Source organism: Helianthus annuus, chromosome 1 (assembly GCF_002127325.2).
Source record: "Helianthus annuus cultivar XRQ/B chromosome 1, HanXRQr2.0-SUNRISE, whole genome shotgun sequence".
NCBI lineage: Eukaryota > Viridiplantae > Streptophyta > Magnoliopsida > Asterales > Asteraceae > Helianthus > Helianthus annuus.
The window spans coordinates 128,011,909-128,076,616 of NC_035433.2; the positions used below are offsets into that span (position 1 = coordinate 128,011,909).

At 37.2% G+C, this 64,708-nt stretch overlaps 5 protein-coding genes across 6 annotated transcripts; 3 read left to right on the plus strand and 2 right to left on the minus strand.

The window, feature by feature from the left end:
• Window positions 1-15,132: 15,132 nt before the first annotated feature.
• Window positions 15,133-15,994, plus strand: LOC110931125 (protein RALF-like 24). Its single transcript, XM_022174534.2, has one exon. The coding sequence runs from the start codon at window positions 15,273-15,275 to the stop codon at window positions 15,639-15,641; it is 369 nt and encodes a 122-aa protein (XP_022030226.1). The 5' UTR covers window positions 15,133-15,272; the 3' UTR covers window positions 15,642-15,994.
• A 2,230-nt stretch (window positions 15,995-18,224) lies between these two features.
• LOC110877325 (adenosylhomocysteinase 1) lies at window positions 18,225-21,454 on the minus strand. 2 transcript variants are annotated; one of them, XM_035974644.1, is made up of 4 exons: window positions 21,337-21,453; window positions 21,037-21,282; window positions 20,212-20,577; window positions 18,227-19,304 (listed from the first exon to the last, which is right to left on the minus strand). In XM_035974644.1, the coding sequence occupies exons 1-4, from the start codon at window positions 21,379-21,381 to the stop codon at window positions 18,558-18,560; spliced, it is 1,404 nt and encodes a 467-aa protein (XP_035830537.1). In that variant the 5' UTR covers window positions 21,382-21,453; the 3' UTR covers window positions 18,227-18,557. The 2 variants fall into 2 exon arrangements, with proteins under 2 accessions (XP_021981166.1, XP_035830537.1); XM_022125474.2 differs by having other exon boundaries at window positions 18,225-19,304; window positions 21,037-21,454.
• A 5,831-nt stretch (window positions 21,455-27,285) lies between these two features.
• LOC110931133 lies at window positions 27,286-27,897 on the minus strand. The gene has a single exon (XM_022174543.2). The coding sequence runs from the start codon at window positions 27,895-27,897 to the stop codon at window positions 27,286-27,288; it is 612 nt and encodes a 203-aa protein (XP_022030235.2).
• Window positions 27,898-32,147: 4,250 nt separating this feature from the next.
• LOC110931142 lies at window positions 32,148-32,678 on the plus strand. The gene has a single exon (XM_022174551.1). It carries the CDS (start codon window positions 32,148-32,150, stop codon window positions 32,676-32,678), a length of 531 nt encoding a protein of 176 aa, XP_022030243.1.
• Window positions 32,679-42,240: 9,562 nt separating this feature from the next.
• LOC110877336 (Werner Syndrome-like exonuclease) lies at window positions 42,241-46,074 on the plus strand. The gene is made up of 6 exons (XM_022125484.2): window positions 42,241-42,638; window positions 44,134-44,313; window positions 44,458-44,588; window positions 44,689-44,850; window positions 45,146-45,256; window positions 45,818-46,074. Exons 1-6 carry the CDS (start codon window positions 42,329-42,331, stop codon window positions 45,893-45,895), a joined length of 972 nt encoding a protein of 323 aa, XP_021981176.1. The 5' UTR covers window positions 42,241-42,328; the 3' UTR covers window positions 45,896-46,074.
• Window positions 46,075-64,708: the final 18,634 nt, after the last annotated feature.

Below are 64,708 nucleotides of genomic sequence, written 5' to 3' on the forward strand. Positions count from 1 at the left end.
GGAAGAAATACTCCATCGACTAGATCGTGTGGAGAGAGAGTTCGAGGAAGAGAAGAAAAGCCACCGAGGATTTCTCAAAGGCTTGGCGAACCTACTAAAGGGCAAAAAGAAGAAACGTGACCACTAGCCCTTAATAGTTGTACTAATGTAATTTCTACTTTGAAATAAGTCCCTGCGTGGACACTTATCGTATTTCAGTCCCTACGTGGACTTATCTTTTAGTCCTTACATGGACACCTATCTTGTATTAGTCCCTGCGTGGACTTGTCACTTATTTTAAACCTCTATGGAGGTATGTACTATTTGAAAGACCCGTTTAGGGCAATATGTAATTGTATTTAAGATTATGGAATGTATGTTATGAGTTTTGTTTTAATATGAATGAAATAAATCAAAACCATTCCTTTTAAATTGATCTGCCTAAATAAAGAATCTTAAAGAGTGAAACCTAGCCTGGTGTCTTTTAAGATCCGGCCAAGATGGTAGGACTTAATTAAAAGATTCAGATTCCCTGTTAACCACTGCAAGCATGTTAACAATCATGGCAGATGTGATTCGTTAAAATCACGCGCGTCATTCTTATACAATAACCCTTTAAGGATTTCAAAACCCAACTAAATGATTTATAAATCGTGGGTTAAATCACCAATGAAGGTGATCAATCTTATTTAAACATCCATTAGTGATGTAGTGCCTACGGGCCAATCCTAGTAAAACATCCATTAGTGATGTAGTGCCTACGGGCCAAATCTTATTAAATCATCCATTAGTGATGTAGTGCCTACGGGCCAATCTTATTAAAACATCCATTAGTGATGTAGTGCCTACGGGCCAACCATATTGAAACATCCATTAGAGGTGTAGTGCCTATGGGCCATAATAATTGTCTTATAAAGACAAAAGGCAGTGGTGGTCTATGACTCTCTGTCAGAAAGAGATAAAAGAACTACGGTTCAAATCTCTATGCCTTTGATTCTCTGAAATCTCGGCTAATAATATAAAACATCCTCGTGATTAGGCTTTATGCCGCCAATATTATTGATATAGCTGAAATAGGATATATTCAAATCCTAATAATTAATGAGTAATAAGTTAACCAAATATGGTCTCTGTTACCATGGTTGACAAATTGTCATAAAAGACAATTATATAATAATCTCCTGAATAAAATTTGTTATCTTCTGTAGCAGATTCAAGTTACAATGGCGGATCCCAATGGAGAGAATAGCCATACAAATGAAGATGACTACGACAATGCGCCAGTGCATCTGACAGGCGCACAGCTAAAGGCTCTGATTGACAATGCTGTTCAGGCAGCTCTTGATCGTCAATATACTGAGTCCCAAGGCAGAACCGTATCAAAACCACCCTCTAAACCAAAGACACACTCCAAACCACCCTCTCAACCCAAGAAAGATGACGACAAACACTCGTCCACTGAGAACAGCGTTCATCGCGATAGAGAATATACTGATGCATCCAATGCTAAGGGTTGCACCTACAAATACTTTGTATCTTGTAAGCCCCGGGAATTTACAGGGGAGAAAGGTGCTGTTGATTGTATCACCTGGCTAGATGAGATGGACACTATTGTGGACATCAGCGGGTGTGCAGAGAGGGATGTGGTGAAGTATGTGTCCCAGTCATTTAAGGGCGAGGCCCTGGCATGGTGGAGAGCGTTGGTGCAGGCATCAGGTAAGTCTGCTTTATACAAGATGACATGGGAGGAATTTATTGCTCTCATTAAGGAAAACTACTGCCCTCAGCATGAGGTTGAGAAGATCGAGGCTGACTTTGTGTCACTGGTGATGACGAACCTGGACTGCCAGGCTTATTTGACGAGCTTCAATACGATGTCTCGCCTGGTTCCGTACCTTGTGACACCAGAACCCCGAAGAATTGCCCGTTTCATTGGGGGCTTGGAGCCTGCGATAAAGGCAAGTGTAAAGGCCTCCCGGCCGACGACCTTCAGGTCAGTTACTGACCTCTCCTTGTCTCTCACCTTAGACGCTGTCCGTCTGAGGACACTAAGGAGCAAGGAGGCTGAGAAGAGAAAACGTGAGGATGATACCTCACGAAGATCTGGAAAGAAGCACCGTGGAAACGGTGACGGCAAGAAAGGGGCTGAGACAAAGAAAGATGGGCAAGCTGGTGAAAGGCCCAACTGCAAAATCTGCAAGAAACCCCACTCTGGGAAGTGCAGGTTTGCATCAAATTCACAGTCACAACCAAAGACTCCTTCCTGTGGACTGTGCAAGTCTAAGGATCATAAGACTGTGGAATGCAAGAAGATCAAGGATGCAACCTGCTATGGTTGCAACGAAAAGGGGCATATCAAGAGTAACTGCCCTAAGAACGCCAAGAAGGCGGAGGAGACCAAGAAGTCAAATGCGAGAGTCTTCCGCATGGATGCAAAGGAGGCAGTACAGAACGACAATGTACTTACAGGTACTTTTCTCGTAAATAGTATATTTGCAAGAGTACTTTTCGATTCTGGCGCTGATAAGTCCTTTGTAGACCAAAAGTTTTGTAAACTATTGAACATGCCGATCAAAACCCTAGATACGAAATACGAGGTAGAGTTAGCAGACGGCACGATAGAAACCGTCTCCACTGTTCTAGAAGGATGTGAAATGTCCATTAAGAACCATTCTTTTCCTCTATCTCTACTTCCCTTCAAACTAGCGGGTTTCGACATAGTCCTAGGCATGGACTGGTTATCCCGTAATCAGGCCCAAATCATTTGCGGCAAGAGGCATATAGTGCTAAAGACTCCGAGTGGTGAATCGCTTACCATTCGAGGAGACACGCAGTACGGGTTACCCGAGGACGTATCTATGCTCAAAGCTTCAAGGTGTTTGAACAGAGGCTGCGTAATTTACATGGCTCAGGTGATAATAGAAGAACCTAAGCCGAAGATCGAGGATCTTCCTGTCATTTCTGAATACCCCGAGGTTTTTCCTGAAGAACTACCTGGTTTGCCACCAGATAGACAAGTGGAGTTCAGAATAGACATCATTCCTGGAGCGGCTCCGATAGCAAGAGCACCTTACAGGCTAGCTCCAACGGAAATGAAAGAACTGAGGACCCAGTTGGATGAACTGCTGGCGAAAGGTTTTATCAGACCTAGTTCATCTCCCAGGGGAGCACCAGTCCTATTTGTAAAGAAGAAGGACGGATCGATGCGTTTGTGCATCGATTATCGTGAGCTGAACAAAGTTACCATAAAGAATAGATATCCTTTGCCAAGTATCGACGATCTGTTCGATCAGCTGCAAGGAGCGAGCTATTTCTCGAAGATCGACTTGAGGTCGGGTTATCATCAGCTAAGGGTCAGAGATGAGGATGTACATAAGACAGCATTTAGGACTCGCTATGGTCATTACGAGTTCCTAGTGATGCCTTTTGGGCTCACAAATGCACCGGCTGCGTTCATGGATCTCATGAATCGCGTCTGCAAGCCGTATTTGGACAAATTTGTCATAGTCTTCATCGACGATATCCTTATATATTCCAAGAACCAAGCTGGCCACGAGAAGCACCTCCGTTGCATTCTCGAATTACTACAGCGTGAGAAACTCTACGCCAAATTCTCGAAATGTGAATTCTGGCTACGAGAGGTTCAGTTTTTAGGTCACGTTGTAAGTGAACATGGTATCCAAGTGGATCCCGCTAAGGTAGAGGCAGTCATGAACTGGCAAGAGCCAAAGACGCCTACCGAAATCCGTAGTTTCCTGGGGTTAGCAGGATACTACAGGAGGTTTATTGAAAATTTTTCGAGGATTGCTGCGCCCTTGACTTCCCTAACCAAGAAGAAAGAAAAGTTTATTTGGGGCCCAAAGCAGCAAGAGTCCTTCGAAATACTGAAGCAAAAGCTGAGCAACGCACCTGTGTTGACCTTACCTGAGGGTACAGAAGAATTCGTAGTTTACTGCGATGCATCGCACACAGGCATGGGGTGTGTGCTTATGCAGAAGGGCAAGGTTATTGCCTACGCTTCACGACAATTAAAGGTGCACGAAAAGAATTACACCACCCATGATTTGGAGTTGGGTGCCGTTGTATTTGCACTAAAATTGTGGAGGCATTACCTTTATGGTATTAAATTTGTGATTTATTCTGATCACAAAAGCCTCCAGCACTTGTTCAACCAGAAGGAGTTGAACATGAGGCAGCGTCGTTGGATGGAAACCTTGAATGACTATGATTACGAGATCAGGTACCATCCCAGCAAAGCGAATGTGGTCGCTGATGCCTTAAGCAGGAAAGAAAGGGTAAAACCTATTCGAATCAATGCCAAGAGCGTTGAGGTCAAGAACAATTTAATTGAAAGGATTTTAGCTGCACAGCGAGAGGCTGTGTTGGAAGCTAATTATCCTAATGAAAAATTAGGAGTAACTGAGGAGCAGTTGATTCTTAGCAAGGATGGAATCCTTAGATTAAACGGACGAATATGGGTTCCGATTTATGGAGGACTACGAGATGTTATCCTCCAGGAAGCCCATAGTTCCAAATATTCGGTCCATCCTGGTGCAGACAAGATGTATCAAGATTTAAAGGCAAACTATTGGTGGATAGGCTTGAAAAAGTCTGTGGCCGCCCATGTAGCAAAGTGCTTGACTTGTGCTCAAGTCAAAGCCGAGCACCAAAAGCCGTCCGGCTTGCTACAACAGCCTGAGCTTCCCGAGTGGAAGTGGGAATGCGTAACTATGGACTTCATAACCAAGTTACCCAAAACCAGGAAAGGAAACGATACAATATGGGTCATAGTTGATAGGCTGACTAAATCAGCTCATTTTCTACCCATCAAGGAGACGTATAGCTCCGATATGTTCGCCCAACTTTATGTGGATAAGATTGTAGCCTTACACGGCATACCTGTGCCTATTATCTCCGACCGGGATACTAGATACACGTCTCACTTCTGGAAGAGTTTCCAGCAATTTTTGGGCACGCGTTTAAACTTTAGTACGGCTTACCATCCACAGACGGACGGTCAAAGTGAGCGTACTATCCAAACGCTAGAAGACATGCTTCGTGCATGTGCAATCGATTTAGGCGGTAACTGGGATAAGAATCTACCCCTGATCGAATTCTCCTACAATAATAGCTACCACACCAGCATAAAGGCTGCGCCTTTCGAGGCATTATACGGTAGGAAATGTAGATCGCCTGTTTGTTGGGCGGAAGTAGGAGAGGTCCAATTATCGGGACCAGAGATAGTTTTCCAGACAACGGACAAGATTGTCCAGATAAGGGAACGTCTCAAGGCTGCCTGCGATAGGCAGAAGAGCTACGCTGATCCAAAGCGTAAGGATTTTCACTTCGAAGTGGGTGAAAAGGTGTTGCTTAAAGTATCGCCCTGGAAAGGGGTGATGCGTTTCGGCAAGAAGGGCAAACTGAGTCCGAGATACATAGGACCTTTTGAGGTCATTGAACGTGTCGGATCAGTTGCCTATAAGTTGAACTTGCCTGAAGAGCTCAATGGAATTCACAATGTATTCCACATCTGCAATCTCAAAAAATGCTTCGCCGATGAATCATTGGTGATTCCACACACAGATGTGCATATAGATGAGAGCTTAAAGTTTATAGAAAAACCTTTGTTGATTGAAGATCGACAGGTGAAAAAGCTTCGAAGGAAGCACGTACCGATTGTAAAGGTCAAATGGGATGCTCGTAGAGGTCCCGAATATACGTGGGAAGTCGAAGACACAATGAAAGAAAAGTACCCCTATTTATTTGAGTAAATCTCGGGTCGAGATTTATTTTAAGGGGGTGAGGATGTAACACCTCGAATTTTTGTGTCCAATAATGTGTTAACACGTGTCATTTGTTTACACGTGGCATTGATATTAAATAAAGGATTAATATTGACAAACCTTGAAAGTATATAAATTCGAGGGTTATAAATGTCAAACAAGGGTAAATATACTATATAGTAACCCTAAATGGTGCTTGTACCTTCAAACGAATAAATCATGGATCGTACGGAAGCGAAACGCGGAAGAAAGTGAGAGATTACAAGCTACAGGGGTTAACTGTGTCAACATGTTTAATTATACCTCTGAGTGACCCTTTAACGCTCCTGAGGCTTTGTAACGGTATTATACGCTCACAAGAACATATTGTATAAATTCCACGAAGTTCTGTTTTAAAACGAGAAAGTTATAATCAAATTCGTATGAGAAGGGTTAAAAGCGTCAACAATGAAAGTTAAGGCTTTCTGAATAATTAATAAACTAAACGGGGACTTAACAACGCGGGTAAATAACACGAGGTCCTTAGTTGTAATTAACCGAGGGCCAAACCGCAAAGTTACCCCTTCAAACCCGAAAGGTCAGGTTAATCATTACGAAAGATTTCGTTATTAATTACCAGGATTTCGTAATGATTATAAAAGATTTTAAAAACTTGAAAATCCAACCTCTCGCGACCCGCATTAGGTTTCGGGTTAAGTTGAGGCGGGCCGCGAGCCTCCTCTTTTGCACGCCTGATATTTGAATCTGAGGCGGCCCGCGTAAAAGTAGCATGGATTCTCCATGCGGGCCGCATTAGACGCCCAGATGCAGAATAATTGTAACTTCTTGCCTTTTGAGCTTGTGAACGATCAAATCTCCAATAAATGAGGCATGGGTGCCCCCTACTCGACCCATAACACTTAGGGACACCTGCCCATCATCCATACTCAGTTGTAGAATGAGTTGTGATGATCTAAAGGCCTTTTGAACACTATAAATAGCCACATTGTGAGCATATGTTCACCACACCTCAAACACACTTATCTGATCATTCCAAGAGCTCTAAAGTGTTCCTCTGTGTTCTTAAGTCTTGCCTTAAACTTCTGTAAGTGGTCTAACCCTTTGTGGTTTCATATTTCCATAGTTATAGCTTGAAAGTCAATCCGTCGTAACTATCGGTTGACTTTGCGATAACTCACAGATGGTTCAGTCTTGTGACGAATCAAAGATAGTTATGAGTTGGTATTTATGTGGGTAACAAACCCCTAAAAGGGTTCCCTCTGATCATCACTCTAACTATGTCAAATGTCGAGTCAAACGTGCACTTAAAAAGTCAACAGAAAGCTATTTTGCCGTTTTGTACATAATCTGTAATGTATATGTTATGAAACCTGTTTTGATGATCATAAAACATGATATTAAGAATATAAACTTGTTTACGCTCGTTTGAATCAACCATTTGCTATATTGACCCGGTTCGGAGCCGAATGTCGCAAAAGTTTGACTTTTGCTTTGACTTCAGTTCTGACCCGTGTTAGTGAGGTATAGATATGCCTTAGGACTCTCTTAGGACCAGGTTACATGATGGTATAAATCTCTGTGATCGGTTCATGAGTTATCCGAGTCTTTTGCGCATTTCCGTTAATCGCCTAAAAGTTGACCGTAACGCCATTTTGAAAATAAAACGAGTATTTCGGACACGCGAACGGACCAGAACCTTGCTTATTAAATTTTAAGCATGTCCTTAAAGTTTCACGTCAATCCGAGGTCTAGAATGAGAGTTATGCTAAAAAGCGCAATTAAAGTAAACTTTAGTAATTAACGGCGCAATTAGCATAACGCCCATCTAAACCAAGATTTCGTCACCAAAACTTTTACCCACTGTATTAAAATAATATTTTGGGAATTTTAAAGATTTTTAATAAATTTTACCTTGCTCATAACCTGCGGTTATGGCTACGGTTCGGTAAATACCGAATATGCCCTTTTCGGCCAAAACTTGAGTTCTACAAGGTCTTTTGACCCGATTCCAGTTGCTACTGATTTTAAATAATAAATAAAGTATTTTAGACTTTACAAACTGATCGGGAAACTCAGATTTCCTGTAGAACTCGAAAAGCTCTTTAAAAGTCTTTAAAATGACCGGAAAACCCCTACGGGGCGTAATATTAACTTAAACTCGTTACGGGCATCACGGAAGGTATCCTACTGATACCACAACCTCTTTAAGGCATATTGACTTAGGAAATAAGCGTAAGACTCTCACGGTTAACCGTTTCGCCTATTGCGCGCGCGGTTCGGCTTATGAAACTAGTTTTCATAAAATAGCCGATACGGGTCAAATTATATTATTTGGACCCCAAAATCCAGAGTGTGAACCTTGAACCCATATAAAACAAGTCTCTGAACTTGTTTGGGGCAGAGTCACATTCCATTCTCGGTTTTCGCCTTTCCGCGCGATTAAACCATATTTATATTCCGGAACCAACCGGTCTAGGCTACGGCCAATATAAAGACCCGTTAGGATTCTAAGAGGTTAATTAAAACCTTCGTTCCAGATTAGGAGCCCAGTAAAAGCTATCGGTGATTTAATCGAACTAAGGAATAATACTTGCAAAGGTAAATACTTTAACTTATTTCCCCTATACGGGCTTGGGTTACGGTATGTTAATACCGCTTGATTGAGCATTATATTTTTCCATCGCTTAGGTGGTTAATTAAATAATATGATTGGCTCATTTAAACAGTTTTGTTTCTTAAAAGCCTTTGGGGGGTTTAATGACCGTTGTCCCGGATATCCTTGGCATCATTTTACGAAATGGCCACGACCATCGACATCCCGGTGTAGGCGTACACCCGGTATACATTGTCGACATTAAATTAAAAGACGTAGCCGTTGGTTTTTATACTACGGTTTTACGCAATGTGGTGTGTCTATAAATCTTTAACCCGGCACGACCCGGGCTACTGAACGCATAAAAGAACATGTAAAACGTTCACAAGATTTTAATAATTTTCCCAAGTTATAAAAGAGTTTGTGCCTTGTGCATTCAAATCAATTTTAATAAACATTTTCAAATGTGTCAGTTGAATGTATTTACCAGTGTAAACTGACGTATTTTCCCCAAAAAGATTAAGTGCAGGTACTATACGAAATGGGCTGGTATTAGCTTCCTAAGCATCACGAATAGTCTCGCAAACTCGATGCCGTATCTGAATGAACAATATTTTATTATTATTTTGATCCGCTGTGGATATATTCGACTTCTCTAATACATTTGATATTACAACCAGAGGTTGAAGTATATATTTATCTTTAAGCTTCCGCTGTGCATTTATATAATTGTGTGGTTTGACTATATTGTTGCCAACATCGTCACGGTAATCCCCCACCGGGCCCACCGGTGAGACACGTGGAAATCGGGGTGTGACAGTTAGACACATAAACCGCCCAAAAATCAGCACAAATAAACTTACACGCACATTTTTTGAGCTATATGGCTAAAAAAATGGTTTTTTTGAGCTGTTGTAAATTATAGCTCAAAAAATAGCTTTTTTTGTGCGTGCATAACAATAGCTTTTTTGAGTGTTTTATGGCGTTTTAACTGGGTATTTTCATGGCGTTTTTCTGAATTGGGTGTTTTTATGGCGTTTTATTTGAACACCCAGTTCATGTGAGTGGGTTTTTTGACAATATTACCCTTTATTGTAATTTAATATCAATGACACATGTCACCACCAAAATCGTTCTCACCGTTCTCACACTTTTCACCGTTCTCTCTAAATCTTGACCCTGCATATATATATATATATATATATATAGTAGGGTTCGCACGGAAAGTGTGTTTTTCCTAGAAAGTCTAGGAAGCGATCTGGTCCATCCGATTGGTGTGTTTAAGGGTTGAGATTAAATCAATGGCAATCTTGTAATATTTGAGTTTAATTAATTGATTGTTTTAAATGAGTAGGGGAAATTTTGTCAATGGCCGTGTTTTAAATCAATTAGATAACCGCTCAGTTCCTAAATTCAAGCGATTTTCCCTCTCTCTCTCTCCAAACCTATCTTGGAAACCCCAATCCCTACCAAAAATAACTACAATCATGGAAAAAGATAACTTTAGAAACGATGGAGAGCACCGGATCAAATTAAAACACTTCTCCATCTCCACCATCTCCGAGTTCATCATCACCATTCAAATATTGTTCTTATCATCTCCGTTTTCTTGACGTTGTGTTTTAGCAGCAATCAAATTAATACAGTTGTGTTTTAGCAGCAAGCAGATTCATACAGTTGTGGTTTAGCATCCAGATTCATACAGATGTGTTTTAACAGCAGGCAGATTCATACAGTTGTGTTTTAGTATTCAGATTCATATAGATGTGTTTTAACAGCAAACAGATTCATACAGTTGTGTTTTAACAACAAGCAGATTCATAGGATGTGTTTTAACAGCAAGCAGATTCATACAGTTGTGTTTTAGCATTCAGATTCATACAGTTGTGTTTTAGCATCCAGATTCATACAGATGTGTTTTAACAGCAAACAGATTCATACAGTTGTGTTTAGCATTCAGATTCATACAGTTGTGTTTTAACAGCAAACAGATTCATACAGTTGTGTTTTAACAGCAAGCAGATTCATATAGTTGTGTTTTAGCATTCAGATTCATACAGTTGTGTTTTAACAGCAATCAGATTCATACAGTTGTGTTTTAGCATTCAGATTCATACAGTTGTGTTTTAACAGCAATCAGATTCATACAGTTGTGTTTTAGCATTCAGATTCATACAGTTGTGTTTTAACAGCAATCAGATTCATACCCTGTGTTTTACCATCTTTATATTGTGGGATCTATAAAAAAAATTGACTTTAGCCCTGTAAACTGTTAAAACACATCACCAAGAACATGCTGATAAATTCCAGTAATCTTCTGAACAATGGAATATGCGATGTAATGTGACATGGAATTTTAGTTAATGAACACATTGACTTCCAGATTTGAATTCGAAAATAATAAAAATTCCGAAAATCATGGAATTTTAGTTAATGAAGATACATTCCAAAAATAAAATTAAAATGTAAAATTACATGATAGCCCTTCTACTTAAAATCCCTCAATGACACATGTCCAATTCTTATTCCTTCCTAGACTTTCTAGGAAAAATAGACTTTTCACCCAACTCCTACTATAATATATATATATATATATATATATATATATATATATATATATAGAGTAAGGTTAACATACAAAAAGCCTTATCATACATTACGTAGGAGACAATGGTAACCGTTGGATCAGGGGTATAATTACGCATGGGACCACATAATCACGCATGGGACCACATAATCACGCATGGGACTATAATCACGCACGTTCTATGATAATAACGCACGTTATATTTTTTGTCATGTATGTTAATGTAGGTTAAGCCCTGAAGTACATTATACTTTCTCTATATATATATATATATATAGGATAAGGATCATTACAGAACACTAAATATTGCGAGAACAAAAGGAACAACTCTAAATCACTAAATTTTGAGATTTAAGGTTGGTATTTTTTTTAAAATTTTATGTTTTTTACCTTCATATGTGTATTACATATACATAAAAACCATATATTTTTACCTACACATAGTCTAAATACATGTAGGTAATTTAACCTACAGATAACCTAAATATGTGTAGGTTATATAAAAACTGAAAATTTTCCATATTTTATTTTGAATTCTAGTGTGAGAAATAATAAATCTTACAATTGTAACATTTTCATTTACTTTTGAGGTTTTAGTATTGAAAAAATGAGTAATTCATTTTGTTCTGCGTGTTCTCGCAATATTTAGTGTTCTGCATAGAACATTCTCCTATATATATATTTATATAATCTTAAACTAAAAGGTCGGTGACCATCTTTCTGTTTTAATAAAATTCACCCTAACTTTTCTTAATTGATAAAACTTCCCCTCAAATTTCTAACATCACAAAAACCAGCCTTCTAATCTGATTAAAATGAGCCTTCTACTTTTTAACTTGACAAAAAGCCCCCATACTTTCTAACTTCTTTTTAACCTTCAAACTTTTGACATTTAACCCATCCTACCTCTACACTTTACTCTAATGTCATAAGTAACCCTCTAACTTCAACTTTTTAAAGTTTCGAGCTTACCCTAAAACTATTTTCTTACGCTTTTATTTTTATAGACATATCGGTAATTCGATATAAATTCGGGTTCTTCTACGCTTTAACGTAATTTTTGTTTGAAAAGGAGTTGGGTCAATTATTAAATTTTTTTTATGTATGTTTTGACGTAAACTTTGTTTGAAAATAAATCGGGTCAAAGGTAATACGTTTTGATTCGACGGTACAAATTTGAGCTATCATACGTTTTGATGTCAATTTAGTTCGGAAACGAGTCTGGTTGATTGTAGTCTATACGTTGTCATTTCGCGTATGAAGCCGCCGCAACACGCGACGGGTAAAAAAACTAGCAAGTTATAAAAAGACAATACCTTTAGCAAAATGTTCTAGTATATATATATATAGAAAAAGTATATCGTATATTACGGCTTAACGTACTTCACGTACAACAACGTGCGTGATTTTAAAATGAACGTGCGTAATTACCTGTCGTACGTGATGTACGTTAAGCCGTAATGTACGTTAACCTTCATCTCTCTCTCTCTCTCTCTATATATATATATATATATATATATATATTCATATCTAGAGCCTATATGTATACTAGAAGTCTAGAACATATATAATATTAATAGCAAAATAAAGAAGTGTTCATCAAGATCAACCAAGGCATCCGATTAGGGTTCAGCAGACATCAGTTGTCGTGTTAATGGTGTGCGAAGTGTGATAGTATGATTAAGGTTATAATATTTGGGCAAAAATAACATAAAAGAACTGGGCTTTGTATTTGGATGGCAGTCTAATATAGAAAAAGATAAAAATCTGGGCGTACCGATATTCTCGCCGATAAGACCGAGATAACAATCTCAAAATATCGGCGATATCTCGGTATATATCGCCGATATTCCCGCTAACGATAATTCAACCGATATTCTAAACCGATATTATGGACCATGACCGATAACCGATTTAGCACCGATATATCGCCGATATTGACTGCTTAGCTGAGAATCTCATCAAAATCGTGGAAAAATTTAATAATTACTTTCTCGTTATTTTTCCAAAAACTTGAATGATATTACTTATTGCGATCCAAATAGCATATGGTCCAGTTAACGACATTTGCACATTTCTACGTTCATACGATATGATGTTACATCCCTTCATCATTGTTATTCCCCACTAGTTGATGAAATGAAGTGCCCTCCTTTACTATTAACCAGCATTATGCTTCAATTCAAAGAAATCATACCCATCTCAATCATATCCTTAGTAAATAATTTGTTTATACTCAATCATAACTTAGAAAATGTCACATTTCACAGATGATTTATTAACAATTTAATTAAAAAAACATGCCACTATAATTTCTTTTAAAACAAATATTGGGGAATTTTTTGCTTTATAAACCATATATACTCCAAATCTTAAATCATAAACTGCCGAAAAATGTTGGAGAACCTTTTCTACGTACCTTTTTTGGATCTATTTTTACTAATTATTTTTATATATATTATTTACGTTTTTTTGAACGGTGAACTTCTTGTATAAGGTTATCACACTCTCTAAATTGAAGCAGTGGCGGATCTAGAAAATCCGTCAAGCCGTAACGTTTTATAAATAAGCCGTAATGAAATCGAAAAAACCTCAAATTTTTCCAAAATTTACACTAATTTTTCCAAATTTTTCCGCGCCAAGCCGTAGCGGGCGTTGCCCCCCGGCATAAGGTAGCTCCGCCCCTGAATTGAAGAGCCACATATTGCCCCACTCTAGTCGGACTATGTTAGAGATAATACCTGTTCATAAAGACATAAACCATGAAAAAACCCGATCGAGTTGTCCAAACCAAAACGGATAAACCAGTTTAAAATTTATACGGTTCATGGTTTGGTTTTTTATCCATTTCATGATGTGGAACTTAGAAACGTTCATTTACCTTTATTTTTAATCTTTTTCTTTTTCAAGAACTTTTATCACTTAAAAGTTTTTATTATAATCAAAATGACAACCATCATCACGGTAAGAAGATAAAGAATTATATGGATTAGAATGGCATGATGTGAAAGAGAGAATTAGGGTGAGCGTTCTTGTATAAAAATCAATGTTTAAAAAAACCGGGATTGATTGGCGATTAAACGCAAGTCGGCCAGTCTCTGATTAATTTTTAGGTAATCAGTCAATTAATCACTAGTCGACCCTAGTCGACCCTAATCGACCCTAGTTAGCACTAATCGGCCCTAGTCGGCCGGAAATCAACCCTAGTCGGCCAGAATTAGGTGATTCCGACCAAATTCCAACGAGATTTCGTCCAGATTTTGACGATAACTTGTAAATTCCGCAGATTAATCCTATATACTTAAAAAAATGTGTGTGTATATATAAAACTTAAAATTATATATAAAAATCTCAATCCGATTAATCACTAGTCAATGCCTTACCGACCGACTAGCGACTTTTACAACAATGATATAAATGATCGAGGATTTTGTGATTGAAATGAGGAAAGAGAAAATGGTGTCTTTGTTTGGTTGTGAGAACGAGAAGGCCAATTTGAACGGCTATTTACGTGGCTACGTTTTTTAAATCATGGACGTTTAGAAAAGTATGGATTTTGTAACCTTTATCTAAAAAGAAATTAAATATCTTATTAAATCAATTTAAAACTAAAAAAAAGAGTAAATTGCCAAAATACTCTCTGACGTTTGGTTACTTTTGCCACTTTAGTCCAAAACTCAAACCTTTTGAATCTGGGTCCATGTGGTTTTAATTTTGTTGTCACTTTCATATAAAATCAAAATCTCATTAGATTTTTCAGTTAACATCCAGTTTTTCTGTCTTTTTCCTCCCTTTTAATGAAGGGTAAAATTGTTAGATTTTTTTAATTTGTTATAATAAAACGTTAAAAGACCATTTTACCCTTCATTAAAAGAGAGGAAAAAGATAGAAAAGATGGATGTTAACTGAAAAATCTGATCAGATTTTGATTTCGAATGAAAATGACAACAAAATTGAAACCACAGGGACCCAGATTCAAAAGATATGAGTTTTAAACTAAAGTGAAAAAAGTGACCAAACATCAGAGACCATTTTGACAGTATACTCCTAAAAGTATTTATAACTTGATAATTTCCCATTATTATTTATTATATATTATATAAAGTATAAACAACAACTTTTTTCATGTTAAATCATGAATGCAGCTAGCACTAGCAGCAATCTAGAATTTGTGTATATATTGGATCCAGCTCTATGCGTGCATTTTTCTCTTTGTGTTAGGTGAGATAACCTTTGACCTTCAATACCCCCTCATTAACCCCTTTCAACCCTCATCTCCCCTTTTTAAAAAAACCCCAAATTCCCAACAAAAATCCCCTCAAAACCCCTGATGAAATCCATCTTTCTACCATTTTTCTTCATATTCTTACACACCCACTTCAAGATTTCATCTGGGGTTTCAATCTTGGACCCTAATTTGCTAAAAAGCAATGAACTTGACCCCATTGTGAAGAGGGTTTGCAGTGGGAAGATAGGTGAGTATGCAGAAGATGAGATGATGATGGAGTCTGAAAGCAGCAGGAGAGTGTTGATGGTGCAGAAGAAGTATATAAGTTATGAGACATTGAAGAGGGATCTTGTACCTTGTGGTACACCTGGTGCTTCATATTACAACTGCAATGGTAAAGGGGTTGCGAGCCCTTATAATAGAGGGTGTGAAGTTATCACTAGATGTGCTAGAGATGCTATGAATACTTGATGTTATGTGGTGAAAGTTTTAAACTTGGTTGGAATTGAGGTATCCATGGTTCTACTTCTTGGAGTCTTGATTTTTGGTTGTTTGATGCTAACTTGGGTGGTCATTCATGTTGTCACTTCGGTATAATCAAATGTAGGTTAATTTAGTTTTTGAAGTGAATGTATCATGTATTTGTATTTGTGTGTTTTGTTTATGACCCTCAAAATAGGGGGATACAATACCTTATAATATGAGTTGAGAGGTTATGTGTTTTCACTTTACTATGATCAAATGTAGGCTAATTTAGCTTTTAAGGTGAATGTATCATGTAATGTGTATGTGTGTTTTGTTTATGACCCTCAAAATAGGGGGATAATACCTTATAATATGTATGGGTTGAGATTTATGCCTCGTTTTGTATGTTTCGTCGATGTGTAACGTGTATTATAGAGTTAATAGTATCTAATGTAACATACAAAATGAGAACGAATCCGGTCCAGGATCAGGATCTTTAGGGGGGTATATAGTGTGAATGTGGTATATCAAGATCTTTTGGTGGGTATACTGTGAATGTGCAATACCAAGAACTTTTGGTGAGCATAATGTGAATGTTCTGTATCAGAATCTTTAGGTGGGCAATGTGTGTTTGTGCATATCAAGATATTTTGGTGGGCATAGTGTGTATGTACTAAAATGCTTTATTGGGGCTTCTAGACAAAGTATAGGAATGTATGATCATGGTAAAACATGTATGTGTTTGGAAGGTAGGAACATTATTTGACATGTTTGTTGTTGTCAATTTTTACCATTTTGATGATTTTTTGATCATTGTCCTCTTGTTAGGCTATCTTGTTACTTATCACGAACCACCCTCCTAGAATGAAAATCTATCGATTCACATCATTTATAAGACATGATGAACATAGCTTGATCTTGGTATTCGGATACTCTTGTACAAGTGTGTGTGTGTCCTCATGTTTGTCTTGTTGATATAAACAATGATTATAACAAAATATGTTCTTATAACATATGATATTCGACGAATGCCTTGTATAGATATCGAATGTTGAAAGGATATATTAACTATTTTTATAAAAATAAAGTTCTTTAAAAAGTCGAACGGTATCAAAACTTATTTTGCGATAAACGGGTCACGTCTTCATTCTCATTCATACTCGTTCAAATTACAAATCAAAAGGTAGTTTATTTTTGTAATCATTTCTGTCTTACCACAAGGTTACGTCGCAAATGAAGCTCCTTGACTGAAAATTATAGTAAGGCTGCTCGGAGTGGATCGGGGGGAAATTTGGGGATGATGTGGAGGTGGAAAGATCAGAGGTGGTCCTAAAGAATCAGATGCCCCGGCCGAGCTACAAAAAAGTATGCCCACCCTTAGGCCTTAACAAATTAAATAATGTAAACTAGATTTATTTTAAAACGACTATTAAAATTATAGCAATAAACATAAAAAATTGCAAAAGCATGGTATTAGAATGAGTGTATGACATACAGTAATAGGCTAATTGACGATTCATGAAGCAGCATTCTTGATAGGAAATTGGTGAATTAACGCTTTGCTTTGATATGTCAGAGATGTTTTCGGCCTAGGTACGTTCGGAATGTACAAGATTTGAGATGCTTGTGAAAACTAATATCTTAGGAACAAATCATTTAAAGTGTTTTTTAGACTAATAAACATGCACAAAATAAACAAGATAAGATAAGATTAAAAAAATTAATTAACAGTTGAGGGTATATCATTAGACTAATAAACATGCACAACTTGTTTTAAACTAAAAAAGATTAAATTAAAAGTAGAAAAAACAAAATAAAAAAATAACCCAACTGGGTCTTCTTTACGTTTATTTAACCTTTTTATCATACATTACTCTATTGCTTTCTCTTTTTAACCTTTTTATTTCATAGTTGATTTTGTGGCTAGTTTTTATTTTAATTTATTTTATGTTATTTTATTTTTGTGATATGTAATGTAACTTAATAGAACTATTCATAAACTTGTTTTATGCTAAGCATCAAATTTGCGACATAACTAAAGGAAAAACTACGAAAGTGGTCATTTTCTTAGGTCCCAAATGTGTTATACCTATAAATTCATGCCAAATAACACAAGGCATATGAGTTCATAGTCGTTTACCTACTTTCACTCGTGTTTCTTGGAATCAAGACCATAGATCTACATACTGTATCTCATAAGTCATAACTATAAGCATTAACGTCCTCTTGTGTGACACCCTGAAAACTGTCTACTTTTGTATTTTTTTCCAAAGTCGTATTGTGTAAACTACAACTTATCAACAATGTTTAAAACTGTATCACGGACTCACAATAAGAAGCATCAACGCCCATATCCGAAACATCTACTTACACAATTTTCTCAAAGTTGAATTGTACAAACTCACCCGGAATCATCAACTATGTTTAAAACTAGACTAAACTAGTAGTAGTTATCATATTTGCTTTCAATGTTAGGATACTCTACCAAGTCAGATATGATGTATCCAATCGAAAACGACACATAAAAAGAGTTCATTCACTTGTTATCACAGTCACTTAAATTAGTCATCACAAATGGAACCCACAATATACGTCTTGAATTTGGCTTGCCAAACTAGATTTTTTATAAAATTCAAATACTTGGTGCACAAAATTACTCTTTTTTTCTCAATGAAATAAGAAGCAAAAGCCATAGCAAGCAAAACCTCTAAACCAAAAAAACAACTACAAAACAGTCCACACAACCATCACACAGATCCCTTATTCAAACCAACATAAACAGTCGTCTCATCAAGAAACAACCAGTCGGTTTCTTTCTTGCCAACACCCCCGATAAAGTAACAAACAGAACTAAACGCTAACACATACTCGAATTGTATCTTGAAAAGGAACCAACAATGTCCTCCCAAAAAACCGACACGCTCAGTACCTGTAGTGAGCAGGCTTGTATGGACCCTCAACTGGTACGCTGATGTAGTCAGCCTGGTCCTTGGTCAACTTGGTCAACTTAGCTCCAAGCTTTCCAAGATGAAGAGCGGCAACCTTCTCGTCAAGATGCTTTGGCAACACGTATACCTCCTTCTTGTACTTTCCAGTGCTCTTCTCGTTCCACAGTTCGAGTTGGGCAATCACTTGGTTGGTGAACGAGCACGACATCACGAAACTGGGGTGACCAGTGGCACAACCCAAGTTCATGAGACGACCCTCAGCCAAAACAATGATGCCGGTCTTGGTTTCGGGGAAGACCCACCTGTCGGTTTGGGGTTTGATGGTGATTCTTTGAACACCGGGGTAGGTTTCAAGTCCAAGCATGTCGATTTCGTTGTCGAAGTGACCGATGTTGCAGACGATGGCATTGTTCTTCATCTTCTTCATGTCAGAAACCATGATGATGTCTTTGTTACCAGTGGTGGTGACGAAGATGTCAGCTTCGGAAACTACGTCGTCCAAGGTGAGGACTTGGAGTCCTTCCATGGTGGCCTGGAGAGCGCAGATGGGGTCGATTTCTGTGACGATGACACGGGCACCAGCTTGTTTCATGGCGGCGGCACAACCCTTTCCGACATCTCCGTAACCGCAGACGACAGCTACCTTTCCAGCGATCATGACATCGGTGGCTCTCATCAAACCATCAGGGAGAGAGTGACGGCATCCATACAAGTTGTCAAACTGTAACAAAATTGAACACATACGTTATAAGTTACAGTGAAATTCAGATCAAGAAAATCACAATAGTGCACACCACCTATACATATCAAACTAAATATCATATAGAACAATTACCAACTAAGCTGATCAGATCTAGATCAGAAATACAGTAATTCACAAGCATAAGTACATGCAATACCAGAACGCCTACTAAATTTGTGCACACCACATGTTTGATATTATTTCTCTAAGAACAAACATATCAACACAATTCCTACTACTAGTGAGTAGTGAGTGCACATTCAATCCAAAATATAAAAAAGCAAAGGTCAAATCAAAGAATTATCAACTAAACTGATTAGATCTAGGCCAGAGATGCATTAATTCACAAGCATTAGTACATATAATACCAAACCTAGCTACATTACAGCATACTCCATTAATGTGAGACAGATATCTGTAACAGATCTAAACCAGAAAACAAACTTAATTTGTGCACACCGCCTGTTCGATAAAAATCCTCTAAAAACAAACATGCCAACACAAATCAACTACTAGTTGGTGCAGATTCAATCCAATATGTACAACAGTACAGTTCAAATTGATCAGATCTAGGTCAGAAATATGGTAATTCACAGGCATTAGTACATGTAAAATAAGATCTAGCAAATGAAACAGTTATCGGTAATAGATCTAAACCAGAAATCAAACTAAATTTGTGTACACCACCTGTTCGACAAAATTCCTCTAAAAACAAACATATTACAACAAATCCTACTACTAGTGAGTGTAGATTTAACCTACCAATTAACACAATAAAGTTCAAAGCAAACAATTATCAACTAAAATGCAACAGATCTAGGTCAAAAACAAGCTAATTCACAACCAATGCTACAACTAACACAAGATCTAGAACAATGAACCATACCTTGCTCTTGGTAACAGAGTCGTTGACATTAATAGCAGGGAACAACAGAGTACCGTTAGCTTGCATCTGGTACAACCTCTTAACACCAGTGGTAGTCTCCTCAGACACACCTACCAATCTCTCCTTCATCTTGTGGTACTTCTTCGGGTCAGTCGCCAATCCTTCCTTAATAATCGACAACACAATCTGGAACTCTGCATTATCAGTCGAGGTAGGATCCGGCAACTTTCCAGTCTTCTCAAACTCCTCCTCAGCCTTAACTCCTTCATGGATCAACAAAGTAGCATCACCACCGTCATCAACAATCAGATCTGGACCACCACCAGGGCCCCAGTCCAAAGCACGCTCAGTACACCACCAGTATTCCTGTTACAAATATAAATATCAACAAATGGTTTCTTGCAATATATAAATCTTTTTGTATAACCACGAATCAGAACCACGTACAAATATAAATATTAATGAATGCTTTCTTGCAATATATGATTTTTTTGTATAACTACAAATCGAAGTGATACAAGGCTAAATTTCAGTGGATCGCAACGATTTACGAGATATAGATTTTTTTTGCATCACTTAACAAATCTGAGCGACACAAGGCTAAATCTCAGTGGATCATAAGTTCATAACCGTTATACAGCTTTTTTGCATAACTTAACAAATCTGGGCTCCGCAAGGCTGAAACTCAGGGGATTGTAATTTAAAGACGAATCTGAGCGACACAGGGATGAATGTCAGTGGATCGAGGCAGTCTAAAGTGATAATAATAATGTTTGTGTAGGACTCACACTAATAAACCCTAAAAATAACATTATAATGCAATACCTGTAGTGTTTCCCCCTTCCAGGCGAACACAGCAGCCGAATCGCGAGCGATAGCGGCCGCAGCGTGATCCTGGGTGGAGAAGATGTTGCAAGAGCACCATCTGACCTCAGCGCCCAAGGCGGTAAGGGTTTCGATAAGGACACCGGTTTGAATAGTCATGTGGAGTGAACCGGTGATGCGAGCGCCTTTGAAGGGCTGCGATGGGCCGAATTCGGTCCTGCAGGACATAAGTCCGGGCATTTCGACTTCGGCTAGCTCGAGTTCGAGGCGGCCGAAGTCGGCTAAGGACATGTCCTTGACTTTGTATTCACGGCCAGTAGAGGTTTTCTCGACGGTGAGAGCCATGGTGAAGAAGAGTTTGTAGATCTGGTTTTAGAGGCTCTCAAGAGGGGTGGGTACAAAGAGGATAGTGGGGATTGGAGGGGGTATAAATAGGGTTTATGTGTGGTGATTGACGGTTGAGATTTGATCTGTGTGGGGGTGGGTCCCACCTGGATGAAAATATAATTGTTTAGCCAATTACCCACTCTTGTGTGGGCTTAAAATAAGAAGTGTGATAATTTTCGTACAAAGATATTTTTAAGAGAGAGCTTGATACAAGCTATAATTCATAATTTATTCATCGCTCAATAAGAGGACCCGGGGTGGTCCGTGATCGGCCACCCATAACGCGTTATCGGCATTTGCTACACCGCCGCCACCACTTGAAAACGCGTGGTAAAATAAACGCGTTACCACCAACACGCGTTGAAGTTTTGAGTTTTATAGGGTATGACTTGTACATTGTGCATTAATACTTGTATATTGGAATCCCCATCACTAGTGATTCCACCCCTAGTCCATTTCTATCACTAGTGATGGAAATATGGTTGATGACATGGCATTTGCTGATTGGATAGTGGGAGTGATGGAATCCATCACTAGTGATTCCACCCCTAGTCCATTTCTATCACTAGTGATGGAAATATGGTTGATGACATGGCATTTGCTGATTGGATAGTGGGAGTGATGGAATCGATATTAGTACAAGTAAACAATGGGGTGTGATAAATAGGGTTAGAATCAAATATAAATGATAGAATAAATAAGAAGGGTAAGAACGATTTTAGTCCATTGATCTTAGATATGGAGAGTTGAGATTAGTTGTAGGAAAAAAAATATAATAGAAGGGCATAAATAGAATCCTATATTTATGGATTTTCTCTCTCCAGATGCAAGACACATGCCAATTCCCTCATCGATTTAAAACGTCCATAACTTTTTCATACGTCATTTTTTTTTTAAATTCGCCATAATAACGAGCGTTTTTTTATCTTTAATATGGGTACCATATTATCATATAAAAAAAAATAAAAAAAAATCATTTTTACTGGGTTTTTTTTTTGCATTGTGTTAAAGGTTCGGGTCATTGTGTCTTTTAACTGGGTTTTGGTCAGTAGAGTTTCTATACATTGTGTTATTATCAAAACCTATAACACAATATTAATTTGGGTTCTATCCATTGCGTTTTTATAAGAACCTATAACACAATATGTGACACAATGAAGATGGTGTTATATCTAGGTTTTCTATAAATTGTGTTATTAGTTTAGGTCATTGTGTTTAATATGTTATTCATTGTGTTTTAATATGTTGTCCATTGTGTTTTATAATTTGTTCAATTTTTTTATTATCTTTGTTCATTGTGTTTTAGTTTGTTGTGTATTGTGTTTTTAGTTTGTTTTCCATTGTGTCTTCATCTGCTCTCCATTGTGTCTTTTATCTGCTGTCATTAAGGTGTTGTTTGTTTTTGCAGACATAAATTGTCTGCAAGCTGATTTCATCTGTTTTTATGTCTGCAACTGAAGATGTGGTCTGAAGATCTGCAAGCTGAAAATATAAGACTGTTTGTTTTTATAAGTTGATACCGGTCTGAAGCACATCAAAAATGACGAAACATTCACATTCCGCTTCGATCCAGCGGAGGAGAAGAGGGAGGTCGGAGAAAGAGCTGGTCACCAGAGGAGGAGGGAGGTCGCCGGAGAAGGAGGTAGGTCGCCGGAGGAGGGGGAGGTCGGAGAAGGGGTAGGTCGCCGGAGGAGGTAGGTCGCCGGAGGAGAAGAGGGAGGTCGCCGGAGGAGGAGGTGGGTCGCCGGAGGAGAAGAGGGAGGTCGGAGAAGGAGGAGGAGCGGCGGTGGGAGGGGCTGATGTTTGAGGGAGGAGAAGATGGAGGTGTGAAGATGTTTTAAGTAAGGGGTCCATAGCTTATTTTTTAAGATGAAAAAAGTTGAGTTCAGATCTGTTTAAAGAAAAAAACAAACAGTCTTCAAGGGTAACGTCTGCGCGCCTGCAGACATCAGCCCCCTTGAAGATGTTTGAAGAAAAAACAAACACCCCCTAATTGTGTCTTTTATCTGTTGTCATCAATTGTGTTTTTATTTAGTCTGATACTTATTGTGTTATATGTTATCGCCATTGTGTTATACGTTATGGTCATTGTGTTTTAGTATGTTGTCAATTGTGTCTTTATCTGTTGTCATTGATTGTGTTTTTGATCTACTTTACATTGTGTTTTACATCATGTCCATTGTGTAATATGCATCTGGTTTTTTGAAAAAAAAAATTTTTGAAAAATATAACAATATGGTACTCATATTAAAGATAAAAAAAACGCTCGATTTTGTGGTATAATTTTTTTTAAAATCAAATGATGTATAAAAAAGTTACGGACATTTAAAAATTGGGGGGAAAATAGTATGTGACTTTCATGTGCATATTCTCTTTCCTCTTGTAGAAAAAATTACCATTTTCATTTAATTTCTCTTAGGACACTTGTCATTCTCTGATGGCTTCTTACCCTTCTTTTTTTTTAATATTTTGTATTATAACTCAACCCGTGATAAATATACCCAAGATAATGATTAATATACTCAAAAGTTAAATTTAGTAATGATTAACTACTTTATTATATTATTTTATTATAAAATTAAAAGTAATAATTATGTTTTATTATAAAGTCAAAAGTAATAATTATGTTATTTATGTTATTTAATTTTATAATACTTTTGTTACTTTTTTATATTTTGTTATACTATTATTAGTATTAATAGCAATATTAATAAATAAATAGTCAAGACACTTTATTATAAACACGAAAGTGAAAAACTTCATCATAAATAAATAAAAATTCATCTAATAAAAAAGTAAACGAGCAAACAATAAAACAATTAATCACTTAGATCGACAAAACCATTTACACGACGATAAAGCTGGGTATATAATTCTAGACGCCACTTATACATGGTCTCCCATCCAGCCGCAGACATGCTAATGTTGCGAAAATTCCAATAAGGCGTGATTGTAGGCATCGGGTACCTTTCTTTAATTATATTTTGTTAAACTTTTCCTTTACCGTAAAAAAAAAACAAATCACAAGAGTATGCCATGAAAACTTTGTCTGTTTTAAATTATTCGCCATGAAAACTAAAATAAAAAATCTAAAAAATATAGCTATAATATTTCCAAAGCGTCTTTACTTCATTAGTTCTAAATTATAAAATAAAAGGAAAGAAACAATTTAAGCAACTGTTTAGTTGTAATTATTTTAAATAATAAAAAGAATAAAAAAAGTAAATAATAATATAAGATTTTAGTTTTAAAATGAAAAACAAAACTAAGAATTGAAATAGAAAGAAAATGGAAAACGATTAAAAAAAGGAAAAATTAAATGGAAAGAGAACGAAATAAAGTTGCTTTATGAAAACATATTCCATTAAAGTTGGTTTATGAGAAAATGTTGAAAAGTTTACTGAAATGACTTGACTTGTAGGTAAAAGTAAAAAAAGTTTGACTTTTTGGGTGTATTTAACAACACTCTAAGTCCTTGCGTAGTGGGCGGTATGCCCGGCGGTATAACCCCCATAGCGCCCCAAAAAGCCCCTTGCTGACGTGTCACACCACGTGTCGCATAACGCCCACAAAGGGGCGTTATGACTACGCATGGCCTAAACAATGGTGTGTATAATTTTCACTTTCAGTTTAGTTTAAGACCATGTGTAGTGGTTAAGCCAAATAATGCCCCCACCATGGGGCGTTTTGCGACACGTGGCAGTCCAGTCAGCATGGGGCATTATTGAAAAAGTGGCGTAGTGCAAATAATGCCCAATAACGTTTATGCAATCATTTCACAATTATTTTTTTTTAATATAAAACATAAATAACTTCATTAATTTAAAATAAAAATTACACTACTTGAAATAAAAAAAAACCGAAAACAAAAAACAGAAAATAAAGAAACCGAAAAAAATAAAGTTAAAAAAAAGAAGATGATCTAGAGTCGATCGGTTTGGACAAAAACTCAATGTCCTTTTCCATTTGCTTCGCCTCTTGCATCTCGTTAAACTTTTTTGTTTCGGCCACTCGTTCTTTCATAATCTCATAACGTTGGTGGCCGAGGTCGCGAATGTTTTGGAGACGACGGTTCATCTCCTCGAAGTCTTCCTTCAACTCGAGATCAGAAGACGACTCCACCGTTTTTTTCCTAGTTCGCTTATCCTTTCTTCTACCGGGCGGTCGGGTCAACTCTTCTTCAAGTTCCTCGTCAACGTCCACCACCTCATTTAGATCGACATTGCGGGCATCCGATGTCGGTGTTTCAGGGTCAACGGAGGATGACGTTTTTGACCGTTTAGCTCGACGTCTACTACTAGACGTCATGGTACCTACTAGCGCCCACTTTGGACTTTTTCGTAGTAGATCCCAACACTTATAGTATGGGAAAGGGCATTTCGTTTTCTCGAACTCGTCCAAAGTCTTCGTTAAAACCCCGACGTCACCTTCACCGCTCGAGCGATTATCGTAGTTACGTTGGTACACTTCTTGGAAGGCATGACACTTGTTGTTGATGTCGGTCGATTTGCTAGAAATGGAATCTTTGTCCCGATGTTCGCCTTGACCCCACGTGCTATAAAAGAGTGCACGAACCCTATCCCAAGAAACGGGGCCCTTTTGAAAGTTTGCTACAAATTGAAAAAAATAAAAGTAAAAATATAAGTTGTATGTTAAAAATAAAAGTAAAAATATAAGTTGTATGTTAAAAATAAAAGTAAAAATATAAGTTGTATGTTAAAATATAAAAAGTTTCGTGGTCCTCCGAAACGTCGAGCCACGCCCGAGTCAACGTGAATTCCTCCTCCTTCGTCCATTTAAGGTGAGTTTTTATACGTCGAGGTTCGTCCTTTTCCTTCTTCTTATGCGACCTTCTGCCGCGTTTCGATTTCTCAGGCACCGGTTCGGGTTGCGTCTCCGGCACGACATCGACATCAACATCGGGTTCGGCTTGTTGTTGTGAAGGTTGCGACCTGCCGGGTTGACCATAGCCGAAGGTGGGAGGCATGAACGGAGTGGCACCACTCAAGTAAGCCGCGTAGTTTAAAAAGTTCGGGTCCATGTCTTGAAGGTTATACAGGTTTTGCGGTTGGGTTATGTTCGGGTTAAGGGGTCTTGCGGGGACACCAAGGGGGGGTCGGAATGGATGCATATTTGTATAAAATATAGAAGAAGTAGGAGAGAAAGTGTGATTTTTTTTTTATAAAAAATAGGAAAAAGTGGGTATTATTTATATAGTGGGTAAATTTTGGAATTAAAAAAAATAAAATTATTAAACAATTGACCGTTGTCAACGGTTATCTCTTGGCCCAAAGCAATTTTCAGCGTTTTTTTTAAAACGCCAAGTTCAATTTTTTTTCAAAAATCACGCCTAGCGTAATGGGGGGGGGCGTTTTTGGACCTTTTTTTTTTAATATTTTTTTTTAAAATACTGCCCCACTAGTAGTTGTGTCTGTTCCAATTAACAATTGACTACTATTTATCTTAATCGAAATGTTGAAAATCTTTTTAAACGACAAAAATAAAAGCTACGACAAATGAAGTTACTTCTTCACTTTCACTAGACAAAAAATACTGCCCCACTAGTAGTTTTTGGACCAAGGTTTAATCATTGAGGGTGTAAGTATTTAAGGGAAAAAAAAAGTAACGGTTTAAAAAAAAAGTTTTTTTTTTTAATGAAAGTGAAAGTTAAGAGTGTCATTGTTCACATTATAAGTATGAATTATTATCGGTTAATGGATTATTAACAATCGATTGTATAGTTTATTTAATTGATCATTTTAATAAATAATTTTAAGTTTTTTTTTTTTTAAGATGAACTTCATTAACACACGAGAAAACCTCCGACTCTCCAAGGCGGAGAGAAGAAGGCCACTAGAAATATTACAATAACATTACATTAGACCAACCTTTCCGATGGTTAACAAAATCTTTATACCTATTCGAAAACCAAAGAAATCCAAAGGCTTTAATCTCAACCACAACCTCCACTACATTGCCCATCTTTTGGTTGAAAATACAATCATTCCTAGCTCTCCAGTTACGCCAAAAACAAACCATAACCATACCTTTAATAATATGTTTGCGTGTAGCCGATAACCCATCCACCTTGTGAATATCAAGAATATCGCTCACACTGAAAGCAAAATAGTTTGGCAGCCCAAGCCATCTTAACACGTCATTCCACATGCTCATCGAAAACGCATAACCCGTAAAAATATGGTCTCCCTCATCCTCACCATCCCCACATAACACACAAGTAGTATTTTCATCGTTAATGTTCCTTCTCAATAACGCCAACTTGGTTGGAATCCATTTCAACATATTCAACATAAGACGCCACATAAAAATGTTACATTTAATGGGCACCCATTTACACCAGTCAAGTTTTGGATTACTTACACCTGGGCACGAAGCCGCGAGCCACTTCCTGACTGCCACAGCCGAAAACGACCCACCAGGATCGTCGTCCCACCTCCATAAGCCTGCGCCCATCTTGATCTGTGTCTGTTGCACAACAGACATCAAGGCCTAAAACTAAACCATCTCCTCAGCCGTAGAAAGAGGCTTCTTCCAAGACCAAGAAGCAACAATCACTTGATCAACCTTCTTTACTCTATCGCCCACAAGATTTTCTTATATTAAAGTTATCGTGATGATATGTATTCCTTGGTAGAGGATCCTGTACAAAGTGGAACTTTTGTGAGAAGTGCGAGAAATAATTTGGGAATGACAAGTGTCCTTTAGCCTAATTAATTCAAAAGGGTATATTAGTAATTTGACATTCTTATCATTTAATTGATTTCCAATATAACTGCCAAAAAAAACTGGCGATGAGTTTTTATAGGGATTGAACCGAATTTTGAATTAGGAGAAATTTTAGGAAACATATTTGTTTTTACGATTTTATACATCTGATTGTTTTATCTTCTTCATCATCTTTTAATCGCGACATCTTTTAATCATACATTTTTCATGGCGTGGTGTTTTAAACATCTGGATACATTGTTCATGGCGTGGTGTTTAAAACATCTGGAGACATTGACTATGATTCAAGTCATGGTGTTTTATCTGGAGACATTGTTCATGGCGTGGTGTTTTAAACATCTGGAGACATTGTTCATGGCGTGGTGTTTTAAACATTTGGAGACATTGACTATGATTCAAGTCATGGTGTTTTATCTGACTTGAATTCCAGATAAAACACCATGACTTGAATCATAGTCAATGTTTCCAGATGTTTTAAAACACCACGCCATGAACAATGTCTCCAGATGTTTAAAACACCATGCCATGAACAATGTCTCCAGATAAAACACCATGACTTGAATCATAGTCATGGTGTTTTAAAATATGGGAATGTTTTGTGTTGATTGTCCAGATAAAACACCATGACTTGAATCATAGTCATGGTGTTTTAAAATCTGGGAATGTTTTGTATTGAATCATAGTCATGTTTTGTATTGAACAATGTCTCCAGATAAAACACTATGATTCAAGTCATGGTGTTTTCTGGATTCCAGATAAAACACCATGACATGAATCGTAGTCAATTTATCCATATTTTTTAAAACACCACGCCATGAATCTGATTACATTTCTTCTAAACGTAAAACACCACGCCTTGAATCTTATATAAATCAAAGAGGCTTCCGATTTAGATATTGGTTATTAATTCCGATATTTAAGAAAAAAGGAGTGAATGTAGGTGTTTTTGGTTGTGTAGGATACGGTTATCATATTTGAAACATTGAAAAAGACACTATTGCCCTTCAATTTTACATAAGGTCCCTCTAATTAAAACACAATTTACATCTTTATACCCTATTGATCTCAACCATTAGATCAAATATCCAATGGTTTAAAACACTTCTTACCCTTCTCACATTTTAAACACTTTTTACCATATCCCTACCCTGTATTCCTTAACCTATAAACATTTTTTTTAATTTTATAAACTGATTTTATAAACGTTTTAAATATATTATAAATAAACTAGATATCAATTTTATATTAATCGTAGTCCACATTTGATTTGTTTCAAATGTATTATAAATAAACTAGATATGTATTATAAATAAACTAGATATCAATTTTATATTATCGTACTCCACATTTGATTTGATTATCGTAAAAAAGGCTCATAAAATATTCAATACGCTCTATTAGGAGCGGTAAAAACAAAAACATGTTACATGTCCATGAATTCATTATACTTGTTAATGTAAATGTAAATGAGCGGTAAAAACAAAAATATGTCCATTAAACTTGTTAATGTAAGGTATACTTTAATAATCTAAAAATAATACAATTAGTGTTCATACCCGTTATAATATGTAACTAGTAATAAAACCAACGGGTATTGAGGCGCGGATATATCGCAAACATCGAATTGATTAGTCCGAGCATTATGTGACGCGTTAATCATATGAAAACAAGTGTTTCAATGTATCCGATTGAACTCAATGTAACTTATATAAGCATTGAAATTGCATCAAAACGTAAAGTAAATCGAATTTCTATTGTACAATCATAACGTGTTATATGCGGCCCGACTAACTCGAACTTACACCGTCAAGTCAAAACTTATTATATGCGACCCGACTCATACGTAGGCAACTCGAAACGTAGACAAACTCGAATTTATACGAAAAAGTATACTAAATTTATGTTGAAATGTAAACAAACTCGAGTTTAATCGACGAATCAAAATGTATTATATTTAACCTGACTTGTTTTCAAACAAAATTTATGCAAAAACGTACATAAAAAGTAAGCGTGATAACGTATTATATTTGACTGACTCGTTTCTAAATAAAATTTACGTCAATTTATACCGTCAATCAAGATGTATTGTATTTGACCTGAATCATTTCAACAAAATTGAAACGTACAAAAAAAGTAAGCACGGAAATGTATTATATTTAACCCGACTAGTTTCCAAACAATGAAACGTATACCAACTCGAATTTATACCAACACGTATATAAAAATAAGCGCACAACAAATTAATATTTTTAAGTTCACAAACAAAGACATTAACGAAAAGTCAGATTATATACTCTCGAGGTGGTGAAAGTGACATTTTACAAAGCTCATAAAAAATTAAAGGATTGAAAATTACACTTTCTAAACTTAAGGGGCTAAGAGGAGGTAAAAATGAAATTTGGAAAAGTTTGGGGGAAGGAATGTCCACCGATATTTCTCTTTAAGATTATATAAATAAAATACCCTTTCCGGGTTAAAGTATACTTTTGAAAACGAATGAATTAACTTATGATAACCACGATGATACGTATAACCATGTAGTCATATTAGTGTATGTGTACAACGTATATTACAATATCATGTCTCTACCGAAGAAAGAACACCCTTATTCTCTGTTATTTCAACATTTTCTAGATAGACTTCTAATGTCGTCTCTCTAAACACTCACATGAAACATATTACAATGTATATCAACATATAACATGTTTACATCTTAGATTTAGCATAGCATACTGACTTGATATTTGATATTTTGAAGATAGTTATCAAGACTATGACCTTGAGTCCCTCTATCGGTCTTTCTTTAATGTTGTAACATGAACATAGTCCATTTATTATAACAATGACCCGAATCAAGATAACTAAATTCATAATGCGGTTACAAGTTACAATCACCCTTTACATTTATTGGAAAGTTAAGATGTAACATGTAAACATGTTAGCCGCATCTCCGTACCACATCCGGCAAAATTGGGATATTTTACAAAAACAATTCTCAAAGGAAATCACCGACAGTCTGTTTTTCTTAGTTTATACAATATTTTTATTATTTAAATTGAGATCTGGTTCTGGATCTATGTTCTCTACTTTTTGGTTCTTTTATCTTTTTTTACTTTTTTGGCCATGTAACATGAGCTGGTTCTGAACATTTTAACTTGTATAAATGAATATATTAAGGTGCTGATTTTAAAGGTTTTAGAATATATCATTGGGTTTAAACAAATATATTATCTTTTATGTTAATGCTTACGTATCTATATACAATAATAATATTTGCTTGAACACTATAATAATAATAATAATAATAATAATAATAATAATAATAATAATAATAATAATAATAATAATAATACTTTCTTAGGGACAAATTTGTTCCATCTTGTTTTCTGATCTCCATCGGGAAATAAGTTTTCCGACACAGTTAATCAAAAATTGATCATCGTAACTAAATCCCGAGTCCATTTATCAATAGACTCTCCCAATGAAACATCTTCTAGAATCGCCTTAATTTCATAAAATTGTGTGTATTCGGCCCCTCCCCTTAGACTGCATCGCCAATCCCATGCAACCCCTGAATTGGTCACACAATCCCGAAAACACACATCTTTCTTCATCTCCAAATTGTAAATATGTTGAAACAAAGATCGAAATGGTCTATTTTCAACTAAATCCCACTTAAGGGGATACGGTGTGGGTGCGAGATCCAGGCGGCAAAGCCGTTTGCCGCACGGCAAACACCGCCGCCGACCAAGTTTGGTCGCGGCAAAACATTGAACTCGGTGACCCTTTGCCGACTCGAGAAGAAGAAATGGAAAAAGGGGGGGGGGGGGCACTCCAACGGTCATATGACCGTTTAAAAAAAAAAAATTTTTTTTTAAAAATTAAACTATATATATATCACAAACCATTTAACCATATACTTTCCAATTGAGCTATACTCATACAAACCAATTCCTTCTAAAGGTTTACCTTACAAAATGGCGGATGAACTCCCGTTATGGTTCCCACCCATGAGTAGCGACGATTCATCCGATAGTAGCATTCTTTTTTTTCAAAATCTCATCGAAGAAACCGAACTTCAAGATACCGGCACATCTAACCGAAGGAGATATATTGAACGTCAACGTGAGGAGGGGCATGAGACACTCATGGCGGATTATTTTGTCGAAGACCCGAAGTACAACGAAGATATCTTTCGGCATAGGTTCCGTATGTCGAAACGTTTGTTTCTAAAAATTGTGTCCGATGTGGAAGAGAACGACCCGTGGTTTGTAGAGGCCCCCGATGCGCGAGGTAGGAAGGGCTTTACGCCCTTGCAAAAGGTGACATCGGCTATTAAACAGCTCGCAACTGGAAACACTCCAGACGAGAACGACGAGTACTTGCATATGGCCGAAAGAACTTCCCGCGAGTGCCTAGAATATTTTTGTGACACGGTTTGCAAAATATATGGTCCAGAGTTCTTACGTAGACCGACAAGCCACGACATGGCACTTTATTGTTTTTAATTTATTTATATTAAATTAATTATTGCAAAAAAAAAATAATAATAAAAGTTTACCACTTCAGCAAGTGTTTAAACCAATGCCAACACTTTTCAGCAAAGTTTAAACACTTTTGCCAAATTGACATGGCGCGCTCTGATTGGTCGGTTTTTTGTTTTGCCACTTTAAAGTGTTTAACCACTCCTTATACCCTAACTCACAAAATTTTACGGTTCTCCACGTCTCCTTCGCAGAAAAAAGAGATCTCAAAGCTTTCAATTTCTTTTTTAACCATGACAATAAGTTTAAAAAAGAGAAATAATAAGCTCCCAAAGATCCTAGAATTGAGGGAATAAACACCAAGATTCATCCAATAGACAAAAGGTTAGCTTTCCATTTAGACAATCTCTAATCAAACTTATCCATGATACGTTTCGAGCTTTGTAATTTACTCATATTTGCTCCAACGCCAATTCCGAAATAGATGAAGGGGAGTTTATTTGCGTTGCAACCCACCAAGTTGGGAAAAAAGTCCATTTCTAAATGGTCAACTCCAAACCCAAACATATTTGACTTGTGAAAGTTGAGCTTTAAACCAAAAGCCAAATGATGAAGTTAATGCCATAACAATATTTCGAATATTACCCAACTACCATTCACCTAAGAGGATGACATCATTAGCATTATAAAGTTGAGATAAATAAAAATTACCTCTACCAATGTAAGCTCCAAAATTTAACCCGACATTCACAATGTCCTCAATTGCAACATGTAAACCCTTCGTAGCAATAATAAACATAAACAGTGGCGCAGGTTAGAAGGGGCCAGGGGGACCCCCTCGAACTTTTCGCCCAGTACTGTTATGTATGTAACTTTTGTATATAAATTTTTGGGTATATACGTTTTCGACCCCCGGTTCTATAGAAATTTTTGGGTATATACGTTTTCGACTCCCTGTCGGAAATCTCAAGCTTCGCCACTGAACATAAACAAAGACAAAGGATTCCCTTGTCGAATACCTCTCTCCATCTGAATCTCTTAAGACAGGTTTCCATTAATTAAAATTGAAGCCTTAGCCTAAGTCAAACATGAACCGCTTAGGTCATGCACTCTTAAGACAGGTTTCCATTAATTAAAATCGAAGCCTTAGCCTAAGACCAACATGAACCGCTTAGGTCATGCACTCTTAAGATAGATTTCCATAATTAAAATTGAAACCTTAGCCTAAGACAAACATAAACCGCTTAGGTCATACACACTTGTCTAATGTGTTTTTTTATATGTATTCCTCATTATATGACGTATCATGTGCTTGTTGGGTTTCTCTATACATGCATTGAGAATTTCAAAACCATATAAGTTACTTATTTTAGGTATAAACTAATTCAAAATAATACCCTAGAAGTTGAAAGTGAAAACTGAAAAGTCCAATATCCTTTATAATTTTTATTAGAAACATATGACAACATTATAGCAATTAAGTTTAGATCTTTACATTAAAGTTCCGAGCTTTGAACTTGTTGAGATCACCATTTGTATACATATTTCATCGGTTGGATGTGTCGGCCGCTAATAAAACCAAGAACCACAAGTAAGAACTCGTTCCTTGCAAATACATGTGAAGGGGTATGGTCCCAAAAGTCGTGCAAGCCATACATGCACAGGGCTATACCCACACTTCATTACAACATTCAGCTTGCTCTAAGGTTCTTGTGCGAAAGCTACCCGTGTACGTGCAGCCATGACAGCTCACATAAACTTTATTGTAAACATACAATACAATTAAGATAATAACCTATTTTTAATGTTAACTCGAGAAAGATAGAGCTTAATTTTTTTACGTTATGATCAATAGTGTTAAAGCAAACAATTATAGGGTAAGGTTATTGTATAAATGGTTTTAATATACTAAACGTGAGAAGTGAAGATAGTTTTATTTAATTTCTCATCTTATTAAGTGCATATTTTAGTCTCAGAATAAAAAAATAAATTTGTGTATTTATACTGGTAGAGTAATTATGTAGTTACTCTAGTGTAATTGCATATAATCACTCAATTAGTATAAATACACGGAATTTTTATTTTAAAAAAATTATTTTATATTTTCAACTAAACACCATATTTAAATAAATAAAACAAATTAAATCTTATTTCTCACATTTAGTATGATAAAGACTATTTTTATTTTTACCCGATAATTATAAACTACGTTATCTTTATGAAGTTGAGGTGGTCGTTGAGGGCAATATGGACATTTTCATCACAATTAAAAATCAGTGAGTCTCTAAAAAAACAAACACTCCAATAAGAATGCAAAGATGTGAAACAAAACAGCATGGGGGGTTGGTGAGAATAAAGACGATTTTACCCTTCTCACCCACCCACGCTACCAAACTCAAGACAATGACATTATGTTGACACATTTGGCTCATAAAATGGCATCATGGCACTCTTTAAGATCTCCAACGTCAATATCAATTGACAAAATTAGCCACCAACTGGCGCAACTACAATGGAGTTGCAAAACATATAACGATAACATTTTATTTAGGGTTTTTACATATTCTCCCCTCCTAAACTAGCTTATTATATATTTACCCAATGATAAAATTCAATTACATATTTCCATTTTCTAACTTATACATATTTCTCATTTTCATTAAAAATACTCTTTTTGATGACTATTTTACCCTTAATAAACTAATTCAATGAATATTTACATATTTCCCTTTTCTAATATCCTCAATCAGTTACATATTTTCCCCATTCATATATTATTTCTCCTCTTCTCAAACAATACTATAAGTAATACTTATAGTAAAAAAACACTAATGAGCACGTACATATTATGTCACCTAAAATTGGCTATAATTTTACAAGTGAATATTACATTAATACCTTCTTTTTTGCGTAGTCAAATGAAAAGATATAGATATGTTTGATTTTTTTTTTTTTTTTTTTGTGTGTGGAGAGAGGAGTAAAATTAATTAGCATGCATAATTTAAACACTTAAATCATCCCACAGGTTCATTGATCAAGGTCACATTTACATATAGTTTTCATTTAATTTTGTCATCTGGAATCATATCAGAAAGCAAAATATTAAGAGGAAAAAGGTCAAACATGACCATGTTTCTCATGAACCGTAAATGTAAAGTGGTTTAATTGGTAAAAAAAATGTCTTTATATTAATTGGATGTCTTGAATCTACTAGTCTTTAATCGGTAAAAAATGCCTTTGTATTTAGTATGAAGATGGGAGAAGATTATTAAGAAAATGGTAATTGAGTAATTTCACAAAAAAAAAGGGAATTATGTAATTGTTTTTTTTTAAACTATTTGGGGAAATATGTAATAAGCCCTCTTAGGAGGAGGAAATATGTAAAAATCCATATTTGTATATGACTAGATTAAAATTATTTTTGAGTTGAGTTTTGATAATTTAACTGAGTTTAAAATTATTCTTTTTTACTCTCTGAGTACCTAGTTGGTAAATGTGTAACCATCTGAGTTTAATTTTTTTTTTACTCTATTAACCAAGTTAGTTAAGTATATAAGTATTTTAGTCATTTTACACCTAAGTACTACCCTTGCATAAAATACTTACAAAATAATTTACCCACTTTATTTATTAATATATATAATACACACACTCAAACATGTTCTCTCTATCCATTTTCTCTCGTCCTTCATCTCTACTAGGGCTGTAAACGAACTGAATGTTTAGTGAACAGTTCGTTAACCGTTCGGTGGAAAATTCGTTTATGTTCGTTCGATTAGCTTAACGAACGAACACGAACAAAAATTTTTGTTCGGTTAGCTTAGCGAACGAACACGGACACAGGTCTCGTTCATTCGACTGCGTTCATGAATGTTATATGTTTGGCTACGTTTGTTTGTGTTCGTTTGATTATGTTAAAAAAATAATAAACATTTTATCTAAACATATTTAAAATTTGAAACCCTTGTTTTTCTAACTTAGCTAAAATTTGGACTTTCTAAGACTTTTTTTGGGATAATTATGACCAAGTTAGTTAAACTTGATTCATCGTTTGGTAGTGTAGTAGACATCTTATGTTTCGATTTATTATTTGATGGTTGTATTTAACTACTTATATCCAATGTTTAAGGATAACAATACTTTTATTTTTTATTTTCAAGTTAAATGTCCGTTTTCGTTCGTTTGTGTTCGAGGCCAGTGTTCAGGAACTGTTCGTGAACAACTAAATTTCCTTAACGATCGAACACAAACTTATGTTCGATATGCGCCCGGGAACAGTTCGTGAACATGTTAATTTCCTTAACGAACGAACACGAACATGGTCTTGTTCGTGTTTGTTCGGTTCATTTACAGCCCTAATCTTTAGCACTCCACCACCGTTGCTCCTGCACCGTTAACCACCACCACCACCACCGTCACAGCCACCCCATCACCTCACCACTACCACTCCACCACCTCACCATCATCACTCCACCGTTGCACAATCTTTGTATTTGAATATTAAACACTTTAATGTTATGAATGTATTCTTAATCTTAATACTTCCGCTGCATTATTATTAATTAATTGTGATAATTGCTACCAAACCGTCACGACTAAACCCATCCGGGCCCACCTGAAATCGGGGTGTGACACTTTATTTTTTTCTAGCCAATCAGAACCCAATTTACTTTTTGTTAGTTACAACCTCACTACTAGGGCTGTTCATGAGCCGATCCGAACCGAGCGGACCTTTGCTCGTGCTTGGCTCGTTTACAAACCGAACTGAGCAGAGCGACTCATTTAAAACTGAGCCTCAAATCAAGCGAGCATTTTCCGAGCAATAAATATTCCGAGCGATCGTCGAGCGAAGTTTGAGCGATTTGGACAACTGTGTCGCCCGATTTAAATTTGTTGAGAGAGATAGTGACAATGTTGGGTCTCAAGTTTTATGTGTTTAAAAAGGTACATTTCATGGCATAATATTTTTCTTATGAATAAGAATGTTGTGGCCGACGAGGCGATGATCATATTGCACGAACAATAACGTTGAGAGCAGGAGACGATCAACTTAGGGTAACAACATGAAACATTGAGGCGATGAGTAAATTGTTGTTTATCGGTTAGGGTTTAGCATTTAGATTTGATTGATTTTTTATTGATGTGATTGAGCTAGTACGTATAGATATTGTTGTAAATTTGTATATAGTGGACCAGTATCTAATAAAACGGTATATATAAAACTAAAAATTTAATTTATATTTAAGTATATATGTATGTGTGTATATATATTGGTGTGTGTGTGTCTAGGGGAAGCATCCACTAAAAAGTAGATTTTGCTTAAGTAGCCTAAGAAAGATTGTGATGATGACATGTGTCACTCTTAATAAGTAAGAATGAAGGGCATTTTAGTCTTTATAAATAGGAGTGAAAATGACACGTGGCACCCCTTTTGTTTTTTTAAAATACAACAAAAAAATCTAGTAAAAAAAATTAGCACAAAAAATCTAGTACAAAAAAATATAGCACAAAAAATGTAGTACAAAAAAATATAGCACAAATAGTCTAGTACAAAATAATATAGCACAAAAAATGTAGTAAAAAAATATAGCACAAAAAAATCTCGTACAAAAAAATTTAGCAAAAAATGTAGTACAAAAAAATATAGCACAAAAAATTGAGAAAAAAAATGAAGACAAAAAAATTCAGCACAAAAAATTTAACACAAAAATATAGTACAAAAATCAAGCACAAAAAATGTTATACAAGATAGAAATACAACACATTTTAGTGGGTTTTTTTAGTCTTCATATTTTATATAGCAATATGGTACTCAGATTAAAGATAAAAAGACGCTCGATTTTATGGTGAAATTTTTATGAAAAAATAATGTCGTATAAAAAAGTTATGAACGTTTAAAAAACGGGGGTGAAATATGCATATGCATTGCATGTTGAGAGAGAAAATCCATAAATAGGATTTTCCCAAGATACTCTTACACTTCTCCTTTCTCCTACACTTTCATCTTAACCATTGATTTGAAAAACGAATGGCTAAGATTCTTTTTTATCCTACTTAGGCAAAATCAACTTTTTATTTGATCTTATCCCTGTGTATCTATATATATGCATAATTTATGTTTGTGATATATATGTGTATACTAGTAGGGTGCCCGCGCAATGCGGCGGGGGCAACACTTTGCATTGCGGTACTCAAAATGTTTTAACGTCTGGTTGGAGGTTCGTTAACAGATATTGAGTTCTGGGTTTTGTATGAAGGTTCTAACAATTGATTTAAAAGTTATATTTCTTACCTTAAACTCAAAACAAAGCAAAATTGGTGGTAAGGAGTGGTGATGGTGCGCAACACTTGTGACGTTTATAAGCTATCGTGTAATGCGAGGATGACGAATGAAATGGACCAGGATGGCAAGCTACCAAACTTCGATTATTTATTATAATTGTTACCATTTGAATGTTGATTTTGGTGGTTGCGGTGGTCGTCGACATCGGAAAAAACAAAGAAAGAGAGAACGATGGAGAGACAGCAAATAATATGACGAGTTTTAAAAGTTTTGGCAATAATTTCTTAAAACAACTCAAAATGGTTTCAATTGATTATGCCAATGATGGCTTCATGAATGCTTGTGATGGTTCCCTCATTCAAGACTCCGATTAGTTACGAATCGATGTGGCAAATAACTCCACTTTGAACTTTATTTACTATTTATTTATAACTTCAAGTTCCTAATTCCACCTCTTTATTTTGTAATTTTATTATCTTTTATATTTTTTCTCAATTACCTTTTAACATTAAATGGTTTAGTAAACTTTGAGGTGAGGATTTTAGAGATTTTACCGGCTTTTCATGATTGCCTAGTTAAGCCTATTTTATCACTTCAAGAACTATCTATAGCTAATTGTATATTCATCAAGAACTATCAGTTTTAAAGACAATATGTTTTACCCTAACAAAAATAAATTAATAAGCATAAACATTTTTCTTCATCCAAAAATTCATAAGCGTTAAGCTAATTAAAAAATAGAAACCGATGTCAAGATTTCTTGAAAAGAAAAAAAAATGTACCTTTTTCAATCACAACCCTCAGATATTAACTTTAGACCTTCAGAGTCTACAGCAGTTGGTTTTTTCAATAAGTTTAGAATCAGAGACACACTACCCATATTCTGTAACCAAACTTTTAATATTCTTCATCAACAAATTACGGTACCATACATCATAAAGTTATAAAATGATATTAAGTAGAATTAGAACTATACACCATATCTATAAATAAACCTTGTTCCATCTACGGGTCAGCCAAGAAAGATAATGGAATGTAATGTTCATTCCATTAAGGCTGACCAACAATATAACTTCTGAAATAGACCCAAAAGAATTTCAAAATGACTGAAGTTAAATATATTAATGTCCTATATTACTCAAATACACCATCCGCCCGCCTTCTTTCGAACCGCCACCGGTAGTTACTGTTCCTACTTCCCACTCTTTTATTTCACCGTCAAAGCATGTGAAAGAGAAAGCAAGCCAACCAATGTTTGCAAGCTTATTCCACTTATGGAGTCCTAAATATATCCTACCTATAATGTAAATTATACTACTATGAAACACAAGCTCATATAATAGACTATATCATGTACAAAAAAAAAAAAAAAAAAAACATTTCAAAGTATCAAAAGACAACAGTTTTACCTAACTATGACTATATGCACCAGGAGCACTTCAAGAATTCGACCAAGGATCTGCCATGCTCGTTCAAATCAACACTACAAGTTTAATGATGCACATTAAGGTATTTGATTTAATACAGAATTTGTAAAAAGATTCATAATTGACAACTGGTTAAATATATATACCTAAACAAACCCTATGTAAATTGAGTTACCTAAGCCGAAGAAAATATTCCACTTCGAACATATCCCTACGTAAAAAAACAATTTTAAATGTTTTGATGAATAAAAGTGTACCCTATTATCTACTTGGTTAAGGGCAAAATGTAATGTTCTAATTTGAGGTTGATTATTTCAAACTCACCATTCTCAGAAAATTCAAAATTATAAGTTTAAAAAACATGACTCAATACTATTAAACAAAGTAACAAACATTAGAAGCACTAACAAAAAAAAATGACTCAATCCTAAAATCATGTCAGAAAAGTAAAAAAAATAAGATCAAGTAATGAATTAACAAACCTTGAGGTTAAGGGAGTCAACAATAAGAGAGGAGTTGACTCATGATAGGAGGAAGACTAATCTCTCAAAAAATCCACCACCGAAGTTGCATCTGACCATGATCAAATAAGGCCAACATCAACAAACTATACAAGTCTATGAAACAAAATCAACATTTATTCAAGTTAATCAGAAACATAAAGAAACAGTAGCCTACCTAGGGTTATTTTACCAGATCTAGCTAAAAAGTGCTCAAAACAACCAATCAACAAAAATAACTCAATAGAGAAATAAGGTTCGTGAATTTAGGTACCGATACAAAACCTACAATGATAAAGATGGAGTTGTTAGTAGCCGGTGCCTCTGGCGGACGAAGGAGCAGAAGTAGGAAAACGAAACAATGAGAGAAGGTGGAAGACGACTGAAGAGTATCCTGAGAGAGAGAGAGAGATGGCGACGGGGTATCTTCCTATGTGCTTTATAAAACAATACAGATAACAACTATATGTTTTAAATTTTAAAAATTGTTTCCCACTTAATTTTTTCCATCCTTTTTTATAGAACGTTTGTTATACTATCTATCCTTAAAATTAGGAAGTTTTGTTAAATTTGACTAAAGTATAAAGAAATTGTTTAATCAACTATCTGATAATAGTTTTAGTTTTTAAAATTTTAGAATGAAAATGTTATAGAACCTATTATTTAACATATTAAATGATTATATAGTATAGATTAGTTGTTATATTCATCTTTAATCACTTGTACATTAAAGCATTATCTACTTGTACCTTTTAATCCGTGCGTCGATATTGAACAAGACAACTACCGAAACGTCGACAAAAATGTGTAAGTCGTCATGATATCTTTGGATTTTTTTAAACAATATTGTTTATAAGATATGTCAAGAATAAGGAAAAAAAATATAAGTTTGTTGTGCAAGGATGAATTGTAACTAATTATCTATAATTTTGTTAAAACCTTAGGGATTTAACTGTAATAAGTTTAGGGGCTAAAAAATAAATAGTGTTTAAAAGACCAAACTGCCCTCATTTTAGGGGTCTTTCTATAAATAAAGGAGGGAAAAATTCTTATTTTTTGGGTATCTTAAAATGCCCTTGCCTCATGCATTATAATATAGTATAGATACATGTTTATATATGTGTGTATATGATACATATATACTAATTAAAAATAATAATTCGAGCCGAACGGATATTTGCTCATGATTGGCTCGTTTACAAACTGAATGAACAGATCGTCTCGTTTACAACCAAGCATCAATTCAAACGAGTATTTTCCAAACAATGTCCGAACAAGCGAGCAGCGAGCGGTTTGGACGGCCCTACTCGCTACTAGGTAAGGGTAACTTTTGTACTTATGATAGATATAAACTTTGAAAAATCAAATTTCTCAAAACTAATTTTTTTTGAAGATTTACCCGCCCACACGCCCATTCCTACAATGGGTACGGATAAAGCATAGCATCTGCCCGACGTCTTCTTCATGGATACCCCAAAATCTGACCTAAATCAACAATCTTCTTCCACTGTTAGCGCCTTCTCAGATTGGGATATAGATTTCACCGAAGAAGAACTCCAATCAATTGAAGCCATATTTCAATCTGCAACTTCTTCTTCTTCCTCTCGAAAACCACCTGTTGCCGATTGCGACGGTGATCGTCCTAAAACACGCCGGAGATTGCCTGATTCGCTCTTCAATTTCACAGAACAATCCGCATTTTCATCTCACAACGCCTCAAGTTCGTCTTCTTTATTGCCGTGCCCTAGAAATCGCTTCAGATCCTGTCATCGTGGTAATTTGTTTGATTTTTTTGTTTTGTTTGGATTGGATTAGGTCTTTGATTATATGTTAATAAACGTATATTATTTCTTCGCATACTCAGAAAGAACCGTAGGTATTGTTAATGGAAAATTTGGACTTTCTCGCAATTGGCTTGGTAACCGAAATTATGAAATGAGTAAAGTTAAGTTGCAGTTTATCTGATTGTTGGCGAGGGTTTAAAACGGAGGCGTAAAGCACACCGCTTTTTGTAGGCAAGGCTCACGTACATTGTAATGTTGTATAGGGTTTTTTTACATATCTTATAGGTTTTAAACATTTCCTAGCCAAGTTTTAAGTTCAAAATTGGATTATCCGGTTTTCGGATATTCGAAAAATTCGGATAGTGAATATTATGGGTTCGGATATCCGAATTCATAAAAAAATTCAACAAATTCGTTTCGTGCAGAGATTAAAACTAAACCTATATTTGATTTTCCGAATTTTCAACGTTAAAAACAGCGAACTTTTATAAATCCACATCCGAATCCGACTATTTACTATTTTTTTATTATATTTCAAACTAAACTTAGTGCTCATATACTATATATATTTAAAAAAGAGTTATTAGTTTTTGGATATCGGATTATCCGGTTTTCAGATATCCGAAATTTCAGATTCGGATTTTCTGATTCGGTTTCGAATCTGGATTTTTTTGATCACCCCTAGTAAGTTTTATATATGATTTAATTTATAAATTACATACGTATACAACCTAAAAATCTATATGTACAACATTCTGATGTATAAAAACTCGCCATGTACAAGAGGCGCACGGCTGCAGCTACACTTCAGGCAGCTTTTATGTGAAAGAAATGCGAATCATCAATTATGTACAACTTGCGTCTTATGTAGTAAAAATCGTGGACCCTCGCCTTAAGCTGCACCTTGCGCCTAGGCACGGTTTTTAAAACCAAGCTTTGTATATCCAACTGTGAATATACTAGAAAACTAGCTAATTGCCCGACATTCAACCATGAAAGCAAGCAAGTTGTTGATTCATTTAGGTACTTTGTTTGAGTTTTGGACTTTTGGTTGCCCGCAACTTTTGTTCTGTGTTGGTGCGTGTGATCATTGTTTCCATCATCTAAGACTTTGTAGTCATGTATTTGAGTTTTGAAATGTATAAATTCCACCAAATTGACTGTAACTCAAAGCAAGAGAATAATGCAAAACCTTTTGAATGTGCATAAATGGAGATGTGCTTTACTTTGTTGAGCGGACAATGCTAGAATTACAATTTACATGACTAAATGGTTGCAGTCATATTTCTCATTTGCATGTCACACAATGACACAAAGTGATTCTTCACTAACATCTAGTCATCTGGTAATGCTGTATAGTGCTTCAGTCATTTGCATTCATTTTGAGATTGAATTTGTTTAAAAAAAAAGTATTGCTATTTTTTTTATATCGATACACAAGACATAAGTGATTTATGAGTATCTTATCTGTGATTCTTGTTTCAGCTACACCAAAGATGAGATATCCTGCAATGACTTTTAAGGGTCATATTGTGTACAGCCGGACATTCTCAGAAGTGGAGAAAGCTGCAGACGAGCTATTAAGATTCGTTGAAACTAAAAATAGTGATGGCAGCCGTGCTGCTATTGGATTTGACATTGAGTGGAGACCGTCATTCAAGAAAGGTTACTGTTTTAACTGAATCTTTTTTATACTGTTGTTCTTTACAGTCCATGTAATATTTCTCAAAAACATAATATCCACTAATGGAATACAATACTTCATTATATATACTAGTATTTCTTTACCAAGAGCTATGAACCGTGCAGGTGTAGCGCAATCCAAGGCGGCAGTTCTACAGATATGTGCAGATGCTGCCCGTTGCCATGTAATGCATATCATTCATTCTGGATTTCCTCAGAATTTGAAAACTCTTCTTGCGGATTCTAGATTTATAAAGGTCAGTGAGTGTTGTGGAATTGATATTTAACGTGTCCTTACTATTATGAAACTACTGTGTCTCATTAGAGTTTTATGCAATCTTTTTATAAAATTAATAGGTTGGAGTTGGCATTGCTGGTGATGCGCGTAAGGTTTTTAATGATCATAACGTGTCTGTAGATGCCTTAGAAGATTTGTCGCGTTTAGCCAATAAAAAGCTTGGTGGAGAGCCCAAGATGTGGGGCTTGTCATCATTAACAGAGAAGCTTACATGTAAACAGGTATATTAAATTTGGTTGTATTTTTTCCTCCAACGGGGATCATTATTTTGAGCAAGTATAGTTTTTATAACCTTTTTTTATTATTATTAAATTTATATAACTTACACACTTATTTATTAAAGAAACGTGAACCGTTGTAGTTCTTTTCTTGTCTAGAATGATTCATTCAGGTTGTGTTTTAATGTTTAGTTTTAACACTTAGTTGTGTCACTGGTTTAATTAAAGTATTAAATAGCCTGATGGTAAACTAATTACAAATCTTACAAATTTCTAACCAAGATTCAACTGCATGCAGGTTCTAAAACCCTCGAAGATTAGATTAGGAAATTGGGAAGCTAATCCTTTGTCAGTGGAACAGCTGAAATATGCAGCCACCGATGCATTTGTTTCTTGGCACTTGCATGAGGTAAGCAAAATGTGCGGGTCAAGACAAGTAAAATTTAAGGCGGGTCGGATTGGCTTGTCCTGCAAAACATTTCTGGTTGATTCTTTTAAAAGTTACAGTAAAGTACACGGATGGTTCCTGTGCTTAACCAATATTTTGGATTTGGTTCCTAACTTTTTAACAGTACACGGATGGTCCCTATGGTTTGCACTTTGTAACGCATTTAGCCCCCAGCTAACAAATCTAAAGATCTCAGCATGTCCAAGTTAGGTACTAAATGCGTTGCAAAGTGCAAACCACATGGACCCTCTATGTACTTTTTGGCATAAGTTTGGGACTAAATGCGTTACAAAGTGCAAACCACAGGGACCATTCGTGTACTTTTAGGAAGCTAGGGACCGAATCCAAAATTTTGGTTAACCACAAGGACCACCCGTGTACTTTAGTCTAAAAGTTATGTCTCACTTAGCTAATTTATATAGTATGATTGCATAAAATGATAAAACTATTATTAAGATAATGGATCAACTTTTTTAGAAATAGTTCTTTCTCACACACAAATTAACCTTAAGATTTGATCAGGTTCTCAACCGTCTACCAGATCCCGATACTCATACAAACGAGGGGGTGGAAGCTGTGGCACCCCCGTCGGTTTCTTGAAGTAGAAGCAACATATTGTTTAATGTGAGTCATCTGTAAGTCCCATGGCCTGGAATCCAAACTGTTAACTGTGTTTATCTGTTGGACTTATTTTTTTCTCATTAAATTATATGGGGAACGTTTTTCTACCTATTTAAGAAAACATTTTTATATTTTAAATTATGTTATGAGCATTTTTTAATACTTCTAGCCATTTTTATTTAGTTACCCATACCCATGGGTAATAAGACCAACTTCTTGTGTAATAGCCATTTTTATTTAGTTACCCATACCCATGGGTAATAAGACCAACTTCTTGTGTAAATTATTTTCGAGTTACTGGAGGTGAGAAAAATGGCGGGATTTAGCTTGTCGTTAAGAGTTAAAACAAGTAGTTTTTTAGTAGGGGTGAGCAGAAAAAAACGTTTTAAGTGATTAACATAACTATCACCGGAAAAACCAAAAAAAAATCAAATCAAAGAAAATGAAAAAAAGTTGAGTTTTGATTCTTTTGATAACTAGCTTGTATGGTTCGATTTCTGTTAAATGCGTATTATAAGATTGTACAAAAATATGTTGTCACTTGCGTTTCGCATTTTTCCTTTTGTATAACCTTTTTTTCTTCAAAATTTACCCATTTTACACAGTACAGCACCAATGGGTGGGAAACTTGGAATTAATGTAATAAAGTTTGTTCTTTTTTCCTTTTAGGAAATGCATGAAAATAGTTAAAATTTAATGATATACTTCTATAGCCATGTTACTTGCTAGTTATGTGCATTGTAGACATTACATGACAATGATCACGTATGCACTTTAACTTGTGACCCCTCTTCAAATGCTTGCTTAAATTCCTATTGTACGTGAAATTGTTGCGTTTCATCTTTTCATCATGTACCATTGATAAAGTGTGCGTTTTGCCATTTGTCAATGAAATTCAAGCCAAATGCAAATCTGACTCGCGTATACCCTGTAGTGTCTGAGTATTTGACTAGTATTTCTAGTTGATGCATGAAGAAACCATCTTCATAACTCTTCTAAGCGCACACCTTGATCCAAGTATATCTGAGCTTTATACAGCTACAAGATCAATTTTTGTTTCCAGTTAGTTCGTAAAGTCAACCATGCAAGTGGTGTTCTACACCACTATCGGGTTATCAAAAGGTCAGAGCACGACTTTAGAAATTTTCATCACACTGGCGGAAAATGGTAGGGTGTATGTGTATGTCCTATTTGTTCGTTTTAAAAAAGGTTGATTTTTCTTACTAGAATTTATGGTGTGTCTCCGAGGTTTACAGATCTTGTTACAATTTCACTATGCTAACATAACAATATAGCTAGGAATGGTGGCTAAACTTCTATGTCGTTGATGGTGTTATACTTTTTCGCCTTTTACTAGATATTGTTTTGTTTTTAATCAATCGACCGATATTAACAACACATGTAACATTGTAAGGATATAGTGTTTGTTTGTAATATGTTTCTACCCAATAGTGTGTTGAGAATAACCAAAATAATCACATTAGTAAGAGTTTATATCTTGTAAAAATAAACAGATTTAATCACAATATAATTAATTGTTGGTACATGAAGGAAAGGTGACACGACTATGTGTGACGTTAAATGTGAGAGTATAGATAAATAATATGCGGAAAAAGTATTAATTTCATAACCTTTTTTTAACCTTATAATACTGGTACTATTTATATGGTGGGCTGATTGCTTATATGGTGGGTCGATTGCTTATGCACGGCTAGAGATGGACATAATAACCGGTTTTAAACTCGAACTCGTAGAATCGACCCGTATCCGGTTTCAGTTCCAACCCGATGTATAGAAGACCCGGTTGCGGGTTCAAAATACCTGGCGGTTCTTACCCGATTCCATATTTCTTGATTATAAATGGGTCGTACCTGGTTCCTAACCTGTACCTGGTTAGTACTCGTACCCGGTTCTTCGACGACCCCGATCTTACTAAGCTTATTAGGGAAACGCTTCAACCTCGCTACAAACATGTAAGTCGTCGTACTTTAAAATGCCATTGTTTAAATTTATGGGAAAATGCAAGAAAAGATTAATTGTTTTTTTTTTTTTAATTTAAAAACTAGTGTAAACTTAATTAGTGATGTGTGGTCGGCTCCACACGGTTTACCGGAATCATACATTTGTGTCACCGCTCATTGGGTTGATCCCGATACATGGCAAATGATGAAGCGTACGATTGCATTTGACGAGTTTTCTTCTCCTCATACGGGAGAAAATATTTATGAACTTAATTAAACAAACGGGTTACATCAAACACACTAAACATTTGAAGAACCGGTCCCGGATCCTTCACCCTTTTCATTTTTCGCCTTGGTCACGGGGCAATGGCGGTCGATGTGTTTCTTTAGCGTCGAGTTGGCGGCCGCTTTCATGAACTTTCAGCAACCTTTGCACCTAGCCATCTCATGGTTATCGGTCATCAAACACAAATCGAAATGCTTCCAAATTGACGGGTTTCGTTTGGTTTCCAAAACCATAACAACCTCGTCATTGCATGCCATTGTGTCTTCGAAAATATGAAATCAAATGTTGAAGTGTTGAATGTTTGTAGTAATAAGGAAATGGAATGGAGAAGATGGGGTGTATATAAAAAAAACCGATTTTTATATTATATAATCGGTTTCCAATGGTATTATATCCGTTGGAACCGGTTCCAACAGTAAGTGGCAGCTTTTTGGTTTGAAAAACCCGACAAAACCGGTTCCAACAGTAAGTGGCAGCTTTTTGGTTACATCGGTTCTAGTTTTATTGACGACTACCCGGGTTCAACCCGGACCCGGTTCTTCAGAGAACCCGGTTCCCCTAACTAGTATCAGTACCCGGATACGGGTAGGAACCGGTTCCGGGTATTAATAATACCAGATTATGCCAATCTCTATGCGCGGCAACGGGCGAGGCGACCTGTTTTATGGGGCTGGATCTATTGGGCTTAATATAAAAAAGTGTACTGAAAGACCAGAAATTTGGTAGATAGGCTTGTTTAGTGCGCTAACAAGTATGGCCCAAACAACAATTTACAAGTAATTGATGGTCATGCTAAATTGCTAATTGCTTATCTATTATTTTATTGGCTTTATAAACTATTACTCATGAACATTTAAAATAGGTTTATCACATTTTGGAAAAGAATACATTTGTTTATCTTGTATTTTATCCAAAAACATATGAAAATGTGTCACATCGACCAAATTTTATCTTGAACAAATTCTAAATATTTTTTATATGCTAAATATTTTAAATAGTTTGGCTATGCTTCACATTAATTAAATAATGTTTTAGTAAAACACTAGGTTAGAACCCCGTGTATTACACGGGTTGAATAAATGTAATTTTATATACTAAATTAAAAAAATCATTTTAAAAAAAAAAAACTCGTTTATCACACGGGTTGAACGAATGTAATTTTATATATTAAATAATAAAAAAATTATATCTCTAAGAACCGCATGTATTGTACTGAATAAATGTAATTTTATCTACCAAATAATAAAAACCCGTGCATTGTACGGGTTGAATGAATCTAATTATATATACTACATAATAAAAAAGTTATATTTTTTAAAAACACTGTGTATTACACGTGTTAAATAAGTGTAATTTTGTAGCCTTCTATATTACACGGGTTGAATAAATGTAATTTTAAATAATGTTTTAGTAAAACACTAGGTTAGAACCCCGTGTATTACACGGGTTGAATAAATGTAATTTTATATACTAAATTAAAAAAATCATTTTAAAAAAAAAACTCGTTTATCACACGGGTTGAACGAATGTAATTTTATATATTAAATAATAAAAAAATTATATCTCTAAGAACCGCATGTATTGTACTGAATAAATGTAATTTTATCTACCAAATAATAAAAACCCGTGCATTGTACGGGTTGAATGAATCTAATTATATATACTACATAATAAAAAAGTTATATTTTTTAAAAACACTGTGTATTACACGTGTTAAATAAGTGTAATTTTGTAGCCTTCTATATTACACGGGTTGGATAAATGTAATTTTATAAACTAAATAATAAAAAAGTTATATCTTTATAAACCCCGTGTATTATACAGGTTCAATAAATCCAATTATATATACTAAATCATTATCATCATCATCATACTCAGTAAATCCCACCAATAGCAAAGCTAAGGTAGGGTCTGAGGATGGTAAGATGTAGACAGTCTTACCTCTACCTCGTATGAATAGAGAGGCTGCTTTCAGAGAGAGCCCCGGCTCGATAGTAGTTTTGCATCATGCCTTGGATATAAGTGTCACATCCCAACCGATGGCGGAATCATCGGGGCATGGCACTGAGCGAAACAGATTGTCCAGAAGTTTCCACAACAAATATCATTACTATTCAGTTTAAATAATACGTCCCATACCGTATCCCAAATAGTAAAATAAATTATTACAGATAACAACTAGTCAAATGTCTTGTTCCGACAACTCAGATTCAAATATAAATATAATAATTGTTCAAATGCCTCTAGAGACTCGATCTGCAAGATCTACAGACAACTATGCTCTAGACGCTTATTCTAAGCTCGCCTTCCTAGCAGATAAGCATCATAATTGCCTGTCACATACGTTAAAATAAAGCCCAATACATAAAATGTAAAGGTGAGCATACAAGTTTGATAATAGCATATAGAGTTCGAAATAGTTTACGCATAACCAGCACGTACACAGAGGAAAACGAAGCATGTTAATTATCGACATGGAAGTATCGATACCAATGACTGCGGGTTGACTGCCCGAGGCAGTTCGCAATACATGATTACCACCGTAATCCATGCAAGTAATTGTCCTTAACAACCCCCGTGTGAACGGGTGCTGAGTCCAAACTATAGTACTATCGTCGTTAAGGCAGGTAGACAGCATTCCACGTGTAAATATAACAACAAACATTCATTTAGTCACGTAATACATGCAGAACGGTTAGCGTTCTAAATAGTTGAGTAGTGTGTTCGATTGTGGTTTAGATAAGTAACGTATGTAACACCCAAAAGTGTTAAAGCAAAAAGGGATCAAGTATACTCACAGCGATTGATGGATTGAAGGGAGCGCTTGAGAGTAGGGTTAACCTGAATAGTTCGATAGTATAGCGATGAGTAACGCGTAAAACGAAAACAAGTGTTGGGGGGTCGAACAGCCTGGTCGATCGAACGGTATGTTCGATCGGACGGGTTGTTCGTTCGGTTTGACAGTCCATTCGGACAGTCTGTTCGGTCGGCCGGTAGGCTCGATCGGTTGGGTTGTCCGAGTGGATTGTTTCTTCCATTGGGTAGGATGTGTTTGTGTATGATGGCTTGACCTTTTGAAGTTTTTGTTGTAGTATTTGAGAACATTGAAGTATCCTTACCTTTCAGGTCGATCGATCGAACGGGCCGTTCGATCGGCCGGCTTAACCGATCGGTTAGGTACTTTAGTAATAGGTCCTCAGCAGGATGTCACCTGATCCGACAGCATGTTCGATCGGGTGGCACTCCAATACGTCGAACGAGTTGAAAATCGATCAAGTGTTGACGCATAGTATCTCATGATCCGAAGAGTAATTCAACCCAAACCGTAGTTCGATCGAACACCACTTCGTTCAATACTAGACTTCATGAAATTGCTAAAGTGTGGGGACATGTGCTAGCCGATCGGCTGGCCTGGTCGATCGGCTGATATGTCCGACCGGCTGGGCTGTTCGAACAGCCTGTTCGATCGGTCAGCATCCTGACCTGGTCGGCCTGTTCGTCTAACACTTGGTTGTTCTAATGGTTTGATGTTATATCGAAGTATTTTGACAACGAGTTGAACCATGGAACCTTCGTTCTTACTTGTTTCCCCTGCTCAGACAGGAACCACCCAAGTCCGGCCGGTGAACGGTTCGGAACGAAGTTTATAGTTTAACCCGAAATCGGTGAACCTCGTAGATAGAATCCGAATCTTGAACCACACAACTATTAGAATGATTAGTGGGTTTGCTCAAGCTCCGTTTCTACCGGTTTGATGGCATTGAGTGTAAAAGAGTTGAAAGAAAGTTGGAAAATCCATCTTTCAATCCTTTACAACATGTAAACGTTTAGATCTAGGATAGATCCTTGTTTGTTTATGTGGAAATCGGTTAGATCCAAGTGATTCTTGGTGGATTGAAGCCAAAGCATGAAGTTCTTCAAGAACACCATGAAGACATCACCCTAGAATGCTTAGATCTTGATGATTTCACGGTTAGAAATCAAGATTTGAAAGATAGAAATGTGTAGGAGTGTGTATTGATCAAGAAAGCACAAGATTTAGGATGAAATCTTAACGGGATTGAGAGAAATCTAAGAAAAGAAGAGGAGCACGAGCTGGTCGGTCAAAGAGTTTCCAACAGTGGAAAGAATGACAATAACAGGGCTATTTATAGGCTTCCCAAATAGGAAAGGGCTGGCCGATCGGACAGTCCGTCCGATCGGCTAGGAGCCTGATCGATCATCCACTTGTTTCGAGCGTTCGGTGCGTCGATTTATGATATTTCGATTTCGATTGAAGACGAATACGATAGAGTTTCCTATTCAAATTACTTTTAATCCCAACCACTATATCTACATACAAGCATCTACATCTTGCACTGTCTCTTCTCCACCAATTATCATGATTCGATTTCGATTGAGTTCGAGTTTCGATTAGATTGATTGAGCACCACACATAACATAAAATAAACACGCACAAGTAACACATAAGGCATACACACACACGTATAATGTCACCAAAATTCATACAATTCGAGTTTCGAGTTTGATGATGATTCGATTAGCTTGATTATTGATTGATTGACTTTATCGCATTGTTACTTCCTACTATTCACAGTCGTTTAGCGTTTCGCGTTGATAAACATTTGATTCATTCGATTACTTTGATTAACAACACTTACTCCACATAATACAACTAATAAAAACATGAAATAAACTAAATTCAGTCAAAGGAGTCAATCTTGACTTGGACTTTGACTTTGACATTCAGTAACACGGGGTGTTACAGCCTCCCCTTGTTTAGGGAATTTCGTCCCGAAATTAGGCTGAAAGCTGCACAGCACCGTGAATCACCTTTTGCTACTTTCTCTCTCTAGGCCCTCACTTGAACAACTGCGGGTACTTCGCCTTCATGTCGCTTTTGAGTTTCCAAGTGAACTCTGCGCCTCGTTTGCCTTCCCATCGGACTTTCACGATAGGGATGTGCGAGCGTCTGAGTTGCTTGGTTTGGCGATCCATGATTTCGACAGGCTTTTCCACGAAGTGTAGCGTTTCGTTTAGTTGAAGGTCATCGAGAGGTACAATCAGATCATGGTCAGCTAGACACTTTCGGAGGTTCGACACATGGAAAGTTGGGTGGACGTTACTAAGTTCCTCCGGTAGTTCGAGTCTGTCGGCGACTTTTCCGATTCTTTCCAGAATCTTAAAAGGTCCAACATATCGAGGCGCTAGTTTCCCTTTCTTGCCGAATCTGACCACACCCTTCCAATGTGATACCTTTAGGAGTACGTAGTCGCCAACGTCAAATTCAAGGGGCTTGCGTCTTCTATCGGCGTGACTTTTCTGTCTATCTCTGGCTTTCGACAAGTTGTCTCGAATCTGGAGGATTTTGTCAGTCGTTTCTTATAGTAGCTCGGGACCGGTTAGTTGCGAATGACCGATCTCGTGCCACACAATAGGTGAACGACATCTTCTTCCGTATAAGGCCTCGAATGGTGCCATTTGTATGCTGGCATGATAGATGTTGTTGTACGAGAATTCGACTAACGGTAGGTATTTGTTCCAACTACCACCGAAGTCTATGACACACGCGCGGAGCATGTCTTCAAGAGTACGGATCGTTCTTTCAGTCTGTCCGTCGGTTTGAGGATGGAATGCGGTACTTAGGTTAAGCGACGTACCGAGAGCTGCTTGAAACGTTTCCCACAATCGCGAGGTAAACCGAGCATCACGGTCAGAGATGATGTCACGAGGCATACCATGATTACAAATGATCTCGTCGGTGTAGATTCGGGCTAGTCGTTCTACCTTGTAGTCTTCTCGTATGGGCAAAAAGTGGGCTGATTTGGTCAGACGATCAACTATAACCCAAATGCTGTCGTGACCTGATGGCGTGGGCGGAAGTTTGGTTATGAAATCCATAGCTATACTCTCCTACTTCCATATCGGAATTGGCGGTTGTTCGAGTAAGCCAGAAGGTCGTTGATGTTCAGCCTTAACTCTCGCACAAGTCAGGCAACTTCCAACATAGAGAGCGATATCCCGCTTCATACCTGGCCACCAGTACTTATAATGAAGGTCCTGGTACATTTTATCGGCACCGGGATGAATAGAGTATCGGGATTTGTGGGTTTCGTCCATTAGAATCTTTCGCAAATCGGTCCGCTTAGGGACCCAAATTCGATCTAGATAGTAGAAGATCCCATTTGATTTGCTTACAAGCTGAGCTCCATCATGATAGATTCTCTCTTTCTTCAAGGTGCGTTCATTAAAACAAGCATGTTGGGCTTCGCGGATAAGGGTTTCGAGGTCGCGCTTGGCTTGAGTATTGCGAATACTGAGCAAATAACTCCGTCTGCTGAGCGCGTCGGCAACAACATTGGCTTTGCCTGGGTGATAACGAATCTCACGGTCGTAAGCGTTAAGATGTTCTACCCATCGGCGTTGACGCATGTTAAGCTCTTTCTGATTAAAGATGTGTTGTAAACTCCTGTGATCAGTGAAGATCGTACACTAGGTACCATACAGGTAGTGTCGCCAAATCTTCAATGCAAAAACAACTGCGCCTAGCTCGAGATCATGGGTTGTTTAGTTCTTCTCGTGGGTTTTGAGCTGACGAGATGCGTAAGCTATAACCTTGTCATGTTGCATGAGAACACAACCAAGACCAAGGTTGGAAGCATCACAATAGGCAATGAAATCGTTGTTTCCGTCGGGCAACGTGAGAATAGGAGCATTGCAAAGCATATGCTTGAGGGTTTGAAAAGCAGACTCTTGTTCAGTTCCCCAAACAAAAGGCTTGTCTTTATGGGTAAGGGCGGTAAGCGGCACAGCGATTTTAGAGAATCCTTCAATAAATCGTCGATAATAGCCAGCTAGTCCGAGAAAAGAACGGACTTCAGACGGGTTCTTAGGCGTAATCCAGCTCTTAACTGCTTCAATCTTCGCGGGATCAACATGAATACCTTGACTATTAACGATGTGACCCAAAAAAAATACCTCCTCCAGCCAGAATTTACACTTGGAGAACTTGGCATAGAGTTGATTTCCCTGGAGTAGCTCGAGAACCAAACGTAGATGTTGCACGTGTTCGGCTTTCGATTTAGAATAGATCAAGACATCGTCAATGAACACGATGACGAAACGGTCTAGAAATGGCTTACACACACGATTCATCAGATCCATGAAAACCGCGGGTGCGTTAGTTAAACCAAAAGGCATAACAACGAATTCATAATGGCCATAACGAGTACGAAAAGCGGTTTTAGGTATGTCTTCCTCTTGAAGGCGCAATTGATGATAGCCTGAACGTAGATCGATCTTCGAGAAACACTTAGCACCTTGCAGCTGATCAAACAAGTCATCGATTCGAGGTAGAGGGTAACGGTTCTTGATGCTTAACTTATTCAATTCCCGATAGTCGATGCACATCCTAAACGACCCATCCTTCTTTTTAACGAAAAGGACTGGTGCGCCCCAAGGAGAGGTGCTCAGGCGAATAAAGCCTTTTTCAAGTAACTCCTGGAGTTGGTTCGAGAGTTCCCACATCTCAGATGGAGCGAGTCGATAAGGGGCCTTGGCAACAGGGTTAGCTCCAGGAATGAGGTCGATACGAAATTCGATATCACGACTTGGCGGTAGTCCTGGAAGATCATCAGGGAACACCTGAGGAAATTCACAGACCACTGGAACGTCTTTAACTTCGGCCTTCTTTTTCTTTTCCTTCTCCGCTACTACAATGTTGGCCAAGAAAGCTCTGTATTCCTTGCGGAGATACTTGCTAGCTTGGACACACGACATGAGCTTAAGACCTTTCGAAACGGTTTCACCGTACACACATAATAAATCACCATTCGCGAGCTAGAATCGAATCATCTTATCAAAACACACAACTTCGGCATGGTTTTCGTGAAGAAAGTCCATGCCTACTATGATGTCGAAGCTTCCGAGTTGCATTGGAATAAGGTCGATTGGGAAGATGTGATTGTTGAGTTCGAGAGTACAATCACGAAGAACAGAATTTACGGCGACAGTTCTTCCAGTAGCGACTTCAACTTTGAATGACGAGGGGAGATAAGAACGCTTACGACTAAGGAGCTTCTCGAATTCAAGCGACACAAAGCTGTTATCGGCTCCAGTATCAAACAAACACGACGCATAAATACCATTCACAAGGAACGTACCATTAACCACGTTGTTGTCAGCCTGGGCTTGACGGGCGTTGATGTTGAAGGTTCTGGCACGGGCTGCTTGTTGCTGCTGAGGCTGCTGCTGCTGCTGCTGGGGTTCTTGTTTCACAACCCGGTTTGGGCACATGTTTGCAAAATGGTTAGGGTAACCACATGCAAAGCAGACTCGAGCATTGACCGCGGGCGCTTGAGCTGCGTGTTGGCCCTAAGGGGCTGGGAGTAGAGCTTGATGAGCAGTAGCTTGAACTGGGGCTTGACGAGGACCGTAGCGACAGTTAGCAGTGAAATGACCGTAAAGATTGCAGTGAGCGCATAAACGACAGGCGAGTCCCACCGGATGGTGATATGAGCATGTCGGGCAGAGCGGGTGGGGACCTGTGTAAGCACGCTTTGCTGGCGGTGCATTGGTCACTGGTGCTGATCGGTGATGAGACTGCTGCTGAGCCGGTGCGGCTTGCAGAGGAGCAGCAGTTGTAGTAACAGCACAGTTCTTGTTGCTGGAGCTGCTGTTGTTGTGCTTCTTCTTGCGGCGTGATGACTTAGATGGTTGAGCAGCGGTGGTATCGGCGGTCGATGCAGTAGTAGCTTGATGCAGAGACTTGGAGGGCTTATCCCAGAAACCAGGTTTTACTCGCTTGTCATTGATCTCGGCGGCAAGCAAGTAGGTTTCCTCGATCGATGAGGTTTTCGCGGCATGAACAAAATCGGCAACACAATCGGGTAGAGCTCGAATGTACTTCCTGATGGCCATGTCTGACGTCTTGACTTGATCGGGACAGATAATGCTAAGCTGCTTGAAGCGAGCAGTCAAGGCAGCGTTGTCTCTGTCCTTCTGCTTGATGTTCCAAAACTCGTCCTCCAGCTTTTGGCGTTCATGGGGAGGGCAGAATTCGCCCATCATGATAGCTTTCAGCTCTTCCCAAGTCAGCTCATAAGCTGCATCATTCCCGCGTTTGTTTCGTTCGGCCATCCACCAGTCTAGAGCTCGGGACTAGAAGATTTGCAGGACAGCCGCTTTGGCGCAGAGTGACTTCAACCGAATCAAACCACTGAAACATGGCAGTAGGGCCATCTTCTCCGGTAAACTCTTTTGGTCCGCATGCCTTGAACTGTTTGAAGCTAAAGACAGTCTTGTTAGCATCTTTAGGAGCTTCGGTTCACGACTCCTCAGAAGACTTGCTGACGTTTTCATAAACATCGCTCACAGCTTTTGCCACTTGCTTGGCGATGATAGCAGCAAGACGTCTGTCTCTCTTCTCTTGGCGGGTAAGTGGGGTTCGGTGTCCGGATGACGACATGGTCTACAACAGACATCGTCGTAGGTCTCAGACACATCCAAATCGAATCTCACCTCACGCGTCTACTACTTACTAAAGCTCAGGAACACGTCGAAACATGTATCACATAAACACACAAGCACATAGTCACAGATTCACGTAGTCACAGAAGCACATAAGCACGTAGGGCATAGAGGCACATAGACATAGAAACACTTTTAATCACAGAGGCACATAACATAAAAGCACATTCCTATTTTGATCGCAGATGTACTAAGTACGTGGTTCCCCTATAGCATTCTGACTAACTCAAGATCCTACCATTCAAAGTTCGCCTGTCGTTCGGGCATAGTGATCGCGTATAGCATATCGAGTAGTATAGTATAGTCGTATAGCATGTCGAGTATAACATATATACTAAATCATTATCATCATCATCATACTCAGTAAATCCCACCAACAGCAAAGCTAAGGTAGGGTCTGAGGATGGTAAGATGTAGACAGTCTTACCTCTACCTCGTATGAATAGAGAGGCTGCTTTCAGAGAGAGCCCCGGCTCGATAGTAGTTTTGCATCATGCCTTGGATATAAGTGTCACACCCCAATCGATGGCGGAATCATCGGGGCATGGCACTGAGCGAAACAGATTGTCCAGAAGTTTCCACAACAACTATCATTACTATTCAGTTTAAATAATACGTCCCATACCGTATCCCAAATAGTAAAATAAATTATTACAGATAACAACTAGTCAAATGTCCTGTCCCGACAACTCAGATTCAAATATAAATATAATAATTGTTCAAATGCCTCTAGAGACTCGATCTGCAAGATCTACAGACAACTATGCTCTAGACGCTTATTATAAGCTCGCCTTCCTAGCAGATAAGCATCCTAATTGCCTGTCAGATACGTTAAAATAAAGTTAATACATAAAATGTAAAGGTGAGCATACAAGTTTGATAATAGCATATAGAGTTCGAAATAGTTTACGCATAACCAGCACGTACACAGAGGAAAACGAAGCATGTTAATTATCGAGATGGAAGTATCGATACCAATGACTGCGGGTTAACTGCCCGAGGTAGTTCGCAATACATGATTACCACCGTAATCCATGCACGTAATTGTCCTTAACAACCCTCGTGTGAACGGGTGCTGAGTCCAAACTATAGTACTATCGTCGTTAAGGCAGGTAGACAGCATTCCACGTGTAAACATAACAACAAGAATTCATTTAGTCACGGTAGGTTCGATCGGACGGGTTGTTCGTTCGGTTTGACAGTCCGTTCGAACAGTCTGTTCGGTCGGCCGGTAGGCTCGATCGGTTGGGCTGTCCGAGTGGATTGTTTCTTCCTTTGGGTAGGATGTGTTTGTGTATGATGGCTTGACCTTTTGAAGTTTTCGTTGTAGTATTTGAGAACATTGAACTATCCTTACCTTTCAGGTCGATCGATCGAACGGGCCGTTCGATCGGCTGCCTTAACCGATCGGTTAGGTACTTTAGTAATAGGTCCTCAGCAGGATGTCACCTGATCGGACAGCATGTTCGATCGGGTGGCACTCCAATACGTCGAACGAGTTGAAAATCGATCAAGTGTTGAAGCATAGTATCTCATGATCCGAAGAGTAATTCAACCCAAACCGTAGTTCCATCGAACAACACTTCGTTCAATACTAGACTTCATGAAATTGCTAAAGTGTGGGGCCATGTGCTAGCCGATCGGCTGGCCTGGTCGATCGGCTGATATGTCCGACCGGCTGGGTTGTTCGTTCAAACAGCCTGTTCGATCGGTCAGCATCCTGACCTGGTCGGCCTGTTCGTCTAACACTTGGCTATTCTGATGGTTTGACGTTATATCGAAGTATTTTGACAACGAGTTGAACCATGGAACCTTCGTTCTTACTTGTTTCCCCTGCTCGGACAGGAGCCACCCAAGTCCGGCCGGTGAACGGTTAAAAACGGAGTTTATAGTTTAACCCGAAATCGGTGAACCTCGTAGATAGAATCCGAATCTTGAACCACACAACTATTAGAATGATTAGTGGGTTGGCTCAAGCTCCATTTCTACCGGTTTGATGGCATTTAGTGTAAAAGAGTTGAAAGAAAGTTGGAAAATCCATCTTTCAATCCTTTACAACATGTAAACGTTTAGATCTAGGATAGATCCTTGTTTGTTTATGTGGAAATCGGTTAGATCCAAGTGATTCTTGGTGGATTGAATCCAAAGCATGAAGTTCTTCAAGAACACCATGATGACATCACCCTAGAATGCTTAGATCTTGATGATTTCACGGTTAGAAATCAAGATTTGAAAGATAGAAAGGTGTAGGAGTGTGTATTGATCAAGAAAGTACAAGATTTAGGATGAAATCTTACCGGGATTGAGAGAAATCTAAGAAAAGAAGAGGAGCACGAGCTGGTCGGTCAGAGAGTTTCCAATAGTGGGGTATTACAATAAGGCACATAACACTCAACAATCTGAACAAAGACCGATTAGTGCATGGTCCCTTTTGTCTTTCTACTATCAACACCACCACATGATGATGATACATGATTAACAGTCATCCGCTTTTAACATAAATTTTCATGAACTTAGTAAAATAATGTTAAATTAGTGCAATTTCACTTTTGCCTTCCGAGCGTCCACACATATACATTATATGCGCATACCGCAAGCGGGGCGAATCTATACTATATAATAAAAAAATTATATCTTTAAAAACACCATGTATTACACGGCTTAAATGAATGTAATTTTGTATAGTAAATAATATGCTATTGGATTCGTTTAAAAAAGCATAAATTTGGTTCGGTTTAATTCGAATCAAGTCATAAACTTGGTTAAGTTTAATTCAAATTGATTAGAACCCCAATTTGAAAAAATCAAAAACAGAATTATATTATAAGCTTCTCTTCCTAATTAGTGTTTTTTAAAGTTTGATCTAAGGTCTAATAACTTATTTTGTATATTTTGTTTGTATTTTAAATTTTTTTATGAGCGTACTATTGTTTTTTTAAGTTTAAAATTATTGTTTTGTGTTATTATTTAAAAAAATCTTTAATTTATAATTTAAATTTGAAGATAATATATTATTAGATTAAATAGAATGATTTTATCCGACATTCAAAGTAAGATAAGATTTAATATTAATTGATTATTTATTATTTAATTATTAATTGATATAAGATAAGTATGAAAATGCAGGAAATTAAAATGTAGACGCGTTCAATGAGTGACACGTGTCCCAAAGTTGGTTTCTTTTACTATATAGTATAGATATTTAAGTATTCTCCTAGTGTTTTGATATTTTTACTTTAATATTAAATATTTAATAGTATTGTTGTGTAATCATCTTTTTGGCTTAGCCATAAGCTCCTTCCAATATGAAGCAATACAGCTGATCACACGTACGTTTGGTAAGAGGCAACGTGTCGGTCACTCGGTCAGCGGGGTTCAAACCATGTTACCTACGCTAATTACCTTTTTCTAAACCAGGTGTTTTATTTGGAGGTTGTCTCTAAACCGAATTCCCGTGTCTAGTTCACTAATTCATAGGGGCATGCACCTTCCAAATCCGGCTTGCTCTATATGTTACTCTGAACTAGAGGATATAGACCACCTATTGTCCTATTCGTCCGTTGCCTGGTTGCAGTTTCAGTTTGGAGAAAAATTTCTATTGGTGTGGGTCTGATCTTTCCTCATTCTCTTCTGTACAAAGGCTTTTGTAATATTGCATGGATATGGTAGGTTCTAAGCTGGAGAAGAACACCTCCCTCTTAATTATTTACTAAACCTTCTAGACTATATGGAAAAACCGCAATTCATGGAAATTCTCCACAAAAAAAAAACCTCGGCAGATCAACTGGTAGAAGACATCATGGTTAATAGCTTCAACCGAATCAAAGTTATGTCCAAGAACATTGTTTTAGATTGGGAGAGATGGAAATTACGTCCCTATACTAGTATTCTTAAGGTTTAAACTTGGATGTAAGAGGTTTTCGGGGCACTTTTTTCTTTTTCTTGGTTGTCTTGTTGTATCGGGTTTTTTTGCTAGTCTTCCGCTAGGTCTCTTTGATATAAATTTATTGTTGTTGTTAATTTTTTTTTACCTTTTTTCTCTATAGAAATTCAGACCCACTTCATATATGTATTTATGACAACATTAAAACAAATCACAAACCAGCTTAACTTGTTAAGTATATCTACCTTACATATGCGAGGTCAGAGATCGAAGAGCCCCGTTATCTTTCTTTCTCTCTTTAACTTATAATCTTGGCACACTTTCAACCTATAATTATGTTTAGCCCAAGTAACCCAATACGTTTAAATTAAAATCTTTTGTTAAACATCTTACTAATTAGTGATCAGTATGAACACTAACATCTCCGGTATAGGTTGTTACAAATGGTTAAAGTATAATCATTTAAAGTTATATGTCTCTTCATGAAGTTATAAACCTTTTACCCTAACAACACTTTTAACACTTGTTCCAATCTTAACTTTTTTTTTCTGTTTTTAATCACAAGTTTTAAAAATGATGTGTTATAAAGTTTTGAATGTGTGGTTGCGACGTTATTATTTTTATCTTCCTTTCTGTGGAAATTTTATTCATAACTGAAGAGTTATGGTCCCAAACTGTGCGCGAGCACGCACCAACAGGACCACACCACTCCATACAAATAGTTGTACCACACAAGACGGTCTAGAAGGTTCTGGAAGAGTACAGCTGATGATAGACTAAATGCTCTTAGCAGACAAGAAAGAATGACAAGTGGCACCAATCATACTATGTCAATGCCTACCGCAAGATCCACACAGGATAAAAAGGAGCAGATTGACAACAAGTACAAAAGGACGATGTCCTGGAGCGAATGTCCATACGCCACGCCACCTCTAGTACAAAACTAGGCCTGGTCATGTCAGAGGGGACAAAATGTCATAATGGATATTCCACCTGGTCGTACAGCTGGCGAATATCTTGCTGGCATCCCTTCTCCTTCACAAATCTCTGACTATTAATAGAAGGCTCAACCTTCAGGTTTAAGGATCCAATTTCTTACTCTCTTATTCTATAACACACTTATATCCTCAAAGCAGATATTTATTCTCACAACGGAGGGTGGTTACAAGGAGAACCCCCAACTCCTCCTCCTTGTAACGAGTTCACCGGTGTTGTTCGTTTTGCAGGATTGCTAGGAAGAATCCAGTCATTTGTCGAGTGGAGAAAGGAGATTGAACTGATATACACGAGACAGTCAAGCTGAGTAGACGGTGTTACTTAGTGTTTCTTCATTGGCGCCCACCGCATTTTTTACAACCTTTTTCGTCTATTTTTTTTTCACAAAACAGTTCAACGGCTGATCCAAACTCTTCCTTCGCGATTGGCACGGCGGCGGATAACACTCACGTCCAAAACCACCAAAGGGACGAGCAAACCGACAGGGAGTTCACGAAGGATGGAGTCACCAACGTCTTTGGTAGTGCTACTCGCACAAACCAACAGACGACCCCTGGCTTCCAGCCTACAGGTACAACCAACACTATTTTCCCTTCCTTGCCCGAAGGAGAAACGCCAGCATCCTGGTACGTAAAGTCTAAAGCAGTCCTAAATATGGCTTATGTCCAGATGTGCGCGCATGCTCAGTTTCTGGTACAGACACCAGTTCAGCAAACACTTGCGAAAAACGCCTCGCCACACTCGGCACAACGTGTTCAAGCAACTCATCAAGAGTTCAGCGACGGCGGTGGTGGTGGTTGTCGGGGTGGCGACGGAGGCGGTGACGGGTTGCGGGTTGAGGTGGCGATGGCTGGGATTAAATGAAAAAAACATGGGGTGGATGAAATGATTTTGAGGGGATGAAATGCCTTATGGAATGAGTGATTCAATTCCATTGACTAACCAAACACTATTTTTTTCATTCCTCATAGTAATCCATTCTATTACGCCTCTTAATCTTGCATATCAAACCCTACCTAGATATTTTGGGAAAAAACTTTTAAGAGTGCTACCACATAAGTGTAACTGTACCGTAGAAGTGATATACTAAGCGATTTACATGAGTATGCGCTACATTCCATAAAAGAAAAATTATTTTTATGTCGGATAATGGATGGGTCGTATTATTGGAACAATTTGAAAAATTAAATTGGTACCACCAATACGCATCGTATAGGCCTATACGATGTGTAGTAGGTTAAATTCAATTCCCAAGGTCAATCAAAGGCTGACACTGTCTCCTCATGCGGACTAATACACATCGTATAGGCCTATACGATGCGTATTAGTAATAGGTTGTCCTTCAAACGTGACAAATAGGGTTTACTCAACAGTGACATAAAGTGATTGAAAGAACAACAAAGTAGGTGTGACCCTCCTCGACACAGCTTTGATGTACAGTCGCAAGATTCTCTAATACCGTTTACGTTTGCAACGTCTCAAAAGTCTCAAAGGTCGTTACTGCGACGCAATCGTTCAACGATTTCACGGAAAAAAGAGCCTTGCGAGGACCATGGGTTTCCGTTAATCACTGCTGATGGAACGCTTGAATATGTTCTCAGATTCAAAAATCAAATTCCAAAAGCGTTCCACCCCCACATTTCAAGAATAAAAGATGTCAAACCGGATGGACATTGTGGGTTTCGAGTTATGGCTGTGGGTTCAGGGTTAGAACACGACTACTTTGGGTTTACTTGGAGCCAACTAGTTGAATAGTTGATGGGTGCGAACAAAGATACGTATAGGTACATTTTAGACAGTGATTTTACAGGGAGACTACGACGCGCAACTAAAGATAATAAATTTTACCGGAGTTGGGAGAGCACCTTTGGAGCATTGGATGGAGATGCCTCAGGTAGGACTCCTTCTTGCCCATAGGTTTGGAGTTGGGAGAGCAAATTTGTTTTTTCGTGTTTTCCTTGGTTCAACGCGTATACGTGTCGTATTATGGCCAATACGACACGTATACGCGTCGAACCGAGGAAAACACGAAAAAAAACAAATTTTGCTATTATGGCCAATACGATCATATAGGCCTATACTTTGCCGTATTGTAGACCAATACGCATCTTATAGGCTTGTACGATGCGTATTACCCC

Coding starts and splice junctions, on each gene's coding strand:
- LOC110931125 (XM_022174534.2), top strand. CDS start 15,273: ATGAAATCCATCTTTCTACCATTTTTCTTCATATTCTTACACACCCAC.
- LOC110877325 (XM_022125474.2), bottom strand. CDS start 21,381: ATGGCTCTCACCGTCGAGAAAACCTCTACTGGCCGTGAATACAAAGTC. Junction 20,578..21,036: donor GGAAGGGGGAAACACTACAG/GTATTGCATTAT, acceptor TATTTGTAACAG/GAATACTGGTGGTGTACTGA. Junction 19,305..20,211: donor ACTCTGTTACCAAGAGCAAG/GTATGGTTCATT, acceptor ATTTTGTTACAG/TTTGACAACTTGTATGGATG.
- LOC110931133 (XM_022174543.2), bottom strand. CDS start 27,897: ATGGGCGCAGGCTTATGGAGGTGGGACGACGATCCTGGTGGGTCGTTT.
- LOC110931142 (XM_022174551.1), top strand. CDS start 32,148: ATGGCGGATGAACTCCCGTTATGGTTCCCACCCATGAGTAGCGACGAT.
- LOC110877336 (XM_022125484.2), top strand. CDS start 42,329: ATGGATACCCCAAAATCTGACCTAAATCAACAATCTTCTTCCACTGTT. Junction 44,314..44,457: donor GAGACCGTCATTCAAGAAAG/GTTACTGTTTTA, acceptor TGAACCGTGCAG/GTGTAGCGCAATCCAAGGCG. Junction 45,257..45,817: donor TTTCTTGGCACTTGCATGAG/GTAAGCAAAATG, acceptor AGATTTGATCAG/GTTCTCAACCGTCTACCAGA.